The sequence below is a fragment of the Vipera berus genome (assembly GCF_964194415.1).
Source record: "Vipera berus genome assembly, chromosome: 3".
NCBI classification, from domain to species: domain Eukaryota; kingdom Metazoa; phylum Chordata; class Lepidosauria; order Squamata; family Viperidae; genus Vipera; species Vipera berus.
This window is the reverse complement of record NC_138204.1, coordinates 31,780,029-31,852,117: the sequence shown is the minus strand read 5'-3', so window position 1 is coordinate 31,852,117 and position 72,089 is coordinate 31,780,029.

The following is a 72,089-nucleotide window of genomic DNA, read 5'->3' as shown; positions in this document are numbered from 1 at the left end:
GTTCAGCTTTTTGAGCTGACCGCTGGGGTGTTGTTTGCTTGGTTAGTGCGAACAATTTGCATTGCAAACGATAATCGGGTGGTGGGTGGCAAGAAACCTTGCCATGCCAATCAGCTAAGGAAAATTGCAATTCACTTGAGGTTTGAAAAAATGATTCCCAAATTTGCAAAGACATAAAAATCAATTGAGCTAATTGTGCTTCTCTGGTTAAAACAGAAACTTTGGGCGTGTGGGATAAATGAATCCACTCCAAAATTTTCAATTGGTTAAACAATAGCAACATTCGACTCCCATCATGCAACATCTACCTCTCACTTTCTGCTACTTCCCATGTTTCTCCCTATCTATAGTACATTCTTGTTCCTTCAGCATTCTAAGGCTTGTGTTCACAAATCCGTGCAAACCAACTTAAAAACCACTTTTCTGTTTCTCCCTTCTATATCTAGTCATTCACTGCCCTTCTGCCATTCTGGCCTAACTTCTGTCTTTTTTGCTTCCAGCTTCTATCAACGTTTGCATGAGCCAACTGTTTCTCTTAGCTATTAATCAATCCTCTACATTTCTCTTCTCCAAAAGTATTGAAGTTTCCATAATCATATTTGGATTCAGTGTATCTTTATTAACAATCTCAGAGCCTGTTGTAAGGCATAAAATCCACAGGTTAGTGCTGATTAAGGGAGGGAAATTCTCCCAGATATCACCTTCTATCAATGTGTCCTGCACACAGACACAAAAACATCAAAAACAAGAAAACAAAAACAAAAAACAACTCCACAAAAAGATCAGAGTAATTTCTTTTAGGTGAAGTTTAACTAAAACTCAAAGAATTCCAAAAACTTCTCCAGCAAAGAATCTCTCCTCTTTCGAGTAAAAAAAATTGCAAGCTGAAACTGCAAGAGTGGGCATCAAGCTTCCACCCCCCTTTCTCAGACTGGAATTCTAAGCAGAGAAAAAAAAATGGTTAAAAGGACCAGCCACCCCCCCTCCTTCTGGCTGTCTCTCCCTTTCTCACTCTTAAAGTAACACAGCAGGGTTGGGGTGGGGGTAAAAGAAACTTTACAAAAATCTCACCACCAAAAAAAAATAAATAAAAATAGTTTGCTCTCCTTTACATGCATTTACTCTCACACATCATCCATGGCTTTTACAACAATAAAATCTGCAATTTTCTGTTCCTTTCACACACACTCACATTTACATATCAGCAAATTAACTCATTCACTTCCATTCTGACTGCTTGCATAAACAATTTCACATACAAAAATTTCATTTCATACTTTCTGCAGACAAACCATACATTATTAAATAAGGCCTTTTTGTTTGGTGTTATCAGAGAGGATTTTGACCCTCTTCCAAGTCTTGGAAATAACACAGAACAACACAGACAGACATATATACACAGATACTATTAAAACAACATTTATTTAGACATATGGCTTGTCCTACGAGAGGTGAGAAAAATCATGAGTTGATTCCAACCGAACATGGTTTCTATAGGGCCCTTTAACCATCTCCTATTTTTCTCACCATTCCAAGTCCAAGCTTAATGTTCCAAATGTCCATATATATACATATATATATATACATACACATAAAATAAAACAAAACACACATATCAATTTGGGGTTTTAGGCCAAAACAATAATCCAAAGAGCTAGCTAGATCTCAGGCAGGTCCAGGCAGTTGAAATCAACAGGCATGCCCCTGGATTTTACTGAGAACAGCTCGCCCCAAGAGGCTCTTTCAAGCCCCACATAAGCCAATTTTAACAGGAGTTATCCACAAAGTCTGAATAAGCCTGATTGGGATCTTGATAAACTTTTGCAAAACCTTCCTGTATCAAATTAAAAGCCTCCCTTGGGCTTTGAGCCTGTTGGTCATTAGTAATGAATTGTCCCGTGCCAAATAATTGATCCCTATTTATTCCTTGAGGTAATACAGCAAGAATTTTTTCTCTATTTCTTTTTTATTTATGTTCAGATTCCCAAACAAGATATTGTGATAGTCAAAATCATGTTAGCTTACCTATACTTATTAAAAATCCTTACACATAGTTGATGAAGTCATGATGCAAGGGTGGATTGGTTAACCTTCGGCTGCTGGTGGCGGCAAAAAATTAACAAGATAACAAGATGACAAACTGAAAAAGGCTTAATGAAAAAGAGAATCCGTGAGAAGTTCAGATGGGTTAGAAGCATTAAGAGGAGAAAAGAATAAAAAAAAATGTCCTGAGGGGCATGAGCTACAGGCATAGAGTGAACAAAAAGTGCCTCTTGAGTGAGGAAAGAGATTTGGAGAAGGAGGAGGAGGGAAGGGGGGAGGGGGGGGTTTAGAAATAGCAACAAGCTCAGAGGCTTTTTCCTCTTTGCCGAGAGCAGAAAGAGAGACAGGCACAGCAGGGCAAAAATAAAAGGCAGAAGAAAGATTCTCTGGAGGCAGAGCAGAGGGGGGGACATGCACAGCAATAGGAGGAAGTTTCTCTGATTTTTCATAGGGTGGGGGTGGCACGGATGAAGGCAGAAGATCAGAAGAGTGATCAAAAGGTTTAGAGATAGAAGATGTTAGATCTAAAGGAGATGGCAAGAGTTTTAATGCTGCCATCACGGCTTGCCATGCAGACAGAATGTCAGCAGGCGCCCTGGGATGATTGTGAAGATATTTACGTAGCTTTTCCCAGGTTATAACAGACAAAGTGCCTGATTCTGGATAAGCCAGACAATTTTTGTTAATATATTGTAAAAGTTTTGTTAAAAGTCTCCTTCCTACAAGATGGACCATGGTGCCATTGTGTTTTTGAACAAAATTAGCCTTCTGCATTATATTAAAAAGTTCGTCCCTATGACCTGACGAAACTTTGAAAGGTGATGAGCCCGTTTACTCACGAGTAAAGCCTTCTCCGAGGTGCATGAGAACAGGAATGCAGGTAGCACACGCCTGGACAGGAGTCGTGCTATGGAGTTGAAGCTGAGCGACCCAACGGACGAGCCCCCAGTTGTTGCGATGAGCGACCGGTCAGGGTTCTGGCTTCAACTCTTAGAGCCCCTTAACAGGGGTGGGAATTTAGAGAGACCCTCGCGAGGGTGGACACCTTGAGTAAGGAAGGATCTTGCCTTTTACCACCGACCCAGTATGCCGGAAGTTCCGACGGTCATACTTGGGAACTGCGATGATTTAGGCAGAGTTAGAGACAGAGTAAGACAAACTGAGGCACCTAATACAAGAAAGTGAGGGAGCATGGAGTGCTCGGGGTGGATGATGTGTGCCCCCCCTCTAACAGCTCCACAAACCCTCCTTTTATTATGCTGTTTCATTTGGGAGGGGTGAAGTACACATGAGGAATTAACACAAAGGAAAAACATAACTCATTGCATACATCTGCTAATGAACATATGTGAGGTCAAAGGAAACAATAAAACATAGTTTATGCTAACAGAGAACTGATAATGAAGAGGGTAAAGGTCATTACAGGAAACAATAAAGCATAGCTTATCATATTACAGAGAATACAAGGGTTGTCATAACTTGAAACATAACTTGAAACATAAAAGACAAGTCTTTGTTATAAATGAAGCAAGGAGCAAAGGTTTATCACAGGAAGGCAGAGGCCCTATCTTGAAGCAAGGACATCTTCAGGAAAACTATATACTGGGCAATTTAAATGAAACAAGTCTTTGTTGTATACACATGTGAATCAGAGACAGGAATGTGGTTGTAAATAAGAAAAGAGTTTTATCACCAGAGGCAGAGATGGAATGTAGGAATGTGGCCTTACAATTGCAGATTTGGAGAGAAGGCAGAAGTGTTAACTTTGCAAATGGGGGGGAAGGCAGAAGTGTTCAAAGAAGGTCTTTTGCAGGCAGAGGAAAGCAGATTAATATAGGAATTAAAAAAGGTCTTTTGTAGGTCTGGGTTCTCTACAATAACATATTCCATTATTATTAATCTTCTTCCTTAGATATATTACATATTTTTTAATTACTACAGACTATAAATATATTGTATGCATATGCAGTTTTATAGTCTCTTTATCAAGGTTACAGGTTTTCTTCTTCACCTCCTGGATAATTCTTCTCTCAGGCATACTGCAGAGAATGCTGAGTTCATTGGAACTTTTGGCTTCTCATCTCCATACTGAACTTTTCAACTTTTCCTTATCATTGCACCTTTTGCCAGTGATGGCTGCTATAGCTGTGACCTAAGCATTCACTTGAGTTGCCCTTCTCACTTTGCTACTCTAAGAGAGAAATTGTTACTAGGCCTCTGAGATTAGTTAAGCAAATTAATTGCATGTGAAGTTTGCTGTAGGAACAGGGAAAAATCAACTTGTTGCAGTTTGTATTTATTTTACCTGTTATTTTTAGCAATACATAATTTTCCCCTTATCCAAATCTGATATCATATGCACAAAGTTTAAAATGAAAAACCAACCAAAAGTGTAATATGTAGTCACTTGGAAATATTTAAACATGCTATGTTTGAAGGAGCCAGCTTTTCTTTCTTGCATATCTGCATTAAAACGTATTTCTAAAGAAGGATATATCCACATTACTAAACCTATATTTCATTTTAGTTTAAAAACAAGTAATTTTTCTGTAGTTTCCTCTGCAGATTCAGATAATATATTTATTGAAGTATCAAATAGTTGGCTTCTATATGTTAGACTGATCATTGGGATATATATTCAGCTCTAAACCTGGCCCCCAAGAAGTTGAATGAGAGACTCACAAAGACATGCTCCACATCTTGGGCCACTTCCCTATGTGTTATTATGATATAGTCTAGGTGTTGGTAATCCTGTACTTGAAAGTTTTCTTCCCATCATTTCTGAAGACCCTTAAGAAGGACATTTCACTTCAGTAAGTGAAAAACAGCTTCAAAGCTGCCTTGCAACAGAACACAGATTCTTGCCCACAAAGCAAAGCAGTCCCCTTGCTTTGATTTGGCTGCCTTGAGCAGCATTTCAAATAGGTTTCATCCAACTCCCAAATGAGGCAGGCAAAGCAACATGATTCTTTGTGTCAAAACCAAATCACATCATCTCTTCCATCTGGTAAAGAGATTTGGTTTGCCTCCATGATACAAAGCTCTTCACTGAAGTGATCTAAACTATTCTGTTTTGGTGTCTTATTTTTCAGAATACCTTTGAGACTGGCTTACCTATGTCTTGTGGTGATGTTTTTGTTGTTGTTGTGAAGTCATGTTTTTCATTATTTCTGATGCAACAGCAAGACATACAGAGAATTTGGATCAATGGCATTAACATTAATTCTCAGTCTGTTTTCAATCAGAATAACCGTGCAGTGGCATTGTCATTAATTGACTATGTGTTTGCATGGCATCTTAATGCATTTACAGTTTGCTCAAGAATTCAGTTGAGCACATAGAAGGCACAAAGTGCAAATGACTTCTCTGAGACTGTGAAAGAGGATGATGATAATTGGCAAACTATTACCAGGATGAAACATTAGCAAATTGTTCCCACAACAGGAAAGAGTGTAGCAAGTTTCCCTCAGTTTTAAGAGGTGGTTAGTAAGAACATCAAAGACTTAACACCCTAACAACCTTGCTGCTAAATGGGATAAGATTATGCATATGTGATAAAATACCCATATCCAGTTTCCAAGATTCATTAACTAATCCCCATTCCCTGCCCTTTCAATAAATCTGATTTATAAGTTTATGAGAATCTAGGCTTCCAGGTGGTAAGTAGATGCAAGAGATTCACAATAAAAAGGGGCTGGTTCTGCAAGCCAGTATTTTTTCTAACTTTTATATATTCATCTGGAAAATCTGAAGTGGACTTCTACATGTATTAGCCTCAGTTGAAATTATGACTTTTTGTAAAATCTTAAATGTGAATAAAACAGGATCCTGGATGACATAGGCATCTATAATTAGGCATCTATAAGCCCTACATGGCATGGGTCCGGAATACCTTGGGGAGCACCTGCGGCCGGCATCAACTTCCCTCCACCCAGTACGCTCCCACAGAGAGGGCCTCCTCAGGGTGCCACCGGTCAAAGAATGCCGACTGGTGGCCCCCAGGGGGAGGGCGTTCTCTGTGGGTGCACCGGATCTTTGGAACCATCTTCCGGTCGAGCTCCGGATGGCGCCCGATCTCCGCTCCTTCCGGCGCGATCTTAAAACCCATCTCTTTGAACAAGCTGGCCTGGCCTGATGGGATGGGGTTGGATTTTATAAATGGATTTTAACTGTTAATCTGTATTAATTTATTATGGGCACTGTTTAATTACTTTTTAATAATTTTTAATTTTTGTATCTTGTTTTTATGTATTGCCCTGTTCACCGCCCTGAGTCCTTCGGGAGAAGGGCGGTATAGAAATTAAATTAATAATAATAATAATAATAATAATAATAATAATAATAATAATAATAATAATAATAATAATAATAATAATTACAGTCATGACAAATATGAGTAGAACTCTCATTCAGACCTCTGATTGAAAATACAGAAGTCAGAAAAAGTAGAGGCAATCCTTCTTTACCCAGTTGGAAGACCCTGATATGCTCATCTGAAGACCTAATTGGGACAATGTCATATGCAGAACCATAATTGTCTAGAAATATACTGATGCCTAAATGTTCCTTTTTCTTTCCTCAATAGAAGAAATTAGCATCCATCTGCTTCCCATATTTTCCATTCAGGACCTGTCTAGACCTACCTATCTTCAACAGAATAATTATACTATACATTTTGACTTCATTCTCATATAATTAGAAGAGGATATTTCCACACAACATGAGGAAAAAATGATCTAGATCAGTGACAGAACACTTGGTTATTTTTGCCTACATTTGAATTATTTACCGTTTTACATTTTTCCCATACTACTAAAAATAAAGTATTGATTTTAGTAAATTCTTACAAAAAGAAAATGAGAAAAACTGAATATTCATCTATTTGGATCAAATTCATTTAATAAAGGTATTCCCACATTAGTGAACGTCTGTACAATATTAGCATGCAGTAGTGCTATAACAATAAATAGGTGATAAATTAAATATCCCATTCTTGATTAAATTCACAAGGACTCAGACTAAAACTGAAAAATAAAAAAAATGATGAACGGCACTGTTTTAAATTCCATGTTCTTTTCATTCTAATTATGAAAAAATATGTGAACATTAGTTCATTCCTGTGAGAAAATGAGTTAAATACAGGGCTTTTTTTTCATAGAACGCCCAGAACGGAGTTCCGGCACCTTTTTTGGATGGAATCTTGTAGGATAGGCAAGGTGGGTTGTATGACGTGTGTAAGTTCCGGCACCTTTTTCTTTTACAAAAAAAGCACTGGTTAAATGTAAATAGTTTGCACCCATTCCCTGATCAGAATCATACTGAATCATCTATGGAGGCATAGATTTATTGCTTCTTCTAGCTTTATTATGAAGTAGTTAATGATAGCTGTTGTCTTTTAAGTGGAAATTATATTTAACATTTGAGCTTATTAATATGTTTGGAATTAAAAGCTGAAAGAAATAAAGTCTCTTACCTGGGACTAGAGGAGGAACATAAACAACTCATTTCTTGACAACTGCCAACCGTGAAGTTTGCTGATTTGAGGTCTGGAATGGAATTTAGAAAACAAAAAAAAAAAAAGCAGTAGAAATGAAACTAATGGCATTGATAATGGCTTCTGACCTGAGATAGAAGAGATAGAAGAGGAAAAGAAAAGAAATTGCACCAATTTCTCAGTCTTTTCTGGCTGTCCTTCATAGCCTTTATTGGTCATATCCAATTTTGCTTCTTCACTCTAATTAGGGATTAAGCATTGGTGACCCACTGACAGATAATGGCTAGGGTGAGTCTAGCCCATGTTAACAAGAAAGACTGCATACTTCTTAAACCATCTGAATGTTACTGAAGTGAGTCTTCAAAAGGGAAGAAAAAATGTGAAAGGGAAAGCAGGCTGAAATTAACAGAAGTGGGTTTTTATTTTTGTTTTTGTTTTTGTTTTTTGGAGATCCCTGATGTTCTCTGGAGATTTTGTACTTCAGTTATCATCAACTCTAATTAAACTTGGACTAGGAGGGACTGTAGGAAATGTAGTATTACTGACTCAGCTCATAGTGAAAAATGTAACAAATTAAGCAATCCATTAGTTGGGTGTTTTTTATATCAGTACTAAGAAGTGGTCATCCCGTAGCCCCTCCAGTTTTTATTTTGCAATCTTTGGAACACTTCTTAATATGAAGACTGAAAATGGACTTTCTGTAGTGTCATGTTTGTCAGCTGTGACACTTCCCTTCATTCAAACACATCAAGCGACTGTGCACAACAAGACAGACACACACAGCAACCACACACCAAAAGAACATTGAAATCCAGTCAACCAAGTCACACAACAGAGCCGATCTTACAGCAACCAGGTAAGGAGATATGAGGGAGGATGAATCACTTACATGCCCCATGAGGACATCTGCTTTCTTCTACAACAGAACCAGACCCACAGTGACTGCATGCGAGGGAACGAGATGACCTTCCTGGCTCCACTTTGCATGAGGAACCTAGCAGCCAGCACACCACTGCACGTGACGCAATGAGGCTTACGCGCCAAACAGCTGATAGGTGCAATTTTTGAATCTCAACCAGAGACCGGCTTTTGCAGCGAAGCCGGAACCACCATGGTTATATGCGAGCGAGTGTGTCATGATCATGCCACACTCACGTTCCACACCTTGACCATTATAACTGCCATATAAGTGTATGTACTGGCTCTCTTATCATTCAGCCCTTGCTCTGATGATGTCAACAGCTAGTTGACAAAAGTACAGCAAAAAGAAGGCTTTTTTCTTATATCCCGGAGTTCATCGTTTTATTTTTACTGATTTCAAATGTCTATACCTGGGATTCCAGTTTTTAAATTTATCAAACACACACACACACACACACACACACACAAAACACACACACACATACATACTGTATATATAGAAATAATCAAACACCAGGATAATATAAAAAAACAATAACTGTTTAATAAACTGCTGACGTTGTCAGAGTTGGGGGTGGGTAGACAGGTGGCACGTTCCATGAGCAGAGCGCAGAAGCAGTTGGTCTTATAGGCAGGTTTTTGAACCTCCGGCATTCTACTCTGGTGGCTTCTCAAATACTGGAATACTGTTATCATGTCACCCCTAGTCCTTTTTTTCTCTAGACCAGCCATACCCAATTCCTGCAACAGTTCTTCATGTGTTTTTGTCTCCAGGACCTTAATCATCTTAGTTGCTTTTCTTTGCACTTTTTTTTTCAAAGTCTCAACATCTTTTTTGTAATGTGGATGCAGCATTCCAGGTGTGGTCTTACTAAGGCTTTATAAAGTGATACTAATATTTCATGTGATTTTGATTCTATGTCCCTGTTTATACAACCAAGGATTGTATTAGCTTTTTTGGCTGCTGACACACACTGCTGGCTCATGTTTAAGTGATCGTTCACTAGGACTCCAAGATCCTTACCACAGTTACTTCTTTTGAGCTAGGTTTCGCCTAGTCTATGAAAGTGATTGTTCAGTTCCAGAGGCTTCATTGGAATGGGCTAGAGTAGATAATAAGGGCTTTGTTCTTGGTTGTTGTTTTCTTCTAAAAGTGATATGTTTCCATTGATCTTGCTCTTTAGGTACATGTGTAGGGTCATTTTTTACAGAAGCTGTTTGTTCCTATCTTCTAGAAAAGTAACAAGGAGGAGGCCAAACTTATTTCTGAGGGAAAGATGTCCCAAGGGGAAGGAACCACTACAGAGAGGGCCCTTCTTCTAGGTCCCATCTGGTGTTCCTCCTTAGTAGATGGGACCTGCAACATACCCTGTCTTCCTGCTTTGGTGGGTCAGGTAAATGTAACCGGGGAGAAATGGAAACATCATTGAAGGATGACTTTGAATTTGTTGCTACTCTGCTTGAACTAGAATTTATTTATTTTATTTATATATCAAATTTAGAAACTACCCATCTTACTCTCAGAGTGACTCTGGGTGGTGTACTCTCAGAAATGGAATAAGGAAGTAAAGAATGCAATGTCATCTATAAGTTGGATAGATATAAGAGTAACCTGGGTCCCTCTGAATCACCTGTCCAATCTGAATATTTCAAACATATTTAATGAAGAATCTGCCCTCTCATCAAAGAGATACCCCCAACATTTCACAAAAGGATTATTCAGGATAGCTCTGAATAATGATCCTTCTGAAAGAAAGCAGTCACTTTTTTTCTGAACTGATAGAAAGGAACGTATTGTCTGCCCTCTCATGGCACCATGTTCATTGACTAATTTTTCTATCAGCTTTTTCTTTTCCACTTCCAGGGCTGGAAAAAGTGCAAGCTAGAGACCAACTTTGGCCTTGTAACAGATGACAAATGTGTGAACTCTGAGCTAGATGATTTCTGAAATGAGAATGGATTTTTCAAATTGAAAAATCATTGCTGAGAGTACATTCCTCATTGTTAGAAACATATTGGGGAAAGAGTGGTTTAAACAACTCGTAAGAGACATGCCTTCCATATAGCATTCAGCTGCACCAGCAATGCTGTTAGTTTCAGCATAATTGCCTGGACATCTACAGGCCTAGAGGCTTATATTGAGATGAATTTATATTGCAGAAACATAACCTGAAATGAATTGGATTTTTGACCAAGAAGAAAGCAATTCTTGGTCAAATTAGCAAATTTGCATCCATAGGGTCTTGTTAATCCTATGAGGATTTCATAGTTTAACCATCAAAAGGGGGCTGCTACAAATGTCATTCCATGGTGACTATTTCTATATGGTCTGTGTAAACAGCAATTCTGCATAAGTGCAGGCAAAAATGAAGTTCTTGGCTGAGATTCGTTTATATAATTTACATTTGGGTCTAGAGTTGTTGGTCTGAAATAGGGGAGACCTACAAACCTACAGGAAAAGCCATCTCCAGATCCAAGAATTTTCATGAGACAATAGGAATCAAAATACATCATATTCAAACAAGATAAAATGAAAACAAACCATAGATGATAATCTTATAATGAAACAACATTTAAGTGGAATAAATGGCAGCAGAAATCCAAGTACATTGTAATTTGTAATCCTGTGCAATGGATAACTTCATGAAATAAGCATAATTTATGGGTAGTTCTGAGAGTTGTGTGAGAATGTGTACAAACTGCATATATTGGGCGATTATATATAGAAAACTATACGTGTAGCTTAATTTGCACAGTTTTACAATTTCAACTGTTTTTCTATAAATTTAATAAATAAATAAAATAAATAAAAAGAACCACAGAAAATTAGATGGCTGAACAAAACATGTTGGAATAAAGGAAGACATGAGTACATGCGATATTTACTCAGTGGATTACCACTGTCACATCTCTTCTTTACAACCCATTATTTTAATACATTAGGCCATCAGTGCAACATTTGTGCTTATTGGGTTTTCATCTGTTGTTTTCAAGCATTTTTTCCTAACATTGAGAAAAAAGACTTCTAGCTGTTTCTGCCCTCTTCCCCAGTGCCATTTTAGGTGGTTACCATGGCCACTGGGAGCGTTCCATCTTTATAGAACTTGATTGCTTCAGGGTCCAGGTGCCACTCATAGTCTACCTCCCTTCTATCTTTTCTCAATAAAAAAACCCCAGCCTAATAGATTGTCTTCTCCCAAGTTAGTGAATACTGAATATAAATACAATATTTGCCATCTGAAAAGCACCTTGGGCAAAATTTGCTTCAGTGATAAAATAGTTTCAATCCTCAGAGACAAAACAGATAGAATAAGAATAAGAGAGAGAGAGTGGGTGAGAGAGAAAGATTTGAACAAGCTACTTCAGATTTTTTTTTAATCATTCTGATCATTCATAGGAGCTTCACCATGAAATCTGATCATCTGCTGTTTTTGCCTGTAATCTAGGGTAGAAATCCATGAAGGTTTTTTTGCATGAAATTTGAACTAAGGAAAAATATGTTGGGATAATACTAGATATCAGTGCTGCTGAAACTGAAGAAGACCTAAGTATGATTATTCTGAAAGTAAAACAGGCATGCAAAAACCAGTAAATCAAAGATCATGCCTACAGCAAAATGAAAGGAATTTAAGTTAAAAAAATGAGATAACAGAAGTTGATGAAAGTTTCCATTTTCTAGACTCCAGAATCAATACAAATGGTATGCAAAAGAGATTTAGAGAAGAATAATGATAGCCAAAGTATGTGAGTCCTACAAGACAGGTCAGACTAAGAAACTAGGATCACACAGGTCAGGACAACTTTTACTGTAACAGTTATAATAATAGAATCCTTTAAGTCTGAATGCACTTTCCTTTCCTTTATGTTTGTGTGGTCTAGGGAGGGGCTTGTTTGATTTTTCCCCCCTCAATTTAATTTCTTGGCTTGGGCTCAGGCCATATACTGTACATAGGCTCAAAGCTGACCACTGTCTTGGTGGTGGTTCTTCTCCTGTCTTTCAAGGTCATTGTCAAGCTTGAACCTCACTTTGCTGGTGCAACAATTATTGCTTCTTAGCTTGCCAAAGAACTTGTGGGGAGGATGGGAATTGGAATGCAGGCTACAAAGATAAGGAAGGCAGACCATGAGAATCAAGGATGATTCACCAGGTGCCTGACCCAACTCAGAGACATTTTCTCATAACAATATAATCATACCTAATTGGGCAATGTGACCTGTTTATGGATGGGAGGGGAATTTCTGTTCTTTAACTATAGGGTTTGAGCTGGGGTTTTCTAGAACTGCTTTTGCTTTCATATGTGCTGAAATGATGTACTCAATAAAGTTTTACATTAAGAGATCGGAATGTCTCAAAGGTGTTTGCTTGTTTGGATTTGTCAGTTGGCACCTTGACAGTCATTCCTTAAACTCTACAAAAGCTCATGAAAAAAGTGACATTTCAATAAAAAGAAAAGTTAGAATTGTCTTCCCTGTTATGATTAACAAATGTGAGGGATGTGAGAGGATGTGAGTTGTAAGAGGAAAAAAACCAACTCTGTTGAAATATGGTGCTGGAGTAAACTGCTTCTCTTTCTTGGAACAGCTGAGAGAATTAATTATTCAGTACCAGAGAAAATCAAACCTGGATGCTTATTACAAGCATGCATTATGAAACAAAGTGTATCATTCTTTGGATACAGTATAAGGACTGATGAATTTATTGGAAAGATAATTATGCTGGGCAAGATAAGAAGAAGGTGAAGAACCCAACAGTAGGTGGCTAGACAGAGTACTGGGAACTACAAGAATACATTTGAAAGAATTTAGAGTTTAGAGACTTTATATTCATAGAATCACAGGAATTGACTATCACTCATCAGAACGTAACAACAAACTGGAATAGTAAATGAGAACTTAAACATATTAAACATTTTGCTTACATTTTGAGGACTTTTAATTTTTTAATTCAGATTGATTTCAAGTACAACACATATAATAATTTTGGAGAGATCACTTGAAAATCTTTCTTTATAGATGACTCCAAATTTTCTATGTGTTATGTATATGTCTGTCTTTGTTATATGTGTTATGATGACTCCAAATTTGTTAGATGTAAATTTATTTTATTTTTATTTATTAAACAAATTCATATGGTTGCCCAACTCACACACAATGATCCTGGGAACTTTACAAGATTAAAAATCATCAGGAGCAATCACCCAAAGGTACAAGATGAAGCAGAGAGTATAATCATTGCTCTTAAGAGTCTGCCAGTACTGTAGAACTTATTAATCTCTTGGTAGCCTGTTTCAATAAACTGCCTGTTATAGTTGGAAGACTTTTGTAGACACCTGTCTGAAGACACTCATTACCTTGGAATTTGCTAATCCCTATACAATCAAAAATTAATTGAAACTTAACTCTACTTCTCACCTGCCACACTTACATTAAGCATTTTCTCATCATAGTTGGTTTTATATCCATAAAACACAAAAATAAAGAGACAGTAAACAGATTTAATTATAATAAATGATAATATATACCAAAGCATTTCTTCCAAAAGTAGATAGAATAGAATATCTTTACTGTCATTGTGTATCACACAACAAAATTAAGTGCTGTTCACAGTGGACACTATACACAAATAAGAACCAGAAATAAGAACATACATTATATATACACATCCTTCACATTCTATTCACCATTGCGCTGCCCCTAATATTGCACTTCAAAGTTGCACTATACAGTAGTATTTAATATGGTTACAGCTCTGGGATTAAAAACTATCTTTCAGCCTATTTGTCTTTGTTTTATTATCCTGTACCATCTGACAGACGATAATAGTTCAAAAAAAGAATGTCCAGAATGAGACGAGTCTTTAAGAATGTTTTGAGCTTTCCTAAAATGGTGGGAACTGTACAGTTCATCCGGGGGTGGGGGGGGGAGGAGAGGGCAGCCAATAATCCTCTGGACAATGGTAATGATCCTCTGGAGCGCTTTCCTATTTGCTACTGTGCAGTTGGCAAACCACACACAAATACAATATGTTAGAATGCTCTCTATGGAGCAAGGGTAGAAGGTCACCAGGAGTTTTTCATTCAGTTGTTGTTTCCTGAGAAATCTCAAGAAATATAATCTGTGCCGGGCCTTCTTAACCAATGCTATAACATGAGCACTCCAGGTCAGGTCCCCCTTTATGGTAACATCCAGAAACCTAAAGCTGGCCACCCTCTCCACACAGTCTCTGCTGATGATCAGAGGCTGAATGTCTGATCTATTTGTTTTGAACAGAAACAAATTTAGGGAACTCCTACAACAAAGGAGGAGTACTGAAATCTAGCAGAAATGTAATTATCTTATATTGTAAATAAAATATCATTTACAATAAATTTGGCCGGTTTTAAATATAGCTTGAAAGTTTAGCCTATAGGAGCCACAATTTAGCCCACAGCTCACCTGAAGTCCTGGAACATTTTTTTAAATTATCCAGGAAAGGATATAGAAAAAAAAATCAAACCTATTCTATGCCTTTTAAAAAGCTTAACACAGACTCTGAATCTCTTTAAAAATAATGCTATAAGTCTACCTGCTATGATGATTTCAGCATCCTGTTTACAGGCACTCTAAAAAAATGGGGATGGGGCAGGGAAATGTGGCCATTAGACACCCTTACTTCAGTGACATTATTTTACAAAATTTGCACCCAATGTTACAACTCTTGTTAGTGATCAACTATCATTGCTCAGTATAGGTATCATGATAGATGCTTTATGTTGCATTGAGACAGTAAGGTCAACATGCATTTTGGGAAATGTATTAGAACTATGGGATTTACTGACTAGCACAAGAGATCTATACATCAGCCCTATAAGCTAGACCAGACTTGGATACTAAAGACTTGTAAGCAAATCTTACATTTATTATAAGATTATGAGAACAGAATCTTGCAAATCTGAATATGCTCTCCCATCCTCATTTTATCTTGATGAGAACCAGATGTTTATACTTGAGATGTTTACATAGGTTATACTTTTCCCCCAGACTCAAATTTCTTTACACTGACCACTGTCTTGGGGGTATTTCTTTCTCTTGTTCCTCAAGGTTATTCCTTCTCCCATAACATTATGGAAATATAAATATTCCTAAATGTTGTTTTAGCATCAGTTTGAATTTGTGTTTATTATTATTTCATTCAACCATCTGTCTTTCTCTCTGCATTTCACTGTCTCAAAGCAGAGGATATGCCTCATACACCTGCCTCCTATTTTCCCCACAATGGCAACCCTGTAAGTGGGTGACTACCTCAAAGTCACCCAGCTGGTTTTGCAACTAAGATGGGACTAGAACTCGTGATTTCCTGGTTTCTAGCCTAGAGCCTGAAACACTACACCAAATTGGTTCTGGTAGTCCACTCAAACAAGTAAAAATTAGCAAAAGGATGAAATGTGAGCATGTCAAACATATTTATTCTTTTCAGTTGAAAATTAAATGCACAGAAAAGCTTTGTTACCTGGATCCTACAAATGGTATTGTTTTACAATTGGGATTTTAAGTGTAGCAAGATTGTACTGATGGTCCATAGGTGTCCAGATCCCTTTCCCCCCGCCCCAAGAGTGAATTATTTGTTTACACTAGGAAAATAATAAAGTCTTGGGTCTTCAAAGCCATTTTTCAAACATTGCTAGCTATCCATTATATAATAACGGCTGTTACATCATCATGAGCACAGTCAAGCATTTTGATTTTGTATGTTTCTTTTCACAGATACTGTATTTCTTTCTTATGTTATTTCCTCTTCATATTATATTCTCAGATTTGCCAAATTCACTTTTTCTTTCTCTGAAATAGTGTTCTTTCTCAGTTGCTTTCTATTCACCAAAACAGAAAAAGATGTCTTTTTTATCATCTTTCTCAAACTCACCCAAGTAGTCAGAGAATGAGTTCCAGGCCTGCTGCTGTTAAGATAAAGTCATTGCCCCCTGCAAACCACATCTTAAGGAGCACTGAAGTTAGCCATATACATAGCGTATTCCAGTATGAACCTGTATGCATGCAATATATCCTTATATGTACATTATCTCTGATCTATAATCTTTTCTATGAAACGTATCCAGGTAAATTCAATTTTCTAAGCAATTCTGCATCAAGAAATAATCCTGTGACAAATTCTTAGAGGACTTCTTAAATTATGTTTATTAATGTCCTCAAAGAAATCACACCTTTCATACCTCTAATCTCTCTTGATTGAGAAAAGAAAGGCTTCTCCATCTGTTAATTAAATGCAAATAGAAATGGTGAACTGTTTGCACAGTGTATATGTATGTGTATATGGATATGTGTACATATACATATACATACATACATATACATATACGTATTTGTGTGTGGTGTATTTCTCTCTCTCTCTCTCTTGTCTCTGTATCTGTCTCTGCTTCTCACACACACACATGTACAGATCAATCATCCTGATGTCATGGTAGTAGACAAGAAACAGTCAATAGGGGTGGTGATAGATGTAGTAGTACCAAGTGATAGCAACATCAGGAAAAAGGAGTATGAGAAGCTTAAGAAGTACCAGGGTCTAAAGAGGAACTTAAAAGGACGTATAAAGTAAAGGCCAAAATGGTCCCATTGGTCATAAGAGCACTCAAGGCTATGATTCTTAAGATGGAACAGGGGCTCCAACAGATCCCAGGAACAACATCAGAATGCCCTGTTCAGAAGAGTGCAGTGCTAGGAACAGCTAAGATACCACCAGAAGCCTCAAACTCCCAGTCTTCTAGTAAAGAACTCAAGACTAAGGAAACACACATACATAGGAATAAGAAGGGAAGATAATGCTGCCCTAATGTAATTACTGGCTAGAAGCTCCTCAAGATCTTTAAGATATTAATACTTAATCTGTTGTGGTGTAGTGTTTTGGTTTTAAGGGCAGGCCAGGAAAAATTTAGAGTCTCTGGAGAAAGACTCATAACAATCCAAAGTAAGTATAGGAATTAGTTGTATGGAAAAAGAGAGTTTACCAAAACACACAAGAGGGATGTGAAGAGTATGGATCATGGAGGTCTGATAAAGGCAAGATAGTGAACTTTGAAAGGAGAGTGAAGAATTGATGTACACAGAAGCAGTTAGTGCAAAAACATGAACAGTACATAGAAAAAAATAATATACATGGAGACGTTAAGGTGAAGATGAAGGAAATAAAAAGAGTGCAATGGCAGAGAGGAAGGAGAGATAATGAATCAATAGGAAATGTGAAGGTACAAGCTTCCATCTCTTTTCCATATGCATCCTGATGGTACACACCACAGCCCAAAGAGTTGGAGCTTGCAATGTGATACAATGTGGTAAGTAACTGCATTAAGACCTTCTCATTGAACAATCATTCTAGAGTGTTCAATAGCCTGGTGCAACAGTATATTTAATAGGGCTGTACAAACAACCCAAAAGAATTAATTTGAAAAATATATGAGTGTGCTCAGCTGCTTTGCTTTATTAATGGTTATATGTATATAGACATGGTCTTAGACACATAACCTCTGAAGCAACTGTATAAGCTATGCTAGCTGAGGAATTCTGAGAGTTGAAGTCTACAAGTCTTAAAGTTGCCACATTTGGAAACCCCTGCTATATGAGAAGGGTGGCTGTGTAAAACTGCTCTAAAAAGCCCCCTGACACTTGATGCATATCTATGTATATTCCAAAAAGCTCCAAAATGTGAATTTGTGTTTATAATTTTGTTTTGTTTTGTAGAAAGTCATGGTTCTGTACAAGTGGTGATATGCAATCTGTCTGAAATCACAATAATTGTGAGTTACTAAGTTTTAATGAGCTGTGAAGAGCCTCTTGGGAACTCACCTGCATCCTCTCAAAAATTCTTCAAATTGCTTCTCTCAGCAGAAAATGCAATTAGGAAAAGCAAAGAAGGTACGGTGCTGAAATGAAGCAACATCAGCAAGACTTTGGCTCCTTGGTGAGAATCAAATCTATAGCAGAAATTAAAATCAATGTTGTTATCTTTATATATCAACATAAATGCTTAGCTTTTGTTGCAGCTTGGAAAGCAAAACTTAGTAAATCAATAGATGTTATTCATTAGCAGACATAGGTATCAGTGTCCCAGATATTCATGCATTATTCCATCTAAACATCTTCATCATTTAAAAATATCTTCCGAAGCAAAGCAATTATTTTGATGCACAACTTTCTGTGCATATAAAAACACAATTGTCCCTTCTCTCCCTCCCTCCCTCCCTCTCTCTTTCTCTCTCTCTCATGCTTACTCTTTCAATCTTTCACATCTCTCTATCTTCTTTAGAGGAGAATGCCAAACAGTAGCAGGCTTTGGTTTCAAAGTTTCACTAATACGATGAAATGAACTTGAAATCTTCCTTTAAATGTAATTCACATGAGAGGTGCAACTTATAATTCAAAAGGAGTAGGCTGTGTTCCCTGTATGAGACAAATCTTACTCTAGGTGGCCATAAATAGTAATGGAGAATGGAGAAAAGAAATGGCCAGCATGTGCTTCAGACAATAGTTTTTCATTTCAGTCATGGACTCTTAGGGCAATGCGGTGACTCAGCAATTAAAATGCTGGGTTTGTCAGCTGGAAAACCGGTAGCCCAGGTTCGAGACCTGAGTGTCACATGACCAGCTGAGCTCCCAACCTTGCCCCAGCTCTTGCCAAACTAGTGTTTCAAAAGCATGAAAATGTGAGTAGATAAGTAGGTATCACTTCGGTAGGAAAGGTAACAGCACTCTGGGATGACATGCTGGCCACATGACCACGGAAATGCTTTGGACAGTATTGGCTCAATGGCCTTGAAACAGAGATGAGCACTATCCCCTAGGGTTGGCAATGATTAACAGACTAAAATCCGCAAGGACTCACGGACTCTTGGAGCTGGACCAATTTGCACAGCTAATTTTTTGTGACAAATCCAGGAATGGTGTCCCACTCCCAATTCCTAAGCAAGACCCACTCCATGCACTAATACTGGAAAGGAATACGGAGTGGCCATATTTAATTCTTGGCAGCCATTCTCGCATTATCCCTAGACCCAGATTAATTTCTTACAGTGAAGTTGTCATGTTATATGGTCTTTCAGGCCATTAGACACAGAGGAAATAGTTAATGTTAATGGAACGATTTTTGAAAAGTAGAGTCTATTGAAAGAAAGAAGCTGATGGAAACCCTGAACAGGAACACTTTGTATGACAACTTTTGTTTGCACAACAGTCTCGTTGAAAAGTAATAGAACAATTAATACAAATATTTAGTGATGGTTTATGAAAACATTTGTGCAGATCACAAAAGGAGAAGATTAAAGACCGGAATGTATATAGGCAATGTGGAAGTGAGTCCTGTTTGTTGATTGATAAATATTGTGTAAGAAATACTCATCTAAATAAATTTGACAAGCAAAAAAGGACAGTATGAGATAGCTGAGATGTGCAGAAGAAGGCACACAGGTCTTCTGACATGAAACTCTTAACCTTTGACATTTTCTTATAGCTGGCAGTTATTGAAAGCTAAACAATACTTGAAAGGGTAAGAAAATTATCAGTGATGGAAACTGAAAGTATCTTCCAAATAATGCTCAATATGTAAATGTTTATATAAATAATACATGTAAATGAGTGTTGTTTTCCTGAAATATCTATAAAATAGTCATCCTCAAACTGGTGCTCTCCAAACATGTAAGGATTGCAATTCCCAGAATTCCAAGGCAGCCTGGTCAACAGGATGAGTTTCTGCTCTAGGATAATACCTCTGTTCCTCTTTCTGTAAAAAGCAGATTGTGAAATTCAATAGCATTTCTAGAAAATTGTAGCTCAATGTATCATTAGCAGCAGTGAATAATGCATATGGAGACACAGATAGACTGACTGATACATACAGTAGGGCAGGAGATATTTGAGAAATTACACAGGAAATATTTGAAAACAACATGGTAATTACAAAAAGTTGGCAGTAAAATTAATCTTATTTTATTTTAGATTGGGTAATGTTCTAAATAGGATGTGGGGATATTATAGATATAAAGCAAAACACTTCACAAAATATCCTAGGATACTTTGGTCAGCAAGCTATTAATGTGTGAGTTTCATGGTATAACAATTAGGTGGATACATAGCTAATCCCGCAATCAAATTCCAACAGTGCTCATCAAAGAAACTTCATCAAATTTGAACATTATTGAGTAGGTACCACAAGGGGGTCTTGGGCTCTGTACTATTCAACATTTTTATTAATTATTTGAGTGAAGTCGGAAGCAAGCTTATTAAATTTGTAGCTGCTACAAAACTGGATGGGGAAGTAGATACTCTACAAGGAAGGAATAATTGGCCTTTGTGGACTCCCATTCTATAGCAAATTGAGTTGCCTGGTTATTCCTTCCAATATAGAGGAACGCTAAATGAAAAAAAAAAAAGAAAAGCTCTGAGTTATAAAAATAGCTCTTTAACAACCCACTTCCATTATGGCAGAGTGAAAAGCAAACACTAGCTGAGGGACTCCATGCATTGCAGTGAGATGTTCAATGTAACAATGTGTACAATCAATAATCCTTGTTCCTCCTTGAGATTTTAGAGCCTAACAATTCACTTTAGGCCAGCTACTGGAATAGTAGGATGAAGTTGGCAGAGGTTTGGTGAATATAAATTGATGAAGTTTCTGTGAAGTTGCAAAGACAAACAAAATACCCGCCTAAGGTACCAGAGTAGAAATCAGGAGAATATGAGTTCTAGTCCCTCTTTAGGCATGAAAGTCAGATGGATAACTGTCTGTTGGTCACTCTCTTTCTCCCAGTAAAACTCATCTCACATGGTTGCTGTTGAGGGGAAAGTAGGAAATAAGGAAATAGGAGGAGGAAAGAGTACTATATACGTTTGCACCTTGAGTTATTTATAAAAATAATAAAGGTGGGATAAAAATAAAATAAAAAATAACTTGTCATCTATAGTCCTTTCTCTCCCATCCCTCTTTAATGTTGACTACATTATCTGGTATTTATATTCTATAATTTTGTCTTCTGTAATCTGCTGCAGTTTTGTAGTCAGTGGAAATGCTTGAACTCAGATGTGTTATTGCAAAAGCTTTGGTGTACTAGTTCAGCCTAGCAGTTTTATGAACATTTCTATGGACTTCATGTCATTCATATCTTGTACAGGATGGGATTATTATTATTTGAACTGCATTTCTACGGCCCTCATGTCATTCATTTCTTAAGCAGGATGGGAGTATTATTTGAATGACTCCTGTCAGCTGTGAAAGTGGAATATATCCAGTGTTTCCCTTGGAAAGGTTTGTGTTTGAAATAGATATTAATGCAAAAATGGCTAAGCAGAATGGGAGGGAGGGAGGGAGGGAGGAAGAGAGGGAGGGAGGAAGGAAGGAAGGAAGGAAGAGCAGGAAGAAGGAGAGGAAGAAAAGGAGAAAGGAAAGGGGAAGGGGAAAAGAAAAAGAAAGAGAAGAATATCAATGGACAACCCAAACTAGAAAGGTATATCAGGGCTCCTACTTAAATATATAAATATTAAATAAATAAATATAAACATAGGGATATGTTTAAGAAACATATGAAGTCCACAAGTCATAAAAGGGCCAAGTTTGAAGACCCCTGACTTAAAGCATTTACTCTCAAAAGGATCAGTCCTAGCTGCAAATCAGCTGCGGTGAAGCAGAAGAAAAAGATCTCTACAGAAGAGCTTCAGTGCAGGCTGAATGGTATCTGTTTCTTATTCAATTGAGGGCAGAGTTTTTTTTAACTTGGATGACTTTAAGATGGCTGGACTTCAACTCTCAGAATTCCTCAGCCAACATCACCCATCTTAAAGTTGCCAAAGTTGAAAAACACTGATTTAGACCAATTTTGTAAATTGTGTCAAGAAAAAAATAGTGGTTGTAGCTATATTCTTAATGTAGATGGAGAATTTTTCTTAACGTATTTAGAATTTCCTGGCCAGAAATGGTCCAATGAGAGGCAGATGAATGTGTCTGACACCATCAGGGCAAATTTGATGAATAATCCGCATTTATATTTCATGAGGGCTCATGTAAGTTAGATCAATTTAGCTAATTATTAAAGTTCCTTTTCTTCTTTTTAAACTTCTTGAATGATTTTCATGAAAGAAATCTCTCAATCTGTCTCCATTTCTTTTATGTGACATTTCATAGTAACTTTAATTTTAAAGTTGCCTTGTTTAAGTGTGTCTTTAGTTAAGCTTTTCCTGGCATTAGCTTTTTAAAAATGATATAATGCATCAATGGGAGGAAAAATGGTTCCATTAAATAGCCACTTTAGTTTGTAGTTTCCCCACACCCACACCTAGGATATACATAGTAATTATCCTTCAAATGTGCCATCAGTCAAAGGAGGCACAATTAGAAAACTTTCAGTAATTTCCAATAATTTGGAAAGCTTCAGATTATCACGCAAACTGTTGACTTTAATAGAACAGTTATAAAAGACAAAAGGGTCCCTAAAAATTGATATAAAAATTCATTTGTTGTAATAAAACCTATGTTACTTACAGTAATTTATTGTGGTATGCACAATTAAAACAGACATGAAGATCATCCCATTGGACCTGGTTGTGTTTGGTAATGGGAAATGGTATTCATTCATCTGAAAGTGTACTTGGCACCTGACTGCTCTTGAATTCTTCAACCCCTGTCTGGTGCCAATTTAGTACTGAATTATAGTTGACTAGATTCTTATGTATAGGCTTAAGTCATAAATCTTCTTAATTACAGGTCAGTGTATGGGCCTGATCCTTTGCATCTGACAGGACATTATTGGACATTACCAGTGTTATTTTTGTACAGCATGGCTTGGAGATACAGTGTGTATTAAGAAGCAGGTGAAGGAATCTGAACTGAAAACCTAGCAGAAGTGAACAGGACCAAGAGCTAGAATCTGCAGAGTGGATTGGCTGATGGAAAGAACTATAACTTTGGGAGGACATCAGCAATAACTTTATAATATGGTAGAATTCAAGAAGCCAAGGACAGATTTTGTCCTTCTTCATATCCCCTTGTCCCTCCTCCTGGGCTATGAGCAATATAGTACGGTACTTAATACTAAGAGTGTCAATGAAGGAGGTAGGGAAAGAGAGAATGTGACTGTTAAAAAAATCCAAAAGGTCCATCTGGAATTGTCTGAGTAGAATTATATTGGTATAGTTTGTTGCAAGAAGGCCATTTTATCTATTGGAAATATGTACAAGTAGTCTATCTAAAAGTACCACAACTATAAATACTGTAACTTATATAGCAGCATTTAGAAAATTCCTGTTCCTGTTTCCCACCCTCCAACATACATGGAAGTATATTTATTTAATTTATTTGCCATCCATCTCATAGCAAAAAACTCTGGGTAACATAAGTTGCAGTTATAGCATTACTGTATTACATATTAAGCACATGGAAGTTGATTTTGTTGTTGTTTTCTTTTTTATTTTAGCTAAAGAATAACAACAATAATAAAACAGAAAATAGAAAATAAGAAAACTAAACAACAACAACAACAACAACAATAATAATAGCCAAATAGGAATCTTATTTAGAATAAGAGAACATTTTCTTCTGATACTATACCTCATCACAGTGGTAAAAATCTGCTATAGTTATCATTTTAAAAGGGCTGATATCAAAGACATCTGCTTTCGCTGGCACAGTCTGTCAACATATAACATCAGAGAGTGGGTGACCATGTCCCAACCAGTAAAGTACAAAAAAAAAACAAAAAACCCAGAAGGAGCAATAGACAGCGAAGGAAAAGAAAGTGACACTATACTCACTCTGCCACCAATATATCATTGTTTATCAGAGAACATAATAACAGAACTCCTTTTCAGGCAAAGTTGAAAAAACTGTATGAAGCCCTGCTGGTCAACTTTAGCAGTTCTGGGTGGATAGATTAATACTCTGACAATATTCCTACCATTGATCTATCTTAGGATTGTTACAGGTAGTCCTCAACTTATAACTGCAATTGAAACTGGAATTTTGGTTGTATTGCAGTCATTAAGCAAGACTGTTACATTCAATGACTGCAATCCAAGCTGCAGTCGTTAGAGGTGCCCTGGTCATTTAGCAGAATGTGAAGGTGTGTCAGGGGATGGGGAAAGCCGTGGGAGGCCCAGCACAGGCCATGTGTAAGCTGGGGTGGTCCTTCACTGCAGTACAAAGCTGCAGTGGTGCACCTCTGCATTTGGCAGTGCCAGGCCTGGGTCTGAAGTGGAAGCCTTGCGCCTTCAGCAGTCTTAGCCACAGTCACCACCCCAGGTCTCTAAATCTGCATTAGGGCCACCACTGTGCTGAGGGATGTTGCCCAACTTCTCATATTCACACATCTCCACCTAATCTAGGCTATCCTGCACAATGGCACTTGGTGTGAGTGTGAAATAAAAGCCTGGGGCTTTTAACAGTCTCAGCTAACTAGTTGATCTTGTCCTAGATTGTGGGGGATTGGTAGATAGGGAAGTTGCAGCACCTCTGCAGTCATAAGGGTGGGCTCACATGCAAACACCCAAATTTTTATTAGATGACTTATGGGTGCTACAACAGCCATGAATTTGGACACTGGTCACAACTCCCTTTAGCATCATCACAATTTTGAATAGTAGTTGAGTGAACAGTTATTGTGAGGACTACCTGTACGTAAAATGATTACGAAAGCTCATTGTTCCTATGATAAAGCAAGCTTTCTCTTTCCTTCAAAGTATTAGATTTTTATATGCAATGGCTTATGGATAATGCAGTAAAGATGCATAAATCATTTTGCTAATATTAATATACATTTTTATGAATGAAGGCGAATATATGGGTCCCAGAATAATATTGCAGGATCCAATCTGGGTTGGTCACCAGGACCAGAGTTAGAGAGATGTTCCCTGAAGACGGGCTCCAGCACAAGTCTGAAAGCTCAGAAGATGAAACCTCTGGCCCCAGTGACCGACCCAGATTGGATCCTGACACATATTTATAGAAAGAGTTTAATCAAGGGCTGGAGGAATTGTATGAACCTCAGATTTATTTTTCCTGTGGCTCCTCCAATCACAGGGTTATAGGAGGAATGATGAGATGTAAGATGTATATCTAGAAGTTTCCTCCTGCTGAAGGAAGAGATTATGTACATGTGTAATGACTATAGTCTCCAAGACAAAGGGTTCATACTGATTATTTCCCCTTTTCGATTTCTAGTCAAGACTAGCAATTTTAAGAGGGATTAGGATGCATGAATCTGCCAGCTTCACTATCTCTCCACATTTGTATTTTAAACATCTTCTTCTTTCCACTTTGGTAATTTTTAAAAGTAAACAAAAGAAACAAAATTCTTACCCATCTGTTCTGGTCAATTACGTAGACAGTACATTTCACACTTGCCTGACATGTAACTGTTAGAGATGAAAGCCCTGACAGAAAAATGATGCCAATCACTGCAGTTGTATGAACCAGTTAGTATGTAGCAGGGTTTTGTAGCAATCCAAATTTGAAGGGAAGATCATTTGAAGCTCACAGATGTGTGCCTGTAGCACCTGTCAGAAACTCCTTAAAGAAAACATATCTTTTCTTGGACATGAAAGCTGTTGTATAATCCTAGGAAAAGATGCATCTCATTTAAGGCATTACTGACAGATGCTTTATTATACTGCATGTACTTCAGATCACCTTTTCCCCTTTGAATCTGGATATCTAGTTTGTGCAGCATCAAATGTATTGGAACACTAAATCTACCCCATTGTATTTCAACATAATTCTGCAAATTATTTTGAAATATACCAGAAAATTACAGGAGTTCTTGGTGGATCCTATGAATCAAATGTCAGTTCATTCTACAATTAAATCATTTTTTGACAACCATAATTAATTTCCTCACTATTGGTCTATAAGCATAATTGAACACACAGGCATTTAATGAGAATTCTGCTGTAGACCATATAATAGTTTTTCTTAAAATCTTAGGTTCTTTCTGTCTTATTTGTAAACACATATTCAATCTAATAAATAACTATAAAATTAACCAAATAAAAGTTTTTCTTTCTTTCTTTCTTTCTTTCTTTCTTTCTTTCTTTCTTTCTTTCTTTCTTTCTTTCTTTCTTTCTTTCTTTCTTTCTTTCTTTCTTTCTTTCTTTCTTTCTTTCTTTCTTTCCAGGTTGCATGATACTAATACAATGATACTAATACCTTGTCATCAGACAAGGTATATGCAGAATTTTTGCTTCTGAAGAAATTGATAGGAATTTCCAGCTTTTGTACCTTGCTTTTTCTGGTAGCCAGCATCCTTGATTTAACCAGAAATGATTTCAATGATTAGATGATGATTAATTAAAGTTATAGTATTATTGCACTGAATAAATAAGCAGGGCCTGGGTAATATGTCTGGGTAATTGTCCCCCTGTAAAGTTATGTAGGAATGACCTTGGGTGAAGGGGAGGAACCACAGCTAGGGGAACAGTCAGATATGGAACAGCTTAGCCCTCTGAAGGAAAGTGGACATGGCAAACATCTTAAAAGAGATTCTCCCTAGTTTATTGGCCATGTAACAGAGTAAGCATCTGTTACTCGTCCCAGCTTCTGCCAACCTAGCAGTTCAAAAGCACGTAAAAATGCAAGTAGAAAAATAGGGACCACTACGGTGGGAAGGTAACAGCGTTCCGTGCGCCTTTGGCATCTAGTCATGCCGGCCCCATGACCATGGAGACGTCCTCAGACAAGCGCTGGCTCTTCGGCTTTGAAATGGAGATGAGCACCGGCATGTGCGGGGGAACCTTTACCTTTTTAAAGGTAGTGGAGGTGAAATTTACTTTCAGATTTGCAGGATTCTGTTCCTTAACTTTACAGTAAAATAAACCCAGTTTTTCTGGCTGTGCTACTTGTCTGAACCACCTTGCAAGCTAACACCCTCCTGGAATAATTTTGCTTCCAGCCATCACTAATGGAGAAAAAGCACAAAATAATATATAAACTAATTCATAGAAAAGAAGATCTTCCAATTAACGATGGAAAATTCATTGTCGTACATAGCCAAGGACATTTGTATCTAGCTTTTCAAAGTCTTATAACAGACATTGACAGCTATCCCTATTATTAATAAAAGGCTGACTAGTGTATTGTGGTAGAGCAATAAAGTGAAGAAAGAATAGAAATAGTGCTATGGCTTAACTCCCATTATTATAGTTTATTTACATGTTATAAAGACGCTGAGAGTCAGTTTGGTGTAATGCTTAAGGCATCATGCTAAAAACTGGGAAATGGTACAAAGGCCAGCTGTGTGACCTTGAGGCAGTTACTCTCTCCCAGTCCTTGGAAGGAGGCAAAGACAAAGCACTTCCAAAAAAACTTGCCAAGGAAACTGCAGGGACTAGTCCAGGCAATTACCAGGAGTGAACACTGACTCAACACAAATATATAAAGATGTTTGATTAGAAGACATAGATATCAGTGTTTTTTATTACCTACATTTTGTGTGATTATTATATAGAAATAGATATAATCCTTATATCTGATCCAGTGCAATATAAAGTAACATAAATTTTCTTATCAGCTAACTTAATATATTGCACAGATAATTTTGTCAATCTTAGTGCTAAATGTCAAGAAGCCCTTGGACAATAATACCATAATGTCTCCTCCCCTGAATACTGTTATTACTTCTGCCATAACAGGACTGTTCCCCCAACTCCTGATTTATTATTGTTTTGTCAATTAGGTCCTATGGGCTGATTTCATCTTTGGAACTGCTACTTCTTCATTTGCAGCACTGTTGTTTTGAAATAAGAGTTCAGTTACTGCTCAGTTCAGTATAAGCCACCTAATGTATTAAATTACTCCAAACACAGTCCTTGAGTTGTCAAACACTCAACTTGGGATAATCTAAAATGAAGTAAATCTATTAGGGAGATAGTCACTGCAGTATATAAAATGAGAGCAAACCCCACTCCCTGCTAATACTGATGATGTTATCTATGTTGGTAATGAAATGTCTGCAAGAAAACAACCAAGCTCAGAGAGCAACAAGAACCCCACAGTTCAACCTGAGCTACAAATATTCTGTCGGTAGCGGCTGCAATGGCAGGCAGTTATATTTTTGAATGGGAGCTGATCTGTAGATTGCTACAAATGATGCCCTTAATTAATTCTGCAGGTTATTTATTGCATTGGGGATAATATAAGTTGGAAAATAACAGTAATTTGAAGCATCACTACCAATTTAATTGTGCTGTGTTTCCATTGTTTGGGTTTTGATGCATGAAGCCAGATCATATTTGTATGTTCTTTATAATCACTTATGGTTCAAAACATGCTTGTACTAATTTTTCCAAGGGCCACGTGATGAACTGAGACTGTTGTGGAGGGCTGAACCAATTGTTCTTGGCTGGGCTCTGTCCACTTGCCCACAGGACCATGTTTAAATTAAGAAAATGTCAGGTGGCTGAGCCTGGGGCCACTCACATGATGCTGCTGCCTCCTCAGGCTGCTCCAGGCACAAGTGCAGAAAAGTGCTTTCCCTCCTCACCCTCCTGCAATTGAAGTCAATTGAAGGAGCGCATGGCGATGTGCAGGGTGGACCTGACTGGGCTTGTTCTCCCATCCCTTATGGCATACTTATTTACATTTGATTTCTAATTTCCAACTGATCTTTACGTGGGTCAAAGGGCCAGATATGGGCCAGATATGGGCCAGATATGGCTTGGGGGGGCATAAAATCCCCATTCTAGTAGATGGGGTCAATCGGTGGGCAACCTTTCTTGCTGGAAAGTGGTATTCAAATTAATAGCTTGACCATAATTTTTGTGGGAAGGTAACAGCATTCCGTGCACCTTTGGCATCTAGTCATGCCGGCCACATGACCACGGAGACGTCCTCGGACAAGCGCTGGCTCTTTGGCTTTGAAACGGAGATGAGCACCGGCCCCTAGAGTCGGAAACGACTAGCACGCATGTGCGGGGGAACCTTTACCTTTACCTTTAATCTAAGCTGCAAAGGAACAGACTTTCTGTTGATAGTAGTTGGTTACTTTATTCCAGAAACATTGCTTTCAGGCACAATCATTTTTTTGGTAATTGACTGAAAATATCTTTATGGGATTCCTTTATTGCAGGGGTGTCAAACTCGCAACATCACCTGACGTGTCGTGACATATCACAACTTTTTTTCCATTGCTGGCAATGGGGTGGGCGCAGTTTTACCATGACACATCCAGTTTGACACCCCTGACACCCCTGCTTTATTGGTATCTGCAGAAGAGGAGGGGGCAAGAGAGATAAGGAACAAAATGTATCACATGACATTGTCATATAAATACCCTCTTTTATCTACTGTAGTTTTATTAATGTTCCAGTTCCACTATAAAAGATGGCACTTACACTGGGATATCATGACACACATTTTGATGTCATAATGATTAGGCTAATATTAATTTTGAATAAAGCATGCATATTAGAATACTCTCCAGAATTATCTGAATAATGTAGGAATCCACATTATAAGAATGTGTCTGGTAATGGGAAAACATTTATAAAATGAAATTTTAAAAAATTATTTCTCTAAATCAGTCTTACCCAGGATGGACATCTTTCAAATACCATATACAGATTTCAGTTCTCAGAATTCTTCAGACAGCTAAGAATTCTAGGAATAGAAGTCCACCTATCTAGAAAGTATTCAGGCTTCATAGGGCTACTCTAAATGATGCTTGCCAGTAGATGACTAATCCAATACTTAGTAACCAGGATGGTTTTGTGGGGAAAAATATCCCTAGGAATCACTTTATTTGATAAATCAGACCTTTCTTGCTCTTCTTTTTATAGCACAGAGTAGAACATGCTAGGTGTTCAAGAATAGGTCCTTTCTTTATATTCATCTTTGAAGTTAACTTTTAAACTAATATCCTAATCCAGGTAGCAGCAGGAGAGTTTTGCTTTATCCTATCTGTTTCAGACTCTTTCTATCACTTTCTCTCCGCTGGTCAATAGGGGTCATGCTAATACTTACAATGCAGTGAAGCTGAACTAAAAGACTAAAGTCCTTTGCATACTGGCATTATCCAATGCATATTTGTATGACTGTATGTTATTCTTTTTTCCTTCTAACCCTTCCTTCTTTCATTTGCCCAGCTGAAGATTCCATGCAAAGATATATATATATATTTTAACTCCACTTTGTTTCAAGCAGTGGAATCAAATTACATTCTCATGCAAGAATTTCAGAGTGAGTGCATAAGGCTTTTAAATTGTTTCAGTGTATTTTCCATTTCAAAGATAATTCTCGTTATGTCCACAATAACCTCTAATTTCTCTTTTTTCCCCTTCCATTCAATCATGTCCAATTCCGTGCAGTTTTCTTGGCAAGGTTTTTCAGAAATGGTTTGCCTTTGCCTCATTCCTAGGACTGAGACAGCCTGAAGAAAGCCACCTAGCTGGCTTTTGTGACTAAGGTAGGACTAGAACTCACAGATTCCTGGGTTCTAGTCTGATGTCTTAATCACTACATCAAATTGGGTCTCTATTTCTCCTATATAAAACTTCATTTGTTATAATCAATCAATCACCCAGTCAAAGTATTGGTATCAATCCTTTTCCTGTTTGGTATTTCTTATCTATCATGCAACTGATCTTTTGAATATTTTATCTATTGTACTGCTTTTTGTAAAATTTTGCATTTTATTTGCTGAATAGTTTTTTAATCCACATTCCCCCCCATATGTATTCATGTGTTAATTTCCCTAATGCATTATTTTAAATACACATTTTAAAATCAAATATCTGCAATGTAAACTTCCAAGAAGCTTTAGGTATCCAAGGATAAGTAATTAAATATAAAATGAAGTGCAGGCCAAAATCCTCCCTGTACCATATGCTGTACTGATGGCCATATGCAAAGAACTCTCTTTTAGCTTAATGTATTTCATTAAAAAAGAGGGAAAAGAAAGGGTGAAACATGCACAAACAAAAAAACCCCACAATAATTACAAGTAAATATGGTCCTTAAGGTTAGCATTTATTCATAGGTCTTTATGAAAATCTAATTTGTTTCTTACATTTCTAGGTAATGAGATATTTATGTATATGTCTATCACCCCACCTGATATTTCCCTAGCCAAATGGTTGATTGCAACCATTAATAGAGGAGCAGTTAGTACAGTATGCAGCTAACACTTAATAATCTTGAGTGATTTATCTAGGGAGTTTTGCTGGTTGTGCTCCATTAATCTAGAAACAGAAGATCTGTTTAGCTTGTGAAATAGAATATTATAGCCATCAAAATACCCAAGGTAGGATTATTAAACACAATACACATTTGTGGTGTCAGCTTTACTTGGTTCTTATAAGCTCTGGACTATGTTTGCTTCTAATGGAAAAAAACAAACTACTTATTTCTAATGCATTTAAGCACTTCAGGGCAACTCAAGATATGATTGCTGACAAACCATCTTAACCAATTTACTGGCTTTGAGGTAATATGCAAATGCTAATCATTCAGAGGTTGGTTAAAAGAAACTTCTTTTTAAGCATCCCAGCATCCCCTTTTTGAAAATGGAAATGAAAGGTTGGTGAATGCAGTGCTGGGAAATATAAATTAGAGGATTGGAATTTCAGTAGAAATATTCACTGTATTTAAGAATCTAAAAATATATGAATGTAACTGGAAAAATGAAGACAAGAATAACCCTTTGCAACTTAATTCATGGTGTATGATAACAATGAAAAGAAATTTACAGAAATCGAGAGGTTACTGAAAACATTCATTATATATGTAACAAGAGTTGTCTTACAAGAAGCTAGACCACTGATCCATCTCACTTAGCAGTTGCAGTAGCTAGCAGTGAATCTCTAAGGCAGCATTTTTCAACCAGGACAGCTGAAAGATGTGTGGACTTCAACTCCCAGAAATCCCCAGCCAGCATTCAAGTTGCCGAAGCTGGAAAACACTGCTCTAAGGAGATGCCAGGGATTGGAAGTTGGGCCTGTTAAATCTAAATTGTGCATATTTGTTGCCATTTTCCTTGCCATCTTCCATTGTCTATTGTCAGCATATAGACAAATCTTCTCATATGATTAGAAGAGAATAGGAGGTATAGAACCAACATGCTATCCTTAGGAGAACACTGGGTCCAAGAACATCAGTAACATGATTATGTGGTATTCAGATGGTTGTACGAAATTGATGATTGACTGTCATATGGTTGTTTTACTAATTACAAGTAGATTCATTCTATGAATGAATAACAACACTTTGCATATTATTTCAACTATTCTGAATAATCTTATAAAACATTTTAAATCTTGTCCCTTTGTGAGGGATTATTTATCCCCTAAAAGTTTTTTCTTCATCCCACCTTTCTTCTGATTCATCAGTTGGTTGAATTATTGCCTAATTTGGAGAGCAGGAGCTGCCCCAAAAGTAGAAATGCAATGTCCATCAATGCTAATCAACTTTCGGTCATTAAGTGACGTCTTTAACTGCTGTTCATTTGGATTGAAATATGCATCTGGGGAAGCTACAAACATACATTTAGGTACACGTTCATCTATTTCATAAAACATAACTTTCATATTTTAATATTTTAATGTTTAATATTAATATTTTAATATTTTTCAACTACCTCAATGTAATTTTGTGTTTGAGAAAGGTATATATATCTACATCTATGTGAAAATTTTACATAAAATTTTACATAACCATTTCAGTAAGATATAATCATTTTACAATATAATCATATAGCTAATCTACATTGAAGCGATCCCTTTTTAAGTTGCTAATAACTTTAATTCTGAAAACAATTAGTAGTTACAGCCGTATATATTTGACTTTCCAGTGTTGAATTAATCTTTTCAGTATAAGGCACAGAGAATCTGCTTTCTTTGTCCAAATGCCAATTTCCATTTGATAGAGATACAGTGCAAAAGAACATGAACATCTGAAAATATTAAATCACAGTTGAGTTAATATATGTAATAACTAGCTCTTGAAAAGGAACAGTTATAGGACATTGAACAAATTTATGTTTAAATGAAGCATTGATCTCATTACAACTTCAGCAGCATGACAATTTACTCAAGCCTTTTTTATATACAGTAAATGAAATGAAATCCAATAAATTCAAAATACTATTTTTGTTGAATAAGATATAATCTAAGATCTATTGACATTTTAGGTATTAATGTTAGCATTTTATCTCATTACCTAGGCAAAATAGGAACCTTTAATTTTTATTCCATTCAACCATTAAAGTTTGCATAGCAAATTGATTATTATTAACAGAATTTTATAAAGACTAAATTGTAGGCTTTTTCTGTCATAGAATTTAATAATCACTAGTAGATTATTTCTGAAGCTGAAAATTACATAAATACAAATTAAGAAGTCAATAGATGTTGCAACTGCAACTCTTGCCACTGAGCTATATTAGACAAATAATATTTATCCTTTGGAGGAAAGAGTGATAAAAAATTGTTTACTAACTAATTCAAAGTATGTACACAGCTTCCATCCAAATTTTTCAAAAAATAAATTAAAAAAAATAAATCCCAAGATCTCTATGTATGTTTGTAACATCAGGTTGGTGTTGCTTCTTAGCAACCACAGTGCACCCATCATTTCTGTAATTTATTCCATTCATTTTCTGTTGGACTCCTCTTCTTTCTCCACAGTCGTAAATGAAAGCAAGGTTTTCACATAATGTTTCAAAAATATGATAAAGTGAGCTTGGTCATTTGTTCTTACAAGTGAGAATTCTGAATTTATTCATTCTATGATTCGTTTGTTTTCTTGCCTGTTCACTCCATGGTGTTCTCAAGACTGTTGTTTAACACTGAAGTTCCGAAACATCAATAATCTGATAGAACTTGCTGAGGTGGCCAAGTTAACCTGTTTGATCAAAGAAGAAATAACTATGTTTATTGCTGACTGGAAATCCCTTATGGATTTTGTATGTAAAACAGAAAAAAAAAGAATGTATTACCCCTGGTTTTGATGGTATAGAAAGGAGACAGTCAGGATGTCTTTAAAAAAATAGGTAAATCTATAATTGTATTTATAACTGCTGTAAGAAGATCAGAAGACGCTGTCACTTTTTTTCTTCTTTTCTTTTTTTCTTCTACCTTCCCCCCCTTTATAATTTATAGTTTAGCTTTTTCTTTTATTTGTCCCTTTTTCTTTTTCTTCTTCTTACTTTATTTAAATTTGTATTAATTTTTACTCTTGTTTTTAAAACTTCTAATAAAATTATATTAAACAAAATGTATAGTGTGGGTTATTGGTGTTTCTTTCTCCAATTTCATGAAGCAACTTTTCTCTTTGAATACATTTTGCTTCTCATCCAAGAAGCTTCTTCAGCTCTCACTGGATGGTGGGAAATGGAAGGATTTATATTCCTTGCAGACAGCTGGTCATTTGCATTCTTTTAGAGCAGGCATGTCAAACTACCGGCCCATGGGCCAGATATGTCATGGTGAAACGGCACCCACCCCATTGCTGGCAGTGGGGGAAAAGTACTGATATGTTGCGCAACATCACGTGACATTGCGAGTTTGACATGCCTGTTTTAGAGAGTTGTTGATGCCACCTGGAGGCTTATCTGTTGTTGGGGTCATCTGAGTAGTGCAAATGGGTGTGGAGCCTTCTTGGAACTGTTGAAAGGACTGTGTTGTAGACTGGATATAGATGGTGTCATATCCCTCCTGTTGAGAGAAGGCTGTTCAATTTTGACATAGATGGCCTTTTTGACCCCTCTTTCAAATCAGTGGTCCTCTCTGTCCAAAATGTGGACTTTGCTGTCTTCAAAAGAGTGTCCTTTGTCTTTTAAATGCAGATGGACCACTGAATCCTGTCCTGATGGGTTTGTTCTCCTATGTTTTGTCATATGTTTATGAAGTGGATGCTTTGTTTCCCCAAAGTACAGATCTGCACAAGGCTCACTGCATTGTACTGCATATATCACATTGCTCAGTTGCTTTTGCCCTATGATGTACTCTTTTGCCCAGTTAAAGATTATAGACACAAGAATTTTAGTAGTATATAAATGAATAAGGGAGAGTAAATGGTGTGGTGGCATAGTGGTAAAGATGCTCATCTTCTACTTGGAAGGGTGAGAGTTCATTCCTAGGTAGTGGCAGATGTTTCCCTCTCAGGGTGGAAAGAGAAAATATCTGCTATGAACTCCATGTAGGCATCAGGAAGAGCATCTGGCCAGCAAACACTCAGCTTCATTCAGTTGCCTGAGTCTACCCTGAATCAACAGATTACAGGATTGTAAAAAAAAAGGTGGGGTGGGGAGGGTATACACTATACAGCCTTGTCTCACTCTTTTGCCAACCTGGAGTAAATCTGTTTCACCATGTTCCATACAGGCTGAGACTTCCTGACCTGTGCATGGGTTTTGCATGAGGTCACTGAGAAATACTGGGATTCCAATTTTCATAAGGACATTCCACAGCTTGAAAGGACTTCCAATAATCATTTAAGCAGATATTGATTTCTTTTTTACTCTTTGTTTTTTTCCAATTACACAGTATGCATCAGCTACAGCATCTCTTGTTTCTCAGCCTTTTCTTAAGGTAGCAGAAACATCTGGCATCTCTTTTTCCAAATAGGATTGTAATCTGCATTGGATGATTTTAAGTATTATTTTGCTGAAATGTAAAATTAAGGATCTTGTATGATACTTTAAATGGTTTGTTAAGTGTTCTCTTTTGCTAATGATATGTAGATATTGATATCTTTTAAACTGCTGACCACTGTGTCATTTTCCAAGTTAAATATACATATTTATGTAGGTAATAGCATTATTACTTTATTGTAAACCTCCTGAGGAAATTTTGGTTTGTAGAATGGCAACCCAATTGTTTAAAATGACTAATTTTCTTTCCTATCTACAGAAGTAGAAATGATATTTCATATATGTCACAATATTATCATCATCACTATTCAAAATCAACTTCTTCCCTTCCCTTTCCCTCCCCTCCCAAACTTTTTAAATATAAGGTCATTCAGATCAAAATGGAACTAGGATATTAAGCTTACAAAAGCTTTGTTAATTTTTTTCCTTTGTAACTTGTTCCAGAAATTACTCCTTAAGCTAATGTTCTCATCTGAAAATAATGCTCTCCGGAATCTGTATAATGGTGGCATCATTTTTATGCTATTATAACTCTGTATGTCCATAATTAAACTGAGAATGTATGAATCAGTGGTTCAGCTTTTCTTTTTTCTCAGTGAACTGTGAGGATTTCTCTGGAAAAATCATTTTTGTTGCTGTTGTGATTATAATTGTATATATATATTCCTCCAGAAATATCTCTTGTCAAGTGCATTCTTTTGAAAAATGCCTAATCTATACAGTGAATTTTTCGAAGGAGCATCCATTTTTAAAAGTATAAGATATCCCAAGGAACTGAACAAAAGAAAAGAGAGAAGGAATGGGATGAAGGAACAGAGAGGCCAAAATGAAGACATTTGTTTCATGGCAGCATGAAGGGGAAACAATGTCACTTGTTATATTGGGTATTTCTGGAAATGAAAACCGGCTGTAGTTTAAATGATGGGCCATCAAAATTAATTTAACTGTCAGGACCCACCCCAATTTACATCTTAGGAAATAAGGACTCTTGGAGCCGAGTTGTCCAAAAGGAAAAAAAAATTACTAGGAATAAGATTGGTTGTGGAGATATGAGACAGGATCTGGTCTTGAGTCACATTTCAAATCTATATAAGCATTCCCGGTTCAACCCACTCCCCTCAAAACTCCATTTGGTTAGGATCCCATCAATTTGGTTTGTCAGGTCTTTCCGTGGGAAGAAAGGAACTGTTTCCCCTTGTTAAGTGTTTGAGCGTAAAGTTGAATTGGTGGAAATGTTGGGACCAGTGCGCTTGCTTAGGAGTGAGTTTCCTGGGCGTTTTTAGTGCTTCCAAATTTTTGTGATCTGCCCAGACTTGGAAAGGTATTTTATTTCCTTCTAAAAATTGGCACCATGTTAGTAATGCCCACCTCAATGAGAATGCCTCTTTTTCCCATATTGGCCAACATTGTTCTGTTTCTGTGAGTTTTCTGGATGTGTATGTGCATGGTTGCAACGTCCCCCCATCATTTTCTTGTAATAATACAGCTCCTACCGCTACATCACTCGCATCTGCCTGTATTACAAAAGGTTTGTCGGGATCTGGGTGTTTCCAGAATCCGCTCCTCCTCCCTGGCATGCAGGGAGCTCTCCATCTCTTGCCTCCATTCCGGTTGGTGGTCGCTCCGTCTCAGGGTCACTTCTCCCAATGCCTTTTCCCACTCACCTTTCCTTCCAATGCCCATCAACCACCGGGGTTTTTGGTCGTGCTGCTCTACCGCTTCTTCCCCATGGAAATATGCCAGTTCAGCTTCCCATTGTCTCTGGGATTCCATTTGGGGGGAAGACTCCCTCTCTGTGGGGCTTCCCCCCTCTCTTGCTTCATCACCAGACATAGTATTTAGTGCAAAGTCCCCCGGTAAGGTTTTCCCTTCCAGGTTGACTCTTATAGCAGATCCTGTCAGGACCCACCCCAATTCACATCTTAGGAAATAAGAACTAAAAATTTACTAAGAATAAGATTGGTTGTGGAGATATGAGACAGGATCTGGTCTTGAGTCACATTTAAAATCTATATAAGCATTCCCAGTTCAACCCACTCCCCTCAAAACTCCATTTGGTTAGGATCCCATCAATTTGGTTGTCAGGTCCTTCCGTGGGAAAAAAGGAACTTCGTACATTCCTTTGTTGATTGCCTTCTTCCTACAGCCCCAACAGACAAATCACTCCCCCCCCTTTGTTCCCCCAGATCAAAGGTTCTTTGAAAGCAGCTACAGATAGACTGAATAAACAATCCCCCCTCCTTCTACCAGTATGGCAGAATCCCGGTAGGCACAATATTTTAACCATACATTTATGAATGTGATATCAATGGATTCTGACATAGCTTTTCAAATATGATATGAGAGAAAGGCCATGACACATCACATATTGCCCAAGATGATGTTTTCATGAAATCTGTTTTCTGATTCCTTAAAAGTTTTTCCCCATTGCCAAATAGATTCTACTTCTTATATCCTCATGTTCCTAATATTTTAGAATTTCATTCAAATTTTATTTTGTTAGTACTTTGCCTTATCTTTTGTTATCAGTTGATGAAACATCTGTGAAGTTCCCTCCTCCTTTTTATTGCATATAATAATCATAATAGTAAAGTTGGAAGGGACCTTGGAGGTCATTTAGTGCAACCCCCTGCTCAGGCAGGAAACCCTATACCATTTCAGACAAATGGCTGTCCAGTCTCTTCTTAAAAACTTCCCGTGTTGGAGCATTCACAGCTTCTGGTGGCAGGTTGTTCCACTGGTTAATTGTTCTAACTGTCAGGAAGTTTCTCTTTAGTTCTAGGTTGCTTCTCTCCTTGCTTAGTTTCCATCCATTGCTTCTTGTCCTGCCTTTGGGAGCTTTGGAGAATAGCTTGACTCCTTCTTCTTTGTGGCAGTCCCTGAGATATTGGAACACTGCTATCATGTCCCCCCTCACCCTTCTCTTCATTAAACTACACATACCCAATTCCAGCAGCCGTTCCTTATATGTTTTAGCCTCCAGTCCCTTAATCATCTTTGTTGCTCTTCTCTGTACTCTTTCCAGAGTCTCAACATCTTTTTTACATCGTGGTGACCAAAACCAGATTCAGTATTCCAAGTGTGGCCTTACCAAGGCATTGTAAAGTGGTATTAATATTTCATGTGATCTTGATTCTATTCCTCTGTTGATGCAACCTAGCACTGTGTTGGCTTTTTTGGCAGCTGCAGCACACTGCTGGCTCATATTGAAGTGATTGTCCACTTTTATTTCCCCCCATCATTTGCAGCTGCTTCAGCTGCCTTCACTTTCTGAGTTTTTTTTCAGGCTTTAACTGAGATAAAGGAAACAGAGGAGTTGAAGATCTTAGATGACTGTATACTGAAATACAGGAAATGCACACATGGTTTTTCCCCCCAACTCTGTAACTAAGGGAAGTGTATGCAGTCCCTATGCTACCCAAGAGAATTCCATCCATTTCCTGTTCTTTGGGGAGTAAAGCAAGATACTTCTTATTCTCAGGTAGATACTGTATTTCTGGTACTATCAAATATATTAGCAATTATATCCAGTGGTGGGATTCAAATATGTGAACAACTGGTTCTCTGTGTGGATGCCGCTTTCGGAAGTCCATTCTGGGCCTGGGCAACAAAAAATTAGTTACCGGTTCTGCCGAAGTGGTGCTGGCTGAATCCCACCACTGATTATATCTCTCCTGTGAGTCTGTATATTCATCACAGGTCATCCTGACTTTTGGATTTTTTTTCCAAGTTCCTGGGTCCTACATTGCTTGCATCTGGTTTAAAACTAGTAGCTAGCATAATTAGATAAGAGTGGGGCTATGGTTTAAACTGAGAACTATTTCATGCTACCTGGCAGTCTGCAATCAGCTGATTGGCAAGCAGTTAGAGAGCTTGATTGTTGTGAGAAAACTCTTTTCCCAATTGTGATAGTTATTAATTTGATGATTGGTAAAAACTGCTGGGAATACTGTAGCTATGAGGAGGTAGAGTTTCTAGTGCAACAGTATATATTTTGTAACAATTTTCCAATCAGTATTATGATACTCCCTGTAGGGAAGGTTTCATTTGTGTGCATGCAAATATATTTGCTGCACCTGCCTGAATATGGCTAATTTGGGAAGCTAAGCAGGGTCAAGCCTGATTAGTACTTGGGATGGGTTACTAATGTAGAATTCCAGAGTTGTAACTAGGTCCAGGAAATGAAAAACTATTCTTGGGCAGAACAAATCTACTCTATTGGCATGTAAATAGTACTGTTTTTAGATTCTTATATGGTGAGGTAGCAAGTGTAAATTATGAGTAGAATTGTATATTACAATTTTGCACAAAGTGTGTGGGGGAGAGATTTAATTTAAAAGCTGTCTGGAAGTGGTAGATTCTTCTTCTGCTATAAAACATACTGATGGTTGGTTGAATCACCCCTTCTTGAGCATTAGGTTGTGGTTAGCCTGAATCTCTTGATGTCTATTAGTTTATCAAGCTGGAGAGGTCCTAGTCTTTCTACCCAGAAATTCTGCCTTCAATCCAGCTCTAGCAAAATGCAGCAGAAGGAGCTTTGGATCTTCTTGCTCCTAGTCCAGACATACAGAATTTAAGAAATCTGAGTTCAATCCTGATACGCAAGAGTTAATTGTAACAGTGGATGTTGCAATTGCGAAGGGTTGTAATAATATACTCCATCTTAAAAACAATGAAATCAAAGTCTTTAGATGTATAAAAAAGAGTTTCTTAGGAAAAAGGAAATTCCTAAAAAAATGATGGAAACATAACAATAATGGAAGAGAACCATTACTGAGACAGCTCTCCAAATAAAATCAATGCAATCAGCCAAGCTGAACTGATCACATATTCCTTACTTGAGTAAGAACTTCTTCGTTGCAGAGAGAAATTGCCGGCTATTTGTTAGTAGAAAGGGCCATTTTTTTCTCTCTTCTCTTCTCCATTCTGCTGAACTTTTACCCATGGTTTTAGAGAATGTGAACAATTAAAGGAAGGCTAACCTCTTTCACATGACTGAGTAAACCCACTCAAGAATAGTTCTCCATCTATAACTTCCTGGTCCTAGCAGCAAAATCATAAATGGTTTAGGTGTTAAATCCACTTTTGTAGTAAGAACTATTGATAGACTGTAGTGGCAGTTTAGTTTTCACTAGTTATGTGGTTGTGTAAATGGTAGTTGATGACAGAGGCTCAATTTTAAACATAAGATTACTTTATCGGATGCTTAATATTCTTATTCAGTCATACCAAATTCAGGCTTTGTCACCACTTTTTCTCTAATTCTTACAATTTTGGTTTATTACCAAGGCTCACACACTGCTCCAGTCAATATATCTAAGTGGCATTTACTCCGTATTTCCCTAACAGTTTAAAAAAAATAAAACCAATAACTAATACTGTCCTATGTTCTTTGTTCATAAAGAATATGAGCAGGATTACTTCAAGGTGTTTTTTTTTCATTCTTATTCATGAATGTCCATGGGTGCTTTTCTGTTTTTATTTCTAGGTGACTAGGTAAGGTAGCTGTCCAGTTGTGTCTGACTCTAGGGGCTGGTGGTCATCTCTGTTTCTTAGCTGAGGGAGCCAAAGTTATACAAAGACACTTCAGAGATCATGTGACTAGCATGATTATGGGTCGAGGTGCACAGATTGCTGTTACCTTCCCACCAAAGTGGTACTTATTATTACTCACGTTTGCATGCTTTCAGACTGCTAGGTGGACAGGAACTGGAACAAATAATGGGACCCAACTCGTTGTGCAGTGCTTGGGTCTCAAACCTGGGCTGCCAGCTTTCCAGCTGACAAGCCCAGCATCTTAACCACTGAGCCATCTCAGATGATTAGATATATTTATATTATTTATGCTTACTTTTACCCTCATGGGGTAATTGTATGACCTAATCATCATAGTTTGTTGCTGTTCATCTAAATTAGGGCAACCTATTAATAAACTGTTCTTCCAACCTCTAAGGTACTTAGAGTGATCCCGCCTGTGAACCTCTTAGGCAGAATTGTTATTATAATCTGTCAAAATTGCCTGTATGTTTTTCTCACATATGAATATTAAACATCTAAATACACTGTTGTACAAATCTGGAAGAAAGTGAACCAGAAAGGAAATGTTAAATCAATACAGAAAGTATTGTGCACATTTTTCCAAAACCCTCTTTGCAAGCATGGCTAATTCAATGCTGATAAACAATGACATAAAATGGATTGCAATCTGATGACAAAAGCCTGATGGTGGATTGGACTGAAAATAAAATAAATGGGATGGTAAGAAGATAGAAGCAAATGTACAATAACTGGTTAGCAAGAATGAATAAAAATACTGGGAAATTTAAGATATTCCCCAAAGCACCTAAGTTCCTGAAAAGGAATTAATACTGATAAGACAAAGAGATGTTGCCTCTAATTGGGCATACTACTAAGCCAGAAAAACAAGGAACATGGGTTCAAGAAATAGCCAGGTGTGTTTCTTGAAGTGTATAAAATACCAGAGCTAATTGGATTTGGACCAGATTGAAAAAGGGAATAATAAATGTTCCCTACTAGGGACCAGAAAGTCTCCTTAAAAAAATACAATAAAAAAATAGAAGTCTCTTTTCTGCAAGATAAGTGCTATTTGTAGACAAGCCAAATACCCAGGGCAAGTCAGTTCCTAGCATTATATATTAACTGTCTGAAACACAGTTTCCCATGTGAAAAAGATACTAAGATAGAACTCTCAGAATGGTTTGCTCAATGATAGGTATTGGAGAAAATGTTCAGGGAAAAAAAATACATTTGTCAATATAGCCTTTGTAAAAAGAAAAAAAAAAGACAGTCTTCATTGCCCCAGCCAAATATTGCATTTGCATTTTACAGAAGATTTGAGTCTGAGATACATGCCTTAATAGCTGCAATACCAATCCTTCTTTAATGTTACAAGTTGTACTCTAATTTCCAACATTCTTTGGGATAAATATCTTAATAATGTAACATTACAAGTGACAATTTCTTCTCATGCATTTGTTATTGCTTTACTTGTTTTCCCTGACCTTTAATTTAGAGATATGGTTTCAATTAAATTTGAATCAATGTAATGTTTTGATTGGAGGTATTACACTGGGTCAACTTCATTTTCTGAATTCGTTAAAATCCTTTTCGGTCATATCAAATCATTCTGGATGCATCCAGTTTCATTCAGCAATTCAATCTGAATCATTAGTAGAATTGAGAAAGTCAATACAATGATTCAGAATTTCCTGATATCCTGCCTACTTCAACCTTTCTTCTCTCTAAATGTCTCATTATCAGATTCATGTGTCTACAAAATTTGTTGGAGAACACTGAAATATAACTTTGTGCTCAGATTTTATAATATTTACATTTGATTGAACATGATTGTAGGTCTCAGAAAGACCCAATTCTGTTTGATAATCAGGGAAAACAAATACATGGCACTAGGTTGGAGAAAGCTGAACTTAAGCATGATCATGAAACAAATACATGAAACTTAAGCATTATAATGCTTAAGGCAGTTCTATATTATATCCTAATGGAGCAATTATTACATTTAATACTGGTTATGTTTTGTTCTGGTTAATAGCTACAATAAAGTATTTCACCATATTTAGTACTATTTATTAAGGCCTTTACACAGACTGGCTTTTAATATTACAATAAATCAGCAACCTGGTCCTTCTTCTGTTTTTCCAAGAAGGCAATAAGCTTGGTACAAGCTTTAAAACATCAAATGAAATGAATTTTGCACTTAACAAAAGAAGAATACCAGATAAAACTGCTAAAGGGTCATATTTATTATATGTTAAAGATCACTAGTTTAGTAATTTGGAGGGGACAACTTCTATAAACATCTGATCAATGAGTTAAAATCTGAATAAAATACATTATGTACTGTATAGCCTACTTAGTTTGTAACAACTCCTAAATGAACATGTTGAAATGAATAAAACTCTATGATATCAATTCATGTTAATGTTGCACATGATATAGCTTATTAGAACAAATGGCCAGTAAAATATAAAAAGAAATAAACTATGATTTGTATTATAGTTTATAATACAATATAATATAATTTGTATTATAGATGCTACATTTAATAGAATGCAATAATTCTCTTTCTCTCTGCCACTCACAATTACAGCAGTGTTACTAATAATCTAATACCCTGTAAATTTGCTGTAAATGTGTCAGTGACTTATCTACAGTTTTGAATTCAGGTTTCATGGTCCATTTCTGAAAGGCCCAGGATGTCTTTACAATTACAGTAGCAATCTAGGTCATGTTTCATGCCTTTAGGGTATGATGGTCAACATGATGGGCCTCTGAGCATGATCCCGTTTTTTGTCCCCCAGTTTTTTAACAGACTTTTTTTTTTAAAAAAAAAACCCTTATAAGGTCAAATAATTGGTTCTCTCTGGAAAATCATAATACAAAAGGCACATGGATTAGTATGCCAATAACTAGCCCTACAATCTCAGCTTTTTCAAAGTTCTTGTGACCATCAATCCAAAGAAGGCTAAGGGATTAACCTAATTGGGATAATAAGAAGATAGAAATGGGAAATCTGAGAGAAGTACAAAAATGGAGATAATCCAGTCCAATTTCTGTATTAGTGAATAGTTAATTAATTAATTAATTAATTTTATTTGTATACCGCCCTTCTCCTGAAGGACTCAGGGCGGTGAACAGGGCAATACATGTTAAAAAAACAGAATACAGAAATTAAAAAAAGATTAAACAAGTGCCCAGAACTCTTAGATAGATTAAAACGCATTTAAAAGTAATAAAAACCCAACCCCCTCCCATCAGGCCAGGCCAGCTTGTTCAAAAAGATACGTCTTTAGATCGCGCCGGAAGGAGCGAAGGTCGGGCGCCATCCGGAGCTCAACCAGAAGATGGTTCCATAAATCCGGCGTGCCCACAGAGAACGCCCTCCCCCTGGGGGCCACCAGTCAGCATTCTTTGACCGGTGGCACCCTGAGGAGACCCTCTCTGTGGGAGCGTATTGGGCGGAGGGAAGTTGAGTAGGGTGCGAATGTATACCTTACTCAATATTTATAGCAACTTTATAAGATGTTCCACAATTCTTCACTTTTTCTTTTAGAAATCTTATAGCAATGTAAAAAGTCATTCAGTTAAGGTTTCTGATGCAATACCTCCCATCAGAGGTGAGGTGGTAATACTTGGCCTTTTCCAACCATCACTCACTACTCACAGCCACCAAATTCATCACTTGGACAGTTAAGAACTGTAGTCAACATCTTGAGGTTTAGGAAAAGTCTGCCAAACAGTCACAGACCCAAAATTGATACGAACTGATCCTAATAAAACAGTGAGCAGCATTCTTCCACATTATCTTCCATAGGTGCAAAAGCTTGCCTTCCCCTGTTTCTGTGAAATCTGACAGGTGATCCATGATATATGTGATGCCTGCTCACCCTGATGATATTTCCGTGTCACATTTTTGACTTAAAGCCATGCACAGAAACATATTTTCTGTGTAAACTGGCCAATTAAGAAGGCAAATGTTATAAAAATACAAGGATTTATTGGCACAAAATTTACCATCTATCAATGTTGTATAAACTGTTTTACATAAAAAGCCATCTGGAAACAGGTTGTTTATCATATTTACACAGTTACAACTTGCTGGTTTAAAGCCTGTGTGTAGCTCATTAAGTGTCAAGATGGTGTTGCAAGGAGAGGTGGCAGAGCTGATATTCTGCATGATGCATGAAAATTATCAGAGGCATTTAGACAGTGCTGCCATTTCAAATTAGCATTTATGACAACTGGGGCTGAAAGTATTCTGAGAATAGAAAACAAACCCTAGGCCATAGGGCTGTTTTTTTGCTGTAACCTCCAGGAAGGTTAAATGATGTAGAATGATCTACAGGGAGGGCCTCCTCAGGGTCCCGCCAGTCAGTGAGTGCCGGCGGGCGACCCCCAGGGGGAGAGCGTTCTTGGTGGGCGCGCCTGCCCTATGGAATCAACTGCCTGTGGAACTCCGGATCGCCCCCGACCTTCGTTCGTTTCACCGGAACCTAAAAACCTGGCTATTTGAGTTAGCCGGCCTGGACTGAGGGGTTTTAAGGTTGTAAATTTTAAAGTTTAAACTCTTTGGGGGCTATTAATTTAATTTAATTTTAATCTGTACATTGTACTGTTTTAATTTGCCCTGTAAACCACCCTGAGTCCCTCGGAAAAATGGTGGTATATAAATAAAAACAAATAAATAAATAAAATAAATAAATATAATAATACAATCCAAAGTCTAAATCCATTAGCTTAGCAATGAAGCTTTGGCAAGTTGCTCTGACTTTCTGGCACCTTTCTCTTAAGAAGAAATCATGGCATGTCATAGGTTATGAGAGGGAAATTCAAACTGATAAACTTTTCACATTAAAAAAAATAGTAATGAATTGGGGCAGAATGATGATGATGATGATGGAAGGTACCTTGGAGGTCATCTAGTCCAACCCCCTGCTCAGGCAGGAAACCCTATACCATTTCAGACAAATGGCTGTCCAGTCTCTTCTTAAAAACTTCCATTGTTAGAGCATTCACAACTTCTGGAGGCAGGTTGTTCCACTGATTAATTGTTCTAAATTTTTCAAAACATACTTTTAGATGTAAGAATGGTTTGAGATAAATCTCTCCATTCAAAATTCATTTATCTCTTCTTCTGAAATATTTTTACTCTACTTTTGCATTAGCGTGCAAAGTATTAAGACAATTAAATATACCATGCCAAACACCAATGTAAAGAAGATAAAACTACATGAAAGTAACATACAAAAGAAATAGGCTAAACATTATTTCCTTAGCCCCAAACATCTTTACACAATGATGGAAACCAACAAAGACTAGGGACTATATCTTTTAGGTAAAGATTATCATAGCTACCTAATGAAATTATTACCAAGGAGACAGGAGGGAGATGGGGGTGTTTTTTTCTTAATTATGACAAATAAATAAAGAGCACCTCATAATTGGGATTTGTTGCTAAAGTCCCATTGCCCATGTCTTCATTCATTTAGTAACTACAATAAATACAAGACATATTTTTAATATAAAAATGAAAAGGGTAATTTGATAAATATAAATATTTATGAGGGTGAAGTACTTTGTTCCTGTGGATTGGTTTCTGAACGTTTCGTTACCAGGCTAGGTAACATCTTCAGGGCTGTTCAGGGTATGTCTGTGTCATTTACAATCACAATTTAGAAGGAAAGCAGCTTATATGCAGATCCATGAATTCAAATAAGGAGTCTTTGGTGCTCTCTGAGCTTGATTGTTTTCTTGCAGACATCGCATTAACTAAACTAGGTAACATTATCAGAGCACCTAGTTTGGGTAACGAAATGTCTGCAAGCTCAGAGAGCACCAAGGAACTCTCCTTTCAACCCTGAGCTACAAATGTGCTCCTTTATCTGTACGGATTCAAGGGTTTTTTTTTTTAATTCAATGGCTAGAGTTTGAATATATTTGATCTAAACTTTGATTTTAGAAGGGGAATATTACATTTCCAAGCAATCGAGGGTTGGCACTATACTGAAGTGTTTCTTAAACTTTTTGCTTTCAGGACCTCTTCCCACTTAAAAAAAATTATATGGGACTTTTGCTTATATAGGTTACATTTATTACATTAAAAATTAAAAGTGATGTATTCATAGAACATTTATTGAATTATTAAAAATATCAGTATTCAACTATTAGATATTAATATTTTTTTAAGAAAAAGCTTGTTTTTTTAACAAAAATAATGCAAAAGGGTACATTGTTTTCAATTTTTGCAAATATCTTCTCTATCTGGTAAATAATTTTGAATTGCTTGGACCCCAGAGAAGGGCCCTAGAGAAAACATTGTTATATTGTAGCCATCACAATACAATCCCATAGATGTATTCACTGAACCTAGCAAAACGGAATTCATTGCTCCAAGTCAGTGTATAAGTTTGCATTATTTTACAGTTATCCCAATTTCTTTCATCAGATCTTTAAATTTGCCAGATAGCTTTGTCCTTATGTAGGTAATTTTAATAGACTTTTTTCTTTCCCACTTATCTTTGAAATAAAAGTTTTGAAGCAGAATTTTTTCTGTTACTCCAGAATTGCCACATTAATCTGTTATATTTAATTATGTTATTTGCATATAAAAGGGCTGTTTACAACATCACCCTCATTCTCTCTGACTGACATGCATATTCCCATTATTGGGCAGATTATAAATATAATAAATGAATACATAGGCATAGTAATTTGTGCAAACGTGGGTAGAGAGACAGGATTTTTATATGATTGATGCACCTAGTATATATAAAAAGAGAACAGTTTATCCTTTTCCAGTAGAAAAAAAATTAAACCAGAGTATCTGACAGCTGCTCATAAATTTGGATAGTTTAAAGTCAAAAAGAGTAATTGGTGTGACTTGTTTCATCTTTTCTGCCTTGTGGAAGTGATCAAGAAAAATTGTATGATCTTAGCAGTCTTGCCAACTCAGTAGGTACCACTGACAAGTGTGCAAATTCAGTAACAAGCCAAGGCCAAATAAGTCAAATTGCTAACCATGTCCAAATCAGACTATGACCCTCCATTCTAATTAGTAATACAAACATGTTCGGTTCATTTACACTTCAGGTCAGTAAAACCTGTGAAGAATACAAAAAATGGAAATAGATATTGAAAAAGAATCAAGGAAGAATATTTTCAGGAGTCAAATTAAATTTACATTGAGAACATTCTCTGATTACTCAGATAGTTTATTAGCCTCAAAAGTCAATAACAAGTCTTAGCTGTATTTGCAGTACGCCTAAACATCAGCTTTCCAATTCCCAAAGGATAAGTTACCTGGAGTGAAATATACAAATAGCTAGAACTGGAGACAATTTATTCTGTGTTTTCTGTCTTCAGTATCATACTCTCCAGATGTACAGGAACCCCAGAATTTCCAGTGATGTTGCAAGGGAATTCTCAAAATTGTAAACTTATCTAGGGGGAGATAATATATATAAAAAGGTAAAGGTTCCCCCGCACATGCGTGCTAGTCGTTTCCGACTCTAGGGGCCGGTGCTCATCTCCGTTTCAAAGCCGAAGAGCCAGCGCTTGTCCGAGGACTCTTCCATGGTCATGTGGCCGGCATGACTAGACGCCAAAGGCGCACGGAACGCTGTTACCTTCCCACCGGAGTGGTCCCTATTTTTCTACTTACATTTTTACGTGCTTTTGAACTGCTAGGTTGGCAGAAGCTGGGACGAGTAACAGGCGCTCACTCTGCTACGCGGCACTCGGGATTCGACCTGTCAAACTGCCGACCTTCTGATCGACAAGCTCAGCGTCCTAACCCACTGAGCCACCGCGTCCCTTGATAATATATATATATATATATATATATATATATATATATATATATATATATATATATATATATATATATATATATATATATATATATATATATATATATATATATATATATATATATATATATATATATATATATATATATATATATATATATATATATATATATATATATATATTAAAAAGCTGTAGATCAGAATCCAGGGCCATCTGCAGATGGGCAAAAAGTGAAGATGATGATCATGAGCACAATTACAAGCCTGTGCCCTTTTTTTTGTAAATAATAGAGACAGAGTTTCAATCATACACTTGCATGAATTGTCTTGAGTTTTTACCCCATCCCTCTTCTCCCCACCATGGACACTGTTAAATAGTGGGTTCTTGGGTGCAGGAATGACGACGCGAGGCTGAGTACAGGATAACTCATACTTTTATTTCTTGCTGGAACTGTACTGAAGCAAGGGCTGCAACCAGTCGCAATATATAGTCTAGCCCCTAGGTGGCAGCCAATAGGTTTGAACCAACCATTGCCGCCTGGGGCTAGCCAATTGCAGGACAGGAGACAGTTAGTCTGGATTGCTGGAGAGCCGTTAGCTGCTCCAGCAACCCACGTGGTGTATCACAAAAGCCCAGTACATAACAGACACCCTTAACAACATGCATGTAATCTACATTAACAGATACTGCATAGTCTGGAAATTTGTGAATGAATTATTATTAAAAAACTATAGCCAGGGAAGAAGTGGTTGTTATTATTTTAATATATCATGCAAATATTCCAGGTCTTTGACATAATTACTGCTACCAATTCTGCTACATTTCATTTTATCCAGCCTTAAAATTAATAAGTTAGCTTAAACTTATTTATTGAAGATCAGTAGCACCAGAAGAGGAGGAATGCAGAAAGACTTCTTGGCTGAGGAGTACACTTAATTCCTGGGCTACAGATAATGTACTTGTGATTTATGTCTCACCATAGCAAGGAAGAAATGGAGGTAGTGACAGATTTTATTTTCCTGGGCTCCAAGATCACTGCAGATGGGGACTGTAGTCAAGAAATTAAAAGACGCTTGCTCCTCGGGAGGAAAGCCATGGCAAATCTAGACAGCACACTAAAAAGCAGAGACATCACCCTGTCAACAAAAGTGCATATAGTCAAGGCTATGGTCTTCCCAGTTGCAATGTATGGCAGTGAAAGTTGGACCATAAGAAAGGCTGAGCGCCAAAGAATTGAGGCCTTTGAACTATGGTGCTGGAGAAGACTCCTGCGAGTCCCTTGGACTGCAAGGCGATCAAACCGGTCAGTCCTAGAGGAGATCAACCCTGACTGCTCTTTAGAAGGCCAGATCCTGAAGCTAAAACTCAAATACTTTGGCCACCTAATGAGAAGGAAGGACTCACTGGAGAAGAGCCTAATGCTGGGAAAGATTGAGGGCAAGAGAAGAAGGGGACGACAGAGAATGAGGTGGCTGGATGGAGTTACTGAAGCAGTAGGCGTGAGCTTAAATGGACTCCAGAAGATGGTAGAGGACAGGAAAGCCTGGAGGAACGTTGTCCATAGGGTCGCGATGGGTCGGACACGACTTTGCAACTAACAACAACAACAACAACATAGCAAGGATGTACAGCTTTGTGTGTATCCTATAGTGTTGCATTAGAATATATTCTTATATTATATTCTTTCCCCTTAAAGTATTATTGATTAATCAATTATTCTCCAATATATGCTTCTCTATAAATAACAGGCCCTATCTAATATGCTTTCTCTATGTAATATCCCCGGCTACCTAGCTACCCACCTAAATATCTCCAATGTATCCTTCCTTTATACACGCATTCATTTTCCATCTCATTTTGGACCCATGGAATACTTCTAGGTAGGCATGGGTGCCATTAATTATATATTCATTTGTACTATGACAAATTTTGCTTTGGCGGATTAAATCATTTCTATTTTTTTCTATATCCTCAGTGATGATCCTGTTGTCCACTAAACTTCCCAGGCTAGAGATAAGCAGGGCTACAAACTGTTGAATGCATCATTCATATTTATAAATAGTCTCTGACAGCCCTGACATATTGTTAACAACATTTCTCACCAATCAATTGAACACTGTTTGCATCACGTTTTTAAAATTTAGATGTAGGTATTATCCTATATATTGAAATTGGTGGTCAGAACCAATAAATAGATGCTATGATAAGATATCATTGATATCATTGATCAACTATCACAGTCCAGCAACATTGCAAAGTCTTTCCAAGGGTTTCTTCACAACCACATATCTTTTTTAATCTTGATAACTAAAAAACTGTCAGACATGATGCTGTGTGTTGAATGGACTGTTTAAATAGAACTGATTAGTTAGCAAAATAAAGGCATTTGTTCTAGTATTTGGCTGAAGGAAACAGCTAATATAATTTGGTCACATTTGTGAAAGTACATGGTAATTCATCACAAAAAAGGCTTTCCATCATCACAACAAATGGTTTTTATGTAATGTTTTATTTAAATTTAGCTGAGAAAGAGTTTTATTTTCTCAGTTTGGTATCTCCACAGGCTAAGCAAAAACAGAAGTTTAAGAAGTGAAATAAAAAATAGATTGTAATACAGGAAGGAATTTTATAGTGATGATGACTATAAAAATATTGAAAGAATCATTTAAACCTGCCTAATATCACAGAGGGAAAGGGTCCTATACAAGAGAGGTGGGCAAGAAAAATTCTGGTTGAGCAGATTGAAGTTCTCTAATTCTAAAGAATGATAGGCTGGGTAAGATACTCCCTCTCCAAAAGACACAGATATAATATAAAGTGTGTTTATGGAAATGCAACAGTATGCATATAGATTTGAAAAGAATCATATAATTTAATTAAAAATAAATGCATTCAATCCATTATACTCCTGGCTGCTTACATATCAATAAAACACAAAGGAAAACATCATGAAGAACGTCTTTCAATTTGTCTTTTTCAGTTTCCTTAATAGCATTTCTTCTTAGCATGAGAAAATTCTCCTTAGCATGGGAGAATTCAGTTCCCTTACCCATCCTATCTCTGTATCCACAGATTTGGTGGAGATTTTGAAAACATTTGTGTCCAAGTTAAACTACTGTATCATTAATAGAATGTTTCATCATATTTAAAAATCTCTGTAACTGTGAAGTCAGCACAGTGGAAAAAGGATGAGTGTTAAATGTCTATGGAGATTTTCAGTCATCCAGGTCATGGCTGTCCCAAAGATGCTTTTTTAAGAGGCAACTGAACTTTCTGTTTTTCCTTGAAGATGTTTTGCTTCTCATTCAAGAAGCTTCTTCAGTTCTGACTGTCAGAATTGAAGAAGCTTCTTGGATGAGAATTGAAATATCTTTAAGGAAAAACAAAATTACCTCTTGATAAAACACCTTTGGGATGAGTGTTAGTTAATGAAGGATGGATTAAAGATGATGTCTCCCAATTGGCTTTGGAAGCGGTCTCATCTACTCTATTATCTTAGAACTTTACCATCTTGTAGTTATGTAAGACTAATATTTATCCTGATTAGCACATGATGATGATAATTTTATTGTCACTTTGAATGTACACCAATCGGCATACATCAAAATGAAATTTCGTTGCATACAGCTCTCAAAGGGTCACCACCTCCGATATATGCTCCTTGTTCGGGGCCCACTCAAATTTCACATTGTCCATTTTAGTCTCTAGGGAGTGAACAATGGCAAACAGGACAGATGGAAATGGGGCTCCATGTGGATTAGCACTCAAGTTAGCTTGTATTCTGACAACCTCGCCTTCTTTCCTTTTTCTGATCCTGACTCTTCCACCTTTTCCTTAAAGAGGCCTTGCTTCTTTTTGGCACTGGAGCACGCTGTTGCCGCCGCCACCAACTCCTTCAAAAGCCTCTCTCTCTTCCTCTGGGCCTGCCGACAGCCTCATCCAGTTCCTTCGCTCCATAAGCTCCAGGTCCTCTCCTCCTCTGCCTCCTCTGGAAACAGCCCTGATTTGCAATACAATCCATCACTGGGCCAGTAGTCAGATCTTGCTGCTGGTAGAACAAATTCAAACAGCGCCAATGACTTTTAACGGTCTCACCAACAGTTCCAAAACCACTAGAAACTCGCCAGGCCAGCAAAGATGGTCGGTCGTATGTCGTATGTTACCTTAGTTCCACCATGTTGCTCAAACACATTAAAATCTTCCTGATCATGTGGCCTATAGCCCTTACTATCCCTCCCAAAACTATTTGCCTTCAAGACAACCAATAAGACAGTGAATATTATTCTTTGCATTGTGGGTGACTGCAGAGTCAGCTCTCATACACCTGAGGAAAAAGTTGCTGCAGCCTTTTGCTCACTCCCAGGTCTATATTGTTTAAAGATCTAATTTTGGTTGGATTTCTGTTGTGTCTCATGTTTCTAGGCATCTACGTAGGAAGACTCTCTTGATGGAACCTTTTGTTCACTTTTATTTCTTTAACATGTTTACAAACCCTCCTATTGAAGGAATAAGAGAGATCAAAAAGAGAAAGAGCACTTTTCATATCTTCCCCCTTGTCTCCCTTTCCTTCAGGTGGAACTCAGTGTTGATTTCAAGGCAATTCCATCTGGCATACAGGTTCAAGATCAATGAACCACCTTGCCTTTTCAGGCTCTTTTCTCAACCAAAGCTGGGAAGCTACAATCAGGCATGTGATGTGTATGCTAACTTTACAATTCTTGTTTCAGGAATAAAATAGTATCCTTCACTGATCATCACCAGTTCCAAACACAATGATCTTCAGTAAGACCAATATTTCGGATAAAACCAATTTCAGTGTATGTGACAAACTTGAACTACAAAAGTCGGGTTCAAATTCCTACTAGATAATGGCTGTATTTCAGCCAGTAAGGGAGTTTATCATACATTATCTGGGAAAATTGTTCTTTGTGTTTTGTTGCCATCAAGTCAGTATCAAACCCTAGTATCTTAAGGCTGTTAATCCAAGGTTTTCCAGCTGACCTCATTCCTAAGGCAGAACCAGAACTCATAATCTCCTGGTTTCTAGTTTGATGCTTTAACCAATAAACAAACTGGATCTCTATTTGGGTGCATTACTGAGTTGACATGTCATAGAATGTGTGTGACCTTTGACAGCTGATAAGAGATTTAGCCTGCAATTCTATACTAACTTAGGAATATACATAGATCATATCAGACTGTCAAGATCCAGGCCGCTAGCAGCCTAATCAACTTAATGAAATTTCTTATTTAATAGAGACCTCATTGGAGTATTTTATATAGTATTTTATATAGTAAGGATTTCTTTTTTTCAAAATTAAATATTAAAAAATGACAATACCTATTCGTCATGTATTGCTTTTATCACAATATATTCAACTATACTTTACCTTTTAAAAGGACTTCAAAATCTGAAGATTGCTTCATTGTAGTAATTCAAGCTTCATTTTGCTTTTTACTTAGGTTTTACTTTCTATATTAAATTTCATTCTATTTATTTCATGCTGAGAGTGATAAATTTAGATCAGGAAATGGCAATCTTTTCAGATGCCAGATACAAAAGAAACAAAATTAAAAATTAATTGAGTAAAATCATATATTATTCTTGAGGTCCTATAAGATCTCACATGAGAATATTAAACTCTGTTGCAATTTGATGACCTTATGAGATTTGGGTTATCCTTTTATAAGTGCATTTAATTTGGGAGCTCCACAGCTACAAACTAGGGATATGTAGGCACTTTGGCTTGCACATGTGCCACATTTCCAACCCATAATGCTCAACAGGATATTTAAAAAGAAGCTTAAAAAGCTTCTTGTGAAAACTGAAGTTTGCTCAGACCCACACAGAGAACCTTATAGCAATGGGATTGGAAAAACTGCATGTGCCCTCTTGGGTGAACACAAATTGTCTCTACCAATGAATACAACATAGTATCATCTGACAAAAGCTCTCTGAGTCTTTAGAATAGCTATCATGAAAGAATGAATGTTTCAGGTGATCTGGAATGCTTGGAATAACAGAAAAGCATCAAGAAATGTAACACAGATGGAGATTAAGCCATCTTCGCCTCTTAATGTCAAAACTGTCATCTCTCTCTCTTTCTCTCTCTCTCTCTCTCTCTCTCTCTCTTCCAGAGTGCTTAATCAGATTTATGTGGCAAAACATATTCATGGGCTGTACAATTTTGTTCAGTCAGTCTTGTCATTCCTGAGCAGTTGCCTGGAGATTGAGCAAAGTATGGAAAAGATGTCTTGACAGCTTCCCTGCATATATTCAGGGAAAGATTTCAATCATCATCTTCATCATTGTTACTGAAAGGAATGGCTTGCTGAGGGTGCAAAGCAGGACAATGTGATGTCACATTTAGCCCACGATCACCATCAAGGCAATACATATAAAAAGCAGAAAATTTAAATCTGAGATCAGTAAAATACTAAGAGCTAAAGACAAGAATCAACATCAGCATTTAAATTCACAAGAATCATAATAATTCTGACTTTTAAGAAATAACTAGGCAGCAATTTCTGGGCTTTTTGAGTTGATTCTTGGTAAGAAAAAAGCTTGATTTATATCTAGAATAAAGCAAGCTTATTCATTCATTATCTATCCCAGAGAGTATCTCTAAACTCCTTTACATGTGGTCTGTGCGTATGTGAAAGAAACTATGAAGAGGAGTAAGGTGTTTACCACAGCATGTATACATTTTGTGTGCTCATCCATTCATCCAGGCAGTTTACCCATCTTTCGGATCACTTCCCAGAAAGACAGGAAAGAAAAAAAAGTATATAGAGAGGAGCCTAGAGTTCTCAGATATTATTCAGCTACACCTCAAACATCATTCACAATTGGATAGAAATATAGCAAATTACACCTCAATACCTAAAAGGATACACTTTCACTACCTATTATCCAAACCAGGAGTGGGCAGCCAATTGATAGAGAATATTTTGGGGGTATCCAGTACAGTTTGAAGATCTTCCGAAGGATGCTTTGATTTGAAGTCCAAGTGAAGATTCCCCTTGAAGCTGCTTCATCAAGCATGGGGTCCCTTCATTCTCAGAGCCACAATCATGTTGCTTTCTTTACTTGGCATCCTAACCCCTCCTTGGTGTTCTTCCATACTTGCAAAAGCTGAAAGCTGGATGCTAAGAGGAGATCTGTAGATAACCTGGAGGGGGATGAAGCACTTACCTATGATGGCACCTCTGCAGAAGCCTCTTCCTGCTTTTGAAAGGGATAGATATTAGGAGACAATAGAAAGACTGGAAGCAATTAATATACTCCACTGAAGCAAATCATTTTGGTTTTTTGCATCTTTGCCACCACACATGAAATTGTTTGTCAAAGTAGACCTCAGCTTCCTCCCAGAGGCCTTATGTCCAGGGGTCTCTATGTGTTAGTGTGTGAGGGTATATTATACAGAGCAGGTAAGACAGGGAATTTTTTCAGTCCTTTTAATTTAACTTTGGGGAAAATCTTTAATAGTTAAACTATCTTGTGGCTTACACTATCATTTCTTAGTGTTTCCACACCAAAATGGAAGAGGACTACACCAACTCATTTTTAGCAATTGTGGTCAAGTAGTTACTCCAGAGCTCTCATATATCAAACACACTAGGGAGCCTCAGAACTCAGGCTACTTACTCCTGATTTTGAAGTACAGGTAGTCTTTGACTTATGACCACAATTGAACCCCAAATTTCTATTACTAAGCATGACAGTTATTAAATTAATTTCACACCATTTTACGACATTTCTTGCCACTGTGGTTAAGTGAATCACTGCAGTTGTTAAGTTAGTAACATGGCTGCTAAGTGAAACTAGCTTCCTCATTGACTTTGCTTGTCAGAAGGACACAAAAGGCGATCACATGACCTCAGGACATGGCAACTGCCATAAGTCTGAGTCAGTTGGAAAGCATCTGAATTTTGATCACTTGGCCATGGGGATGCTGCAACACTTATAAGCGTGAAAAATAATCATGTCACTTTTTCCAGTGCCAATGTAAGTTCAAACAGTCAGTAAATGAACTGTTGTAAGTCAAGAACTATGTATATCAACTGTGGGAAGATAAAGTATGGGACGATTTGAACTTTGTACCTCCTATTTCTCACATTACATATAAAACAGTCAAAACATAAAGCATGTTTAGACACAGAGATGGCCTAATTATGACCAACTTTTTTTTTGAGGCTATGTATTCCATTCAGATAATTTAAAGTGGCAATAAACATTTGTTGTTCTGGACAAAAACAATAATTAACCTCCAAGGCTATTTCTGCTTCAGTTTATTGAATATACCACATTCAGAAATTTCAACTTCCAGTTCCTTCTTCTTGACTTAATCAATGTATTTAATTTTCAGGGATAATAATCTCTATGTTGGGAAAGATTGATAATTTTAAGTACCTTTCTGTTGATTAATTAAATCCTATGGCAAAGACTATATTTTTTTTTTAACTTCCTATTCTTGAGATAAGGGACGCGGTGGCTCAGTGGGTTAGGACGCTGAGCTTGTCGATCGGAAGGTCGGCAGTTTGGCGGGTCGAATCCCGAGTGCCGCGTAACAGAGTGAGCGCCTGTTACTCGTCCCAGCTTCTGCCAACCTAGCAGTTCGAAAACACGTAAAAATGCAAGTAGAAAAATAGGGACCACTACGGTGGGAAGGTAACAGCGTTCCGTGCGCCTTTGGCGTCTAGTCATGCCAGCCACATGACCACGGAGATGTCCTCGGACAAGCGCTGGCTCTTCGGCTTTGAAACGGAGATGAGCACCGGCCCCTAGAGTCGGAAACGACTAGCACGCATGTGCGGGGGAACCTTTACCTTTACCTTTATTCTTGAGATATGATTCCTGTTTGTTTGTTTGTTTGTTTGTTTGTTTGTTTGTTTGTTTGTTTGTTTGTAAAAGCATTTGCAAGACTTGGGGTCTTATTTCTCTATAGCTTCGAAAGGACTGTGATAATAATTTTTAATTTGTAACTTCCAGGAAATAAATACATTGAAAAGGATTGGCTGGAAGGCCATTTCAAACTAGACTGATATGGTTGGTTTTGTTTATTAAATAGTTTATTGTAAATACATCTCCTCCAGTGACCTGATGTTCACTGAAGGGTAGCATAAAAATGACAAAAAGATTGCTTTTATGCATAGCCAGAAGAGATGAAAGGTTTGTTGTCCTACAGAGCTGCTTCACAATAAGGACAAGTGCAAAATGTGAAGCAAAATATATAATGAATGCATCCAAAGATACTGTATAAGAAAGACTCAGCAACGCCATAAATTTGATTACCTGAACTGACCTGTATTTAGATATATTGACAAAGATGAGCTGGGACAGTCCGTAGTCAGTTCCTATTCAATTATAATAGTTTGAATGAGATGGACCAAATGAGCTGGAATTATTCATTAAACCAGCAAAATCTGCTTGTCACTTGCTTTTATGCTTGATTAATGCTGACAAGTGAAGACTTCAAGCTATCTGGTTCTCAGGGATTTTAGAACGTGCTATAAAGTATGAACAGATGTTGGAGTTAAGTCCCCCAAATATGATAAATCAGTGTGTCCGTACTGAAGACAATATATGGACAGCTTGGTAAGGAAAGCTTCTATTGATTGGCTTTATTTTCAGGTTTGAAGACATACAGGGTCAAAATAAGCTTTGCCGGAAGTCAAATTGGATTTTCATAACACAGATGTGAATAACAGCGTTTTCAACCATTTTGTCTTTCTAGTTTTAAAATGGTCTCTTTTGCTTTATCTTGTGAAATATATGACAAAGACAATGTTCTAGAAATATTGAAGTATTATTACGAAACAGTTATCATGAGTTGCATGCCAATTGACAAAAGGACTGTTATCAGAGGCATAACCAATCTCTCTCTCTCTCTCTCTCTCTCTCTCTCTCTCTTTCCCTCCCTCCCTCCCTCCCTCCTCTCTCTCCCCCTCCCTCCCACACAGACAATTGGAAGGCAAGTTTGGAAAGATTGTTTCAGAACATCCCTCTAACCCAGGATGTTTTGTTATAGCAATCTAATATGGCGGAAACTAGGATCTGGAATGGGAAAATTCAGGTTTTATTGTCCCTTTGGAACCACAAAGCTCACTGGGGCATTCAAGCCACTCATCCTCTTACTTTAAGGCATGCTGTTTTGAGGATGAAATTAGAACAGACCCCCCTCTCATATATGCTTAGATAGAACAAGTGGGATACTGCAAGGACTCCATAGTAAACAAACAAATAAATACAGTAAGTGTACTATAGTCATTCATCATTTTTCTTTTCTAATAAGGCCCATGGGGCTTCCACTGAGCCTGAATGCATGCTTGCAATGAAAAATGATGCGACAGACTTGCACTTTGCTTTGTACCATGCCTCTCTCCATTATAGTTTACCATGATTAAAAAAAAGTTAATTAAATGTCAGGTAGGGCAGTGAGCGTGGAGGGTATCAAGACAGACATCTCCAGACACATTATAGAGTTGTTTTTTGAGGTATGTTATCCTACAGTTCAGCTCCAGCTTAATAGCATTAAGATTGATTTACTGTATTGCATTAGGACCATTGTGCATTCTCTAGCAATCCTTACTTTGTTTGCTAACTTCATGAATGAGTCTGACGCAAGAAAGAAATGCACAGAGAAGAATTAGTGAGAATTTTGTATCTTCTTGGCAAGTTTCCAAACTCATTAAGGCATTCTGCCTGCTTCACACTTTAGAAACCACAGCAATAAAATGAATCCAGTCCACAATTAAAAACAAGTGCCAGCCAAAACATGAAGCTCCAGCATTTCAGTTGCCTTTGAGTCTACAGAGCAAATATGTATAATGTCAACTAAATGGTTTGCAGTAATTGCTTCTAAGCCAAATTGATTGCATTGTTGTTGACTAGAGTAAAAGTTTCTTTTCTTTTTTTTAAATCTCAGGTGTAAAGCATTTGTTCTCTGAACTCATTATATACCTGGCAAGACCAATGATAGTGATTTATATCTTGGACCATGTTCCTCCTACATGGAAACTTTCTTTTTCCAATAATAAGGAATTTCTAGTCATTATCTGTTTGAAAACAATGTTGTTCTCTCCTTGAAACTTTCAATGCACAACTGGGATGCCATCTCTGATTCTCAGTTTGAAAAGCTATCTAATATACCTGCTAGGTATATTAGTAAGAAGGAATGATTATTTTCATTTTTACCTAAATGTTGGTTTTACCAAATAGAAATGCATATTCTGTTTGATCTCATATGTCTGGTGCAAGAAGCCTACATAATTATTAAACATTTTGTTAACATTATTTCCAAATATACAATTTTACATGTATCTTTTTCCTAGATTGCACACATGTATTTTTCAACAGTAAAGTGCTCATGCATGCTTTTTTCTAATATATGTGTTTTTGAGATGTAAACTAGCTCTTAATATTTATTTATCTATTTATTTATTTTAATTCCATTTATACCCCGCCCTTCTCCGAAGACTCAGGGCGGCTTACAAGCTTAGCTGGGAAATGCATGCCTATGTGAATTTTAATATTCTACTCTATATTTTAAAGATCCACAATTATTTTAGTCAGATAAATGCATAAAACATACATATTTTCCATTTTGTGCAGTGAAATAATTTCATCAGATCAATTGACAAAACAATGCAGAATTATGCTGCATTATATTATTGTTATTATTTGCACTTCTTTTTTTATTTAGATACTGCTATAGCCAGATCACCTAATATTGCATAGATGTATGTTTTCTTATCATAGCTTTTGAACAAAAAGTCTTGGACTATTGCATTCCAAATTTATCAAGTTATTTCTTTTCTTTTTTCTTTTCTTCTGTTTCTGCTGCCAATCCTTTATTCTGTGCTACCACTTGCTTAAAGATGAAAAATGGTGTCATCCTCCAATAAATATTTAATTGGGATTTTGGCCATCTGTAGTATCCAAAATTCCATCCGCTGTTCATGAATCAAATGTTTGTACAAAACAAAATAAAAATGTATATTGATTGTGAAATTGCTATCAAGAACACCATCCATATAGCATACATACACTGGGCGCTTTCTAACAAAATGAAATTCAATGGTGAAAAAGGTAAGGTTCTACATTTAGGCAGGAAAAATCAAATGCACAGGTATAGTATAGGTGGTACCTTGCTCAATAGGTCCAGTGGATCCAAATCTGATCGAACACTGCTAAGAACTTATCTTAAGTCTTACCTAGTGGTGATGGAAGCAGCAAAGCATGTTTACTTTTCCGCTCTCATTGCGTCCGCAGATAACCGCCCAGCCACCCTCTTTAGAGTGACCCGCTCCCTGTTTAACCAGGGACTGAGGGATGACCCCTTGCAGGGTAGGGCTGAGGAATTTGTGCAGTATCTGCAGGACAAAATCGCTCAGATCCAGACTGGCTTGGACTCCGACTGGGCAGAGTCCGGTGGAGTGGAGAGGGCAGGCCTTGATTATACCATTTGGGGTGAGTTTGACCCTGTGACTCTGGATGATGTGGACAGGATCATGCGTAAACTGAGTGCTACCACTTGTTTATTGGACCCATGTCCCTCCTGGCTGGTTTCGGCTGCCCGGGAGGTGACAGGGGGCTGGCTCCAGGCAGTGGTCAATGCTTATTTGACAGAGGGTGTCTTCCCCTCCACCTTGAAAGAGGCGGTGGTGAGGCCCCTCCTCAAGAAGCCTGCCTTGGAACCGGCCTCATTGAATAACTACCGTCCTGTCTCCAATCTTCGCTTTGTAGCGAAGGTTGTTGAGAGTGTGGTGGCGCATCAGCTCCCACAATTCCTGGATGAAGCGGACTATCTGGACCTGTACCAGTCCAGTTTCAGACCTGGCTACAGCACGGAAACGGCATTGGTCGCACTGGTGGATGATCTCTGGCGGGCCCGGGACAGGGACTGTTCCTCTGTCCTGGTCCTTCTTGACCTCTCACCGGCTTTTGATACCATCGACCATGGTATCCTGTTGCGACGGCTCAAGGGGTTGGGAGTGGGAGGCACGGTTTTACGGTGGTTCTCCTCCTACCTCTCGGGCCATTCACAGTTTGTATCGGCAGGGGGACAGAGATCTACCCTGAGGCCCCTCACTTGTGGGGTTCTGCAGGGGTCGGTTCTCTCCCCCCTCCTGTTTAACATATATGAAGCCACTGGGTGAGATCATCCGTGGCTTTGGGGTAAGGTATCACCAATATGCGGATGATATCCAGTTGTTCATCTCCACCGCAAGCCAACCCAGCAATGCCCTTGACATGATATCCTGGTGCCTGGAGGAGGTGCAGGTCTGGATGGGAAGGAACAGGCTCAGGCTCAACCCCTCCAAGACCGAGTGGCTGTGGATATCGGCATCTCGTACTGTCCAACAAGTTCCTTCTCTTTTGATGGGGGGAGGTATTGCCCCCCTCAGAAAGTGCTCGCAACTTGTTTTCCACTTCTTTCTTACCACTTGGTGGATTGTCTTGAGGTTTATGTTTGGGATTAGGTCCTAAAAATTGGTCTCCCTTGCCCTCCAGTTTTCATTTGAAGTCCTTTTGATAAGCCAAGCCACTTATTTTTCAAAAAAATTCTTCCCAGTTCCTGTGAAGCATTTCTCATCCCCTGCCAGAAACCCTTCATGTAGGTAATGTAAACCATGGTGTAGGAATACAAAGTTCCTTCAGTTGCGCCATTCTTTAAGCCAATGGTTTATTTCAAAAAGTCTCTGTTCCCTCATTGGATGTTAACCATTAGAAGTATAGATGAAAACACCACATGTGCTCCCATCTCTTTGACTTTCATGCCTAGCTGCTCACAGTTTCTTAATGTTGTTTTCAGGCTCTTTGTTGCATCATTCAACCAAGCATGAAAGAGGATAAACAGTATACTAATCTGTAGGTTTATTTATTTTAATAAGCCTTTCAGTCACATCTTTGATTTTTGTTCTTGGGAGATAAGATACCTCCCTAGATAGATTGTCTCATCTACAACTTGCTGATTCAGGTCCTCTAATTAGCAGTCAATGTTGATCAGCAGCCCATTTCTATGATGGCTTAACAAATTGTTCCTAGCAGTTGCTAGGTTGCTTGGACTTCCTAGAGAATGCAAGAAACTTCAGAAGTTTTGGAGGGTGGAGAAATTTTAACAAACAGTTGTAGATTGCACATACAGGATTGTTTAAGATCTGAAATACTGACATGGAGGAAGAGGAGGAGGAGGAGGAGGAGGAGGAGGAGGAGGAGGAGGAGGAGGAGGAGGAGGAGACTGTTAGGTGCAGATTTATTATGTGAGGGGACAAATATGCCTCCCAGTGTAGGAAGTTTCAAATATTGTAATGTGGGATGTGGCAAGCAGAAAGTTTTTAAGTCATAGGAGGTGAGTGTAAATTGTAGTAGGCAACATATTAGGAAAGTATAATAGAGTTATCAGTCTGCTTATTCTTTGAATTAAGAATGTAAGCAATATGAATGTTAAAATGAAAGGGGAAAAAAAGTATCCACCTGAAATGGTACTGTGTGAACTTGTGAGAAATCTGTAGGTGTACAAATTCTTGTAGTCTATTCATATGTTGACAGGATTCAAAGCTCCTTTGGAGAGGGTGCTAATATTGAAATGTGTCTTAGATCTCTAGCATCTTGTTAAAAACATCATAGTTCTTTTCAGCTGTCAGGAGTTGTCATGAAAAAACAGGCAAGAGCAATAAGCTATTTCCCAAATGCTTAACTATCTGTAAGACAGCAGTTCCTAATGCAAAATTAAATGTATTCATTTGAATAGCAAAGGAATGTGAGGGATCTGGTAGGTGGCAGGGGCGGGGGAGGGTCTGTGAAACAAATGTCTATCTGAATAATGAAAAGCCTATGGAGCATCAGAATCATACTTCAAAAGAACTCCTTTCTTGGTAAATTGGATGACAGACTTTGTGAAAGGAAGAAAGCTTGCAAATCCCAGAAAATATTGAATGTCCTTGAGATATGGAGATGGAGGAGGGAGTAGAAAAAGTCAGAGTGGGATGCAACAGAATGAATTCTACTTTAGTAAGGTCCTTCTTGATAACCTTGGGGAAAATGTCGTAGCCCAAATAATCCAAAAGAAATAAACCAAATGTACCTTTCTTCTAGCTTGTATTGATAAAGTTGTAAAACAATATGAACCTGTTCCATGTGGGTATTTGGTTCCTTGGAATAAGCTAGCATCCATATAAACAAGATTTTTACCATAAATGATATGATTAATATGTATCATGAAGATATTCCTAAACGCATTCCTGTGTATTCATATTTTATGCAAATGTTAAAATTAGTCAGATGTTTGTTTTTCTTTTTCATATGGATCAAATTATAGTTTTTCTGAAATCTGAATCCAAGTATGTGACGTGTTTATTTCACTTTTGTTTATGTGCTTAATAACCTCAGAGAAATCTACTAATAGAGTTTAATTGTGGAACTCCTGAGCGAAATAACCATACTATGTATACAAGAATATAGGGGAGGAAAATCCTCCATATGGCCTTGTCCAAAGATCTTAAAACTTTAAAACTTTATTCTTGGAATGGATGCTTTGAGCTTTTCCTGGTATTGTCATTTCTATCTAGAAATTAACTAAGCCTTCATAAATTGGAGATGTTCAATATAAAGTTTGTCATTTTCAGAATTCTGTTTCATATTAGCATCATCATTGACTTTTACCAAAGTGAAAAGTGTTATTAATGTATTTTTGGGGAAAAAATGCCTTAAAATATTTCTATACAAAATTATCATTCAGCCATTCATATATATATGCATATGTGAACCTTCATGTCTGATTTTCTTTTATCACTTATCTAAAGTGCTAGACCTTGGGACATATTTAATACAAATATAACAACACAAGCTGCATCACTGAAAAAGAATATAAACTGAAAAATAATGCTCCACAATAGACATTGTGAAGAGGGCCTTTTCCCAAAAAGCAGTCTCAAGTTTGAAGCTGAGGATTCAGGAATCTCAAAATATTTATATTTATTTATATTTATTTGATTTATATACTTGAAAATGCTTGATGCTTGGCAATGCATGTTTCAAATTGCTCATTCTGCAGAGTCTTGTTTTTCTATTTATTGCAATTTATTTTTGTAATACTCCCAACCAAGAAAGATTCAGATTATATTTCTTATTTCTACCTGGCCTTAACTATCCAGCTGCCAGATTCAATGTTTATTCCTTTAAGGTTTTTCTTTTATTCCTCTTTCCAAGTTGTAGTAAAAAAAACCAACATACTGCCATATGTAAGAGACTGGACAGCTATTTGTCTGAAATGGTATAGGTTTCCTGCCTGAGCAGGGGGTTGGACTAGATGACCTCCAAGGTCCCTTTCAACATTATTGTGATGATGATGATGATGATGATGATTATTATTATTATTATTATTATTATTATTATTATTATTATTATTATAAAACTTTTATTCATAAAACATGAAACTCAGTCAATTGAACACTCAAATTGACTGGCACTAATGGTTGACACGGGCTGCTGCCAGCATCCTAGGTATCAACCAGGTATCTCCTTAAAATGTAAGATGTTTCGAGTAGCACAGTTTTTTGTAGCTTTGCTGGAGTTATTAAAGGAAGTTGCAATTTCTTGATGTGTTTTTTAAAGTTTTTGGACATAGTTCCCAGTGCCCCAATGACAATGGGTATCACTGTTAGGTGTTTCATCCATAATCGCGCAGTTTTGATGGCCAGGTCGCGGTATTTCATAATTTTTTCCTGTTCTTTTTCTTCGACTCTGGCATCTCCTGGTACAGCGATATCAATCAGCTGTATGCTTCGGTTCTCTTCAACTGTGATATCTGGCGTGTTGTGTTCCAAATGGCGATCTGTCTTTAGTCCCACAAGTTCTTCACCCTCTCATTCTCGACAACTTTTTCCACCCTATGTTCCCACGACTTTTCAGACACAGGCAAGTTGTATTTTTTACACAATGCCCAGTGGATTAGTTTAGCAACTTGGTCATGTCTAGCTTTGTAATCAGTTTGCGCGATTTTGCTGCACTCACATATTAAATGTGAAACAGTTTCAGCTTTGTTGTTGCAAAGTCGGCAATTTGGATTGTCAGTAGATTTTTGTATCTTCGCTTTCATGGCATTAGTTTGTAGTGCTTGTTCTTGAGCAGCCAGTATTAAGCCTTCTGTTTCTTTCTTGATGGTTCCCATCTTAAGCCATGCCCATGTCAAGTTGTTATCACATTTTCCTTCAATGTTTTTCAAATGTTGTCCATGCAAAGCTTTGGTTTTCCATCTATTTAATCTGTCATCCAGCCGTTTTTCCTTATATTCTGCCTTTGTTTCTGTTATTTTTATAATGCTCTCTGTTTTCACAGCCTGCAGCAATTTTTCTGTACTTTGATTCACATAGTCATTCAAACTTTGCTTTTCTTCTTCTACAGTTTGGTGGATTTGCAGTAGCCCTCTGCCCCCTATTCTTCTTGACAAGTACAATCTGTCGATGTCACTTCATGGATGTAGAGCATGGTGCATGTTCAAAAGTTTATGTGTTTTCCGGTCTAGGTGTTTCAATTTGGCCAATGTCCAGTTGATAATTCCAGCTGGGTAGCATATCACTGGGACTGCCCATGTATTAATGGCTTTAATCATATTTCCACCATTCAGCTTTGATTTTAGTATTTTGCGGACTCTTCTGATGTATTACTTTTGTGTTAACTCTTTGACTTTTCCATTCAAGATGTTATCTGCTTCCAATAAGCCTAGGTATTTGTAATCGTCATCCTTTGCTAGTGCTTTCATAATACTTCTGTTTCCCAGTTCTATTCCTTCTATTTTTCCCACTTTTCCTCGTTGCATGGATAATATAGCACATTTTCCAAGTCCAAAGTCCATTCTGATGTTGCTGCTAAACAGTTGAACTGCGTTGAGTATTGATTCAAGTTCAGTGTGAATTTTCGCATACAGTTTTAAGTCATCCATGTATACTAGATGGTTTATCTTGCCATGCTGGCTTGAGATGTGGTATCCCAGTTTTGTGTTTCGTAATATTATTGTCAATGGAATTAATGCGATGTTGAAAAGTAGTGGTGAAAGTGAGTCCCCTTGGAAGATTCCTCGTCTGATGTTGATTTCACCAATGTTCTCCCCATTTGCTGTTAGAACTGTTTTCCATTTTTGCATATTTGCTTTCAAAAACTTACAGATGTTTTTGCTGATTCCAAAGTTTTCCAGACATGCATTAATCCAACTGTGGGGTGATGAGTCAAATGCTTTCTTGTAACCAATCTGCACCATATTTAATTTGTTTTTCATCGTTTTGCATTTTTAAGTACCATTTTATCAATGATCAGCTGATCTTTTGTTCCTCTTGATTTATTATTATTATTATTATTATTATTATTATTATTATTATTATTATTATTATTATTATTATACATGGGGCTGCCCTTGAGGACAACTCGGAGGCTTCAGCTGGTGCAGAATGCGGCCGCACGAGTTGTGATGGGTCTCCCGATACTCCCATGTAACACCTCTACTCCGCGAGCTGCATTGGCTTCCGGTTGCCCTCCGGGTGAGATTCAAGGTGCTGGTGATGACCTATAAAGCCCTACATGGCTTGGGTCCGGGATATCTGAGGGAACACCTGCTGCCGGCATCAAGTTCTCTTCGTCCAGTGCGCTCCCACAGGGAGGGTCTTCTCAGGGTGCCACCGGTAAGAGATTGCCGGCGGACGACACCCAGGGATAGGGCCTTCTCAGTGGGGGCGCCTGCCCTTTGGAACCAGCTGCCAGTGGAGCTGAGGACTGGCCCCGACCTCCGTTCATTCCGCCGGGACCTGAAGACCTGGCTCTTCGAGCTCTCTGGCCCAGGCTGATGATTAATCTTATTTTAACTGGGGTTTTACTTATACAGGGACAAATTTAATTTTTTTAAACTTGTTTTTAACTTTTGTATTTTGGTTTTTAATTACCCTGTAAACCGCCCCGAGTCCTTCGGGAAAGGGCGGTATATAAATGTAATAAAATAAATAAAATAAATTATTATTATTATTATTATTATTATTATTATTATTATTATTATTATTATTATTATGACTGAACTAGGAGCTGGATTCAATGTGAATCATACTGCTTTGACCAATTTTGTAACTACATGTAGGATTCTTACAAACACATCTGAACTAAACTCTAACTGAGATACTATGCCAATACAGAAAACATGAGCTTGGAAGACTTCACATTCCTCTATACTGGAGGAGGAAGAAAATAGAATAGAGTCATTAGACAGGAAGATTCTAATCAAAATAATTGAGGTGAACAGACCTCTACATTTGCCTCTTTGTAATCTGGAAAAATCTATCTCCATGTCCTAAAATTTTGTTCCCAAAAAGCCATGATATACGTACTTTACAAGGCTCCTTATAAGTTAAGGAGGGAAAGAAGAGGATGCAGTTTTATGAATGGCAGTTCTAGCTTCCAATCAAAACCAATCATTTTTTAAGGTGTCTTCAATTACTATGTTTGTCAGACCATTTCATAGCAATGTCTCCTAATTCCCACAGCGGCAAAAATATTTTAAAAGTTATTACATTATCTTTGGGTTCTAAAAGAATGTACCACTTGTGCTTACTTGCAAAATGCTGGAAGTTTAGAAATTTCTGCTTCTACCACTCTGTTTGCTAAAAATTTGCATCTTGATCTATCTTGGTTGAAGTTATTGGTAGCAGAACACAATACATAAATTTAAATTGTTCTTCATTAATTGTAACTCCTTAGTCTCTTCCTTTGCCATCTGAAAATTCAGGGCTTTTTGTTTTATTTTATCATGGATGCAAGATACATACAATTTGTCAAATTAACAAGCAAATATAATATAGAAAAAAGGGAAACAAATCACCCCTAATATTTTATTTGTCATTTTATAACAGTTGCTTAACCATCTGCCCACTTACATACTCTCCCTCTTTCACACACACAAACAATTTATAGAAACTTTTTAACAGGAAGTATTTTTGTTTGCATAGCCCACCCCAAAAAGATGAGAGTCATCATTTTTATAATCAGAAAACTTAACATTTCCTAAAAAAATTAATGGAATTTGCCAAGAAATGATGAAGATATTAGTATCTCTTTCAAACATGCAAGCAACAAAATCTAAAATATGCCTAACAAAAATATATTTATATCTATTTCTCTGAAATTCAGTTCAATATATTCACTCATGAGGGATTATTAAGAGACAATAGCTATAGCCATTTCTCAGAACATGACAACTACACAGTTTCAGATTCTGTCTTCATAACAAATTGACAGAACAAAGGAAGCATTTTCTCAATCTTCAAATTAGGAAGAGACCCTATGTCAAGATATAAATCATCTCTATTAGAATCCTAATAGCAAGAAATCATGTAAGGTAGGTCACTGCCAATCATATATCCAAATTTCTAATGAACTCTTCCTTTCAGATTGATAAGTAGAGCTTGTCAAACTGTACTAGAGAAGCTGGCAGCAAAATTTCATTGAAAATCAGAAAAACTGCATACAAAAAGATAGGACATAGCACTGGAATGCAGTGATTTAACTGCACCATCATCTGTATTTCCCATAATATATACATGGTCAATAATAACTAAATGATCAACTCAAGAGGAAACAGCAAATGAAGAAGCAAATCTTATGGAACATTGACACTCTCAGTAGAGAAACAGAATGGTAAAGAATATTTTGTTGTTGTTGTATTCTAGGGTAACTCTTTAGATGTTAAAAGAGCAGTTTCCAGATGATAATATTCAAGTTTTCTCTGCCCATGGAAACTTCCAACCTAATTAAGATCCTGATTTTCCAAAGTTTTCCATAATATGCAGAGACACTGTAGAGATTGGAGGTTTCCACTATAGATTGGAGGTCTTAAGCTTTTTGACTGGTGAGCACATCTGGGAACAGAACAACATATTGTGGACACAAGTTACAAGATAAAAAAGTTAAGTGAGAGAGCCAGGAGATATATTCATTGTAGGTTACAATTATTTCATCTGGTATTGTATACAACTGCATGCGTACTGTATGTTTACTACTGCATATCCATTTCATTTAATTAAATTGATTTAAAGAATAAGCATGTATAATACAGAACAACCAGTTCTCTGTGTGGATGCAGCTTCCAGAAGTCCATTCTGGGCCTGGGCAACAAAAAATTAACTACTGGTTCTGCAGAACTGGTGCAAACTGGCTGATTTCCACCACTGGTATAATACCTGTATATAATGAGATTTTATAAGATCAGATCTGCATTGGAATAGAATTGTCTTGAAATTCTGTGTTTCTTTTTGAAGATTATAAACTGTGGAAGATAATTCTTCACCCATCTGTTGAAACAGATGCAATTTCAATTCCTCCCCACTGTTGATAGAAGGATGTGGAGGAGCGCAGAGTAAGATCAGAGAGCTTTACCCAATTGCAAATAGTGCAATACTGAGCAAAAAGTTACTCTCTCATGTTTGCTCCCTCCTTAATCTCAAGAACTGCTTTTATAGTGCAGTTCCCCCCCCCCCGTTTCCAATGTCTGTTAGGCATTTCATCACATAGAAAGAAAAATGTACTTACAGTTGCTTGAAAGACTCTTGAAAGCCCCTTCTTAGTATCTTTTTTCTTCTCCTCTATATTTAACCTTTTCTTCTTTTCTTTCACTTTTTGCTTTCTCTTGGATTTCTTTGTTTATCTTCTTTTTCTAATATTCAGAATAGTTCTACATATTTAAATTTCCTGAACCTCTAATAAGACATATGTTTCCCTATTTTGCTGCAGTTAACAAAGTCTCAATCTTTGAGAGTCCCAGTTTTCTCCAAAGCAAAGTTTTTCATAGAAATATCAATAGTTGAGGGAATACAACTATTCAGGGTGCTGGTGATGACCTATAAAGCCCTACATGGCATGGGTCCGGATTATCTTAGGGAGCACCTGCTGCCATCATCAACTTCCCATCGTCCTGTGCGCTCCCATAGAGAGGGCCTCCTTAGGGTGCTGCCGGTTAGGGAGTGCCTGCGGGTGATCCCCAGAGGGAGGGCATTTTCTGTGGGTGCGCCTGCCCTTTGGAATGATTTACCTGTGGAACTCCGGACCGCCCCCGATCTGCGTTCATTTCGCCGGGACCTGAAAACCTGGCTTTTTGATCTATCAGGCCTGGACTTAAGGGGTTTTAGCTTTTTAATATTGTTTTAATTGTTGGGCTTTAATTAATTTAATTCATTTTAATTTTATATTATCTTTTTATATTGTCTTTTATATGTTGCCTTGTAAACTGCCCTGAGTCCTTTGGGAATAGGGCAGTATAGAAAACTAAATAAATAAATAAATAAATAAATAAATAAATAAATAAATAAATAAATAAATAAATAAATAAATAAATAAATAAATACCTCAAGACAAGCTAAAAAGAAAGAGACGGATTTTAAAGGATAAGATAAAATCAGTTCCATGAAGCTACACTACATATAAATAAATAGTGAGATGAAAAAGTTTAAAAACATTATCCTCTAGGTTTAAAAGCTAAAGCATCCTTACTTTTTAAATATATTAAAGTGAGTGATCAGCATCATCTGGTCACATCTAACATACTCATTTTGGCAAGTTGTGTTTACATGAATTATCTATTACAGTTTTCAAGGTCGATCTATACTTGTGCAAGTATATGTCCCTTTTTATCTTT